Source organism: Theropithecus gelada, chromosome 9 (assembly GCF_003255815.1).
Source record: "Theropithecus gelada isolate Dixy chromosome 9, Tgel_1.0, whole genome shotgun sequence".
NCBI lineage: Eukaryota > Metazoa > Chordata > Mammalia > Primates > Cercopithecidae > Theropithecus > Theropithecus gelada.
The window spans coordinates 36,513,434-36,585,358 of NC_037677.1; the positions used below are offsets into that span (position 1 = coordinate 36,513,434).

General features: G+C 43.7%; 1 protein-coding gene and 2 pseudogenes across 2 annotated transcripts; 2 read left to right on the top strand and 1 right to left on the bottom strand.

Annotated features, from left to right (window-relative positions):
* The first annotated feature begins 1,292 nt into the window (after positions 1-1,292).
* On the top strand, positions 1,293-2,515 carry LOC112631003 (annotated as a pseudogene).
* A 14,800-nt stretch (positions 2,516-17,315) lies between these two features.
* Positions 17,316-54,038, bottom strand: OPTN (optineurin). Of its 2 annotated transcripts, XM_025396780.1 has the most exons (16): positions 53,817-54,038; positions 46,146-46,296; positions 45,757-45,810; positions 45,484-45,660; positions 44,307-44,509; positions 42,157-42,339; positions 39,257-39,330; positions 36,905-37,039; positions 33,664-33,766; positions 31,751-31,866; positions 30,308-30,457; positions 29,841-29,934; positions 27,883-28,041; positions 23,617-23,747; positions 21,900-21,979; positions 17,316-18,875 (listed from the first exon to the last, which is right to left on the bottom strand). In XM_025396780.1, the coding sequence occupies exons 4-16, from the start codon at positions 45,647-45,649 to the stop codon at positions 18,754-18,756; spliced, it is 1,716 nt and encodes a 571-aa protein (XP_025252565.1). In that variant the 5' UTR covers positions 45,650-45,660; positions 45,757-45,810; positions 46,146-46,296; positions 53,817-54,038; the 3' UTR covers positions 17,316-18,753. The 2 variants fall into 2 exon arrangements, with proteins under 2 accessions (XP_025252565.1, XP_025252564.1); XM_025396779.1 differs by lacking the exon at positions 45,757-45,810.
* On the top strand, positions 49,398-49,592 carry LOC112631513 (annotated as a pseudogene).
* Positions 54,039-71,925: the final 17,887 nt, after the last annotated feature.

Below are 71,925 nucleotides of genomic sequence, written 5' to 3' on the forward strand. Positions count from 1 at the left end.
CTTTTATTATGAAGACAATAAAATCTTGAGTTTATATTTTAAAAACATCTATTGAATGTGGAGATATTAGCGAGAAGGGAGCAGAGAGGGAATGGGGAGAGAGGTTTAGGATGACTGTTTCTGATTTATACAATAGGGTAGTTTTTGAGGTTGCGCACTGAAGTAGGAGACACAGGAAGAACGGAACAGGTTTAGGGGAGAAGATAGATTTAGTTTTCTATTTCAGAATGAGAAAGGCATGGTAGCCAACCCCCAGCTTGATCTCCAGATCTGGGGTTCTAAGGAGTGGTCTGTACTCTCCTTAGAATACAAACGAAGGCCAAAAAAGAACAGCTCTGACAGTCATCAACATCTATCTAAAATGAAATCTAAAGCAAAGAGCCCATATTGCAGTCGTCCTTAACCTTTTTTTGGGGCAGTAGAGGGTGTTTATCACAGAGCCCTTTAATATCATAAAAGTGGGCCGGGCACGGTGGCTCATGTCTGTAATCCCAGAATTTTGGGAGGCCGAAGCGGGCAGATCACTTGAGGTCAGGAGTTCGAGACCAGCCTGGCCAACATGATGAAACGCCATCTTTACTAAAAAATACAAAAATGAGCCAGACGTAGTGGCGCATGCCTGTAATCCCAGCTATTCGGGGAGGCTGAGGCAGAAGAATCGCTTGAACCCGGGAGTCGGAGGTTGCAGTGAGCCGAGATTGGCCATTGCACTCCAGCCTAGGCAACAAGAGCAAAACTCTGTCTCAAAAAACCAAAAAACAAAAAAAAAGAGGCCAAGCCGAGTCCCTCCTGCTCCCTCTGGGAATCAAAATAGCGGCGAGGGAAACCTGAAGCCATCCCGGAGCCTGAGCTACTGACAGGAGAGGAGAGGGCGGCGGCGGCGGTAGGAGGAGGATGGGGCGGGGTGCTGGCGCCGGTGCCGACGGCGGTGCTGGTGGCGGAGGCGGCGGAGGCGACGGCAGCGCTCCCTGCGGCAGCAGCAGCAGCGGCGGGAGGAGCCTCCGGGTTGGTTGAACTATGGTTGCGGAACCCATGGAACACGAAGGGCAGACTGTGTAATAAACCCTTTAGGATCCTTGCTGTGTAGTTCTTACAGAATGTACAGTCCGTGTCTCTGGCTGCCCACAGTCTTTCACACTTCCAGTGGTATGCACTGAAGTAAAGTCTAACGGCCCTGTTCTCAGTGAAATGAATGAAAAGAGGCACCTGGATCCAGGGTTGAAGCTTCCTAACGGCCTCTGGGATTATACTCTGGAGAACCCGCAGACGGAATGCCTGAGTGACTGAGGAAAATGGGTGCTAATGCATCTCATTATCTTCATTGATGTTCCCCGAGGGTAGGGGGAAATTCACAGGCCCAGTAGACTTTGATAGGGACGTCATCCTATTCTCAGCAAGGCTGAGAATTTCGGTTGCAAACCGAAATTGTATAGCCTTGAGCATGGCCATAAGAAACCACAAGACAAAAAAAAAAAAGAGGACTTCTGGCCCTGCCACCTTAATTAAGTGTCGGAAATCTAATAGGTCTGCCGATCATGCCAAGCAGATGCGAGAACTCCTCTCTGGGTGGGATGTTAGAGATGTCAATGCTTTAGTGGAGGAATATGAGGGAACGCCAGCATTAAAGGAGCTTTCTCTACAAGCCAGTTTGGCTAGGCCGGAAACCTGGACATTGCAGAAAGGTATGAATGATCTTTATGAGTACAAGTATCATACTGATGTAGATTTCATATTTCAAGAAACTTGTTATTCCGTTCATTGTGCCATTTTGGCAGCAAGGTGTCCATTTTTTAAAACGCTGCTTTCTTCCTCACCTGAGTATGGGGCAGAGATAATAATGGACATCAATACAGCTGGTATTGATATGCCCTTGTTTTCTGCTTTGTTACACTACCTTTATACAGGAGAGTTTGGAATGCAGGACTCAGGGTTTCAAAATGTTGATATCCTTGTTCAGCTTAGTGAAGAATTCCCTTGATGTAGATATGCGTGGACTCTTTGATTACATGTGTTATTATGATGTCGTCCTTAGTTTTTTTCAGACTCTGAACTGGTTGAAGCTTTTGGTGGAAATCAGAACTGTTTAGATGAAGAGCTCAAAGTCCACAAGGCTGTTATTTCTGCACGGTCCCCATTTTTTCGAAATTTATTACAAAGGAGGATACGAACTGGTGAAGAAATCACAGACCGAACTTTGAGGACTCCCACAAGAATTATATTAGATGAGTCCGTTATACCAAAAAAATATGCAAAAGTGATATTACACTGTATGTATACCGACATGGTGGACCTCTCTGTTTTGCACTGTAGCCCCTCTGTGGGGAGTCTCAGTGAAGTTCAGGCTCTTGTTGCAGAGAAGTCAAACATGACCAGGGCAGAAGCAGCCATGGAACTTTACCACATAGCACCGTTCTTGGAATTTAACATGCTTGCACAAGGTATGAAGTTCTGGTTTTTAATTTTGATTTCTAGAATTACGTATTTATCTTCCAAACTGAAAACACAACTAGAATAGTCTATGATTTCAGTGTTTGGGATGTTACAGGGTCAGTTTTTTTGAACCTTCAGTTATGGCATCTGAGACAGATTGAGCATCATTATCAATGCGGTTCTTTATTTACTATTAAAATCATGCATTCAATACTACAAAAAAATACATATATATATAATGAAGTGATGGGGGTTTTTTCCTCCCAGAAAAATGCACACTCATACACTCAAGTTTGTGTACACCCTTTCAAGGGATACGGGTGTTCTCCTGAAGCCCATCTACAGACACCTCTCCAAATTAAGTACTTCTGGTGCAAAACGCCAGAACCCTGGGGAGCACAAACATTTGAGGGTTAAGCAGCTGAAGCAAAGAAGGGAAGCCAAAGACAGGAACCAAGTGGGAGCAGTCAGGGTAGATCAGAAAGCAGAACCGGCCCTAGCCTGAGGCAAGAGGGCACCCTGGCCTGGGCCTGCCCTTTGCAGGGCCCAGCTCTCCTCCTCTTCCAGCTGCACCCCTCCCTCAGGATGACCAGTTCCAGGGCCAAGGGGATGTATCCATCTGGATCCTGGGCAGCTCCATGTGGTCAAAGCTCTAGGTCCTAGGACCCTGGGATGTTTCACCCAGACAGCCCTGAGCCTGCTTCAGAGACCTGTGTGGGCCCCTGTCTCTGGTTGTCATTCCAAGGAGTGGCCATTCTGTGTGGGTGGAGGGTTGAGTGAGGGAAGGGAGCTTGGACAGCAGTCTGGGGTATCCCTACAATTGGGAGAGAGGCCAGCAAAGGCTGCACAGAACTCAGTCCTGGTGTTACAGGAAAGGGGTCCCGATCCAGACCCCAAGAGATGGTTCTTGGATCTCACACAAGAAAAAATTCAGGGTGAGTCCTCAGAGTAAAGTGAAAGCAAGTTTATTAAGAAAACAAAGGAATAGGCAGGGCGCCATGGCTCATGCCTGTAATCCCAGCACTTTGGGAGTCCAAGGCGGGTGGATCACGAGGTTAGAAGTTCAAGACCAGCCTTGCCAAGGTGGTGAAACCCCATCTCTACTAAAAATACAAAAATTAGCCAGGCGCGGTGGCGGGTGCCTATTATCCCAGCTACTCAGGAGGCTGAGGCAGGAGAATCACTTGAACCCAGTAGGCAGAGGTTCCAGTGAGCCAAGATCGCGCCACTGCACTCTAGCCAGGGCAACAGAGCAAGACTCCGTCTCAAAAATGAAAAGAATGGATATTCCATAGACAGAGCAGCCCTGAAGGCTGCTGATTGCCAATTTTTATGATTATTTACTGATGATATGCTAAACAAGGACTGGATAACTCATGTCTCCTCTTTTTAGACCATATAGGGTAACTTCCTGATGTTGCCATGGCATTTGTAAACTGTCCTGGTGCTGGCGGTACTGTAGCAGTGAGGACGACCAGAGATCACTCTCGTTGCCATCCTGGTTTTGGCCGGCTTCTTTACTGCAACCTGTTTTATCAGTAAGGTCTTTATGACCTGTGTCTTGTGCCAACCTCCCATCTCACCCTGTGACTTAGAATGCCTTAACCATCTGGGAATGCAGCCCAGTAGGTTTCAGCCTTACTGTACCCAGCTCCCATTCAAGATGGAGTTGCTCTGTTTCACACGCCTTTGACACTGGTAGGAAGAGAAGAAGGGTTTGCAGGGCTGGGGCCCACTTCTCCTTAAGCTGTTATGTTACAGTGTGAAACTCCAAGGAGATTGTTAGTTTTACCTATAAACTTACAAATTTTACACATAGAGGATGTGGGCCTATGTCTGTATTCTTGCCCCGGGGCTTTTCCAATGTAAAGGGGTGGGCCTGTGGGAAAATGATGGTACAGGACACCGGGGAAGGAGAGTTTTAGGAGGGACATGGCAAACGTCACTGCAGCAGGACAGTGGTGCATCCTGGAGCCTGGTCTCTGGGTCAGCAGCAGCAGTGTCACCCGGGAACCTGTTAGAACTCGCATGCTGGGCCTCATTCCAGAGCCTCGGAAGCACTGACTCTGGGGTGGGACCCTGCATTGCATGCTCTGCCTTTGGAAGGTTTTGTCGCTGTATATATAGCGGTGGTTCATACAACTTCAGAGGACATCAGAATCACCAGGAGGGCCTTGGAAACATGGTGCAGAGCAAGACAGTGAAACAGGCAGGAGCGGGGAGAAGGTGAGTTGGCTTCAGGCCTCCTTTCCCCAAATGTCTCTGGCTTATATTGCTAAGCCCCTCTCCTTGTCACCTCTGCCAACATGGGGAAATTCCTCATCCCTGCATCCAATTATCCCACCTCACAGACTGTGTCTCTCTCCTCTGGAACCCATCTACTCATCTACATCCTTGCTATGGCAAAACCCCGTTTCTACTAAAAATACAAAAATTAGCCAGGCATGGTGGCGGGTGCCTGTAGTCCCAGCTACTCAGGAGGCTGAGGCAAAAGAATCACTTGAACCCGGAAGGCGGAGGTTGCAGTGAACCGAGATCACACCACTGCACTCCGGCCTGGGAGACAGAGAGAGACTCCGTCTCAAAAAATAATAATAATAATAAAAAAAAGAAAAATTAGCTGGGTGTGGTGGCAGATGCCTGTAATCCCAGCTACTCGGGAGGCTGAGGCAGGAGAGTTGCTTGAACTTGGGAGGCGGAGGATGCAGTAAGCCAAGATCATGCCATTGCACTCCAGCCTGGGCAACAGAGAAGACTCTGTCTCAAAAAATAAAAAAATGAAAAAATAAAAATAAATAAATAAATAAATAAAAGCTGCAACTAGGTGTCATCTCCATTTTCCCCCACTGAATTAATGATGGCATAATACATTTACTATTTCCTTAAAAATAATCCAAGTTAGCCCTTTCCTTATGGGTCACACGGAAGTGTTAACCAATCTTTACAACAACCTTGATTTTCCGATGCAAACATAAATTTTAGGTGTGTTCATATTAAATAATCTTATAGTTCAAAGTTTTTTTCATTAAAAAAAATAATAGACTTAATTTTTTTAGAGCAGCTTCAGGATTACAGAGAAATCAGCAGGAAGTTCCCAAATAGCCCCTTCCACACACACAGTTTCCCTTCTTACTAACATCTTGCATTAATGTGGGACATTTGTTACAACTGATAAATCAATATCGATACATTATTATTAATGACAGTCCACAGTTCATTAGGGTTCACTATTTATGCTGTACAGTTCTATGGGTTTTGACAATGGCATCCACCATTACAGTCTCCTACAGTGTAGTTTCACTGCCCTAGAAGTCTCCCTCCCCACAATTCTTGGCAATCACTACCATCTCCATAGGTTTGCTTTTTGCATTGTCAGATGGTTGGAATCATACAGAAATCATACTTTTTCAGAATGGCTTCTTTCACTTAGCAATCTGCATTTTAAAAAGTGCAAGGAATTCCACCCCAAAATATGACTCCTTGGCATAATGAGCATTTTGAATTAAAAGCCCTTACAGATTGATAGGACTTGGAAGAGACTTTTCTCCTAGCCACACGAAGACCTGACAGATCCACCAAGAAGAACAAGGGTTTTTTTCTCCCATGTTATTTCATTGTCTATTGCAGGAATGATAATCAAGAATGTAACCAGACTTGGCCCAACCTTTTTACAAAATATCTCTCAGGCTCATTCATTTTCCAGAGAGAAACATTTACAAGTCAGTCTCTGTCCCCTACTAAGTATCCATTCATCCTCCCTAGTAATTAATTACTACCCCTCAACAGAATTACCCATATTCCCCATCCCCACCTCCCTTCTGGCATGAGGTTATGTAAGTATTTGGGCCCCACTGGGATACTGGGTAATCACTCTGTGATTCTCTCCACATACATGGCTAAATAAATTCGTATGCTTTTCCTATTTATTTATTTATTTATTTATTTTATTCTATTTTTGTGAGACAGAGTATTGCTCTTATTACCCAGGTTGGAGTACAATGGCGTGATTTTGGCTCACCGCAACCTCCACCTCCCAGATTCAAGCAATTCTCCTGCCTCAGCCTCCCAAGTAGCTGGGATTACAGGCATGCCCCACCATGCCCGGCTAATTTTGAATTTTTAGTAGAGACGGGGTTTCTTCATGTTGGTCAGGCTGGTCTCGAACTCCCGACCTCAGGTGATCCGCCCACCTCGGCCTCCCAAAGTGCTGGGATTACAGGCGTGAACCACTGCACCCGGCTTACCTTTTATTAATCTGCCTTTCATTTCATCAGTTTTGTAGTTTTCCTCATACAGATCTTAAATGAACACTCTGGAATACCAAAGTATTCCATTTTTGGGTACTAATGCAAGTAGTACTATGTTTTATATCTCAAGGAGCAATGATTCATTGTTGGTATACTGGTATTGGTAATTCGTATCTTGTCTCTTTTTCTTAGTTAACCTGGCTAGAAGTTCATCAATTTTATTGATTATTTCAAACCACCAGCCTCTGTTTTCTCTGTTGATTTCCTGGTTTGTTTCATTAATTTATGCTCTAATTTTTACTATTTTTTTTCTTCTGCTTATTTTGTACTTTGTTTTTCTTTCCTAGTTTTCTAGGCGGCAGCTTCTATTACTGATTTTAATCTTTTTTCTTTTCTACATATATATTCAATGCTACAAATTTCCCTCAAAACACTGTTTTCTCTGAATCCCACAATTTTAATAGGTTATATTTCATTTAGCTTAAAATATTGCTTGAGACTTCTTCCTTAAACTATGTATTGCTTGTAGGTGTTTATTTTTGTTGTTGTTGTTGTTGTTGTTGTTTTTGAGACGGAGTCTCACTCTGTTGCCCAGGCTGGAGTGCAGTGGTGCAATCTTGGCTCATTGCAACTTCTGCCTCCCAGGTTCAAGCAATTCTCCTGCCTTAGTCTCCCAAGTAGCTGGGACTATAGAAGCACACCGCCACACCCAGCTAATTTTTTTGTATTTTAGTAGAGACGGGGTTTTACTATGTTATCCAGGCTGGTCTCAAACTCCTGAATTCAGGCAATCTGCCTGCTCGGCTTCCCAAAGTGCTAAGGATTACAGGCATGAGCCACCATGCCCGGCCTGTAGGTGTATTGTTTAATCTCCATGTATTTTTGGAGTTTCCAGCTCTCTTTCTGTTATTGATTTCTCATTTAATTACATTTTGATGTGACAGCATACTTTGATTTCCATTGTTTTAAATTTGTTAAGCTGCATTTTATGGACCAGAATGTGGCCTATCTTGGTGAATATTCTGTATGAGCATGAGAAGAATGTAAATTCTGCTATATGCAGAGTATGAAGTATTCTATAGATGTCAATTAGATCTAGTAGACTGATGGTGTTTAATATAGTTTGGATACCTGTCCCCTCTAAATTTCATGTTGAAGTTTGATCCCTAGTTTGGAGGTGGGGCCTAGTGGGGGTGTCTGAGTTATGGGGGTGAATCCCTCATTCATGGCTTGGTGCCATCCTCATGGTAATGAGTTCTGACTCTAATAGTTTCCGGGAAAACCGATTGTTAAAAAGAGCCTGGCACCTACCTCCCTTCTCTCTCTTCCTTCCTCTCGCTATGCAATGCCTGCTTTCCTTTGCCTTCTGCCATGAGTGGAAGCAGCCTGAGGTCCTCATAGAAGCAGATGCTAGCTGGGTGCAGTGGCTCATGTCTGTAATCCCAGCACTTTAGGAGGCTGAGGCAGGTGGATCACCTCAGATCAGGAGTTTGGGACCACGCATGGCGAAACCCCATCTCTACTAAAAACATAAAAATTAGCCAGGCGTGGTGGCATGTGCCTGTAATCCCAGCTACTTGGTAGGCTGAGGCAGGAGAATTGCTTGAACCCAGGAGGTGGAGGTTTCAGTGAGCCGAGATCACACCACTGCACTCCAGCCTTGGAGAGCAAGACTCCTTGTCAAAAAAAAGAAAAAAAAAAAAGAAGCAGATGCTAATGCTATGCTTCTACAGTCTGCAGAAATGTGAGCCAAATAAACCTCTTTTCTTTATAAATTACCCAACCCCACACATTCCTTTATAGAAACACAAACTATGACAGTGTTGTTCAGTTCAACTCTGTCCTTACTAGTTTTCCATCTCCTGTATCTGTGAATTACAGAGGGGTTTTAAAGCCTCTGACTGTCAGTCTTCTCAAACTGCCATAACAAAATACCATAGTCTGGGTGGTTCAAACAACAGGAATTTATTTTTCACATCTCTGGAGACTAGATGTCAGGGGTCAGGGTGTGGGCAGGGTCAGAGTCTGGTGAGGGCTCTTTCCTTGGGTTGCAGATAGTTGTTTCTTGCTGTGTCGTCACATGGCTTTTCCTTGGTGCATGCACACAGAGAGGCAGGAAGGGAGGGCTCTCTGGTGTGTCTTCTTGTAAAGGCACTAATTCCATCATCAAGGCCCCACCCTCATGACCTTATCTAAACAGAATTAACTCTTAAATGTCTCATCTCCAAATATCATCACACCGGGGGTTAGGGCTTCAACATATTAATTCTGGGGGACATATTTCAGTCCACAATAGCAACTATACTAATGAATTCATCTGTTTTTCCTTACAGTTCTATCAGTTTTTGCCTCATATGTCTTGACATTCCATTGTTAGGTGTAAACACATTCAGGATCGTTGTGTCTTCTTGGAGAATTGACCTCTTTATCATTATGTAATGTCCCTCTTTATCCTTGGTATTTTCTTTGCTCTGAGGTTTCTTTGTCTGAAATTGATGTATCTACTCCAGGTTTGTTTTGATTAGTGTTAGTATAATGTATCTTTCTCCATCTTTTTAATCTACATATGTCTTTATATTAAAAGTGAGTTTCTTGTCAATGACTTACAATTGGGTCTTGTCTTTTTTGTTTTTTTTTTTTTTTTTGAGATAGAGTCCCACTCTGTTGCCCAGGCTGGAGTACAGTGGCATGATCTTAGCTCACCACAACCTCTGCCTCCCAAGTTCAAGTGATTCTCCTGCCTCAGCCTCCCCAGTAGCGGAGACTGCAGGTGTGCACCACCATGCCTGGCTAATTTTTGTATTTTTAGTAGAGACAGGGTTTCACTATGTTGGCCAGGCTGGTCTTGAACTCCAGACCTCGTGATCCACCTGTCTCGGCCTCCCAAAGTGTTGGGATTACAGGTGTGAGCCCCCGTGCCCGGCCTAGTCTTTTTTTTTTTTTTTTTTTTTTTTAATCCACTCTAAGTCTCTTTTAAAATTGGTATCTTTAGACTACTGATGTTTAAAGTTACTATTGATATAACTGGAATAATGTCTACCATATTTATTATTTTCTATTTGTTGCCTTTAATCTTTTTTTATTGTTTTCCACTGTATTTCTGCCTTTTATGGTTTCAACTGAGCATTTTATGTAATTTTCTCTCCTCTCTTAGCATATATATTATACTAATATATATCAGTTTCCTTCACCCTGAAGAACTTCTTTTAACATTTCTTGGAAGGGAAGAACTAATGGCACCAAATCCTCTTAATTACTGTTTGAAGAAGTCTATTTCTCCATCACTTTTGAAGGATAATGTCCATATGTAGAGAATTCTAAATTGGTGGTTGTTCTCGCTCAACATTTATTTCACTTTATTCTCTTCTTGCTTGCATGGTTTCTGGACAGAGGTCTGATGGTTCTTATTCTCACTCCTCTCTACAGGTAAGGCTTTTCCCCTTTCTGGCTTCTTTCAAGATTTTCTCTGTCTTTGCTTTTCTATAGTTTGAATATGATATGCCTAGATATAGATTTGGTTTTGTATTTATCATGCTTGGTATTTTCTGAGCTTCCTGGATCTGTGGATTGGTGTCTGTCATTAATTTTCGAAAATTCTCAGCCATTATTACTTCAAATACTTTGTTTTCTTCTCCTTCTGGTATTTCCATTATATGCATAACTTTTATAATTAACCCATGGTTCCTGAATATTCTGCTCTTTTCATTCATTCTTCTCTGTGCATTTCAGTTTTAGAAGTTTCTATTGACATGTCTCCAAGCTCACTGATTCTTTCCTTGGCCACGTCCAGTCTATTGATGAGCACATCAGAAGCACTCTTCATTTCCATCAATGTTTTGATTTCTAGTATTTCTTTTTTATCCTTTCTTAAAATTTCCATCTCTGCCTTACACTGCATTTTAAACACTTTTCCCATTAGAACCCTTAGAGTATAAATCATAGTTATTTTAAATACCCAGTCTCATAGCTGTCATAACTGAGTCTGGTTCTGATGTTTGGTCTGTCTTTTCAAGTGGTGTGGGGTGTTTTCATCTTTATGATGCCTTACAATATTTGTTGAAAGCCTGGCAAGATACACTGGTTAAAAGGAATGTAAGCAAATAGGCCTTTAGTGTGAAGTTTTACATTTATTTGACCAGGAGTTAGGATGTGTTTACTATTTGCTTTTTCCACAAGTATCAGAGGCTAAAATTTCCTCTGAGTTTTTGTCTCCCTTGTTGCTTTGGGTTTCCATACAGATATCTTCTTAAATAAGATCTGAGACACACAGTTTTTTCATTTGTAGCCCTCTGTTATTATACAGGAGCCCTACTGATGTGGTGGTAATGCAGAGGGGAAGAGAAACGTTCTACAATCCTATGATAAGAAGGTCTCGGTCTTTCAGTGAGCCTGTGCCTCTAGGCTGTGACCTTCAACAGTACATCTTAGGTTTCTCCCCACTCCCTCTTAGGTGACAGGAGGAAGCCTATGCAGGGCTGGGTTGGATATTTCCCTTCCACCAGGTCAACAGGGTTTGATAAAACAATTTCTCATAACACTAGGCCTTTTTAAGAGGAACAGAAGGCTCTGCCATATTTCTAAATGGCTACTCCCACCCAGAGGCATGAGGGGATTTTTCTCCAGTCTTCACTTGAGAATCTGGCAAGACTCCTGGAGGTGAAAATCACAAAAGTGTAAGAGTTCTGAGACTTGGCCCTCCAGGAGTTTCCAACTCTCAAGCTTGTCCACACAGAACTTCCAGCCATTCACCAATTAAGCTAGCTTAAGTTTTTCTACCGTGGCACTGGCTCCAGTGGGGGTTTCTGCTTCTGAGCTTCGGATCTGGTAATCCTGCAACTCTCTGTATTATCCTGTCTTTCCAGTTTTGGGGATAGTGGTTTGCCCTGCAAGCTCAATTCACTGACAGACTTAAAAAGAGTTGTTGATATGCAATTTGCTCAGCCTTTTTCTTGCTGTGAGAACAGGAATGATGACTTCTCAGCTCCTCACTCAGACTGAGTCAAAGTTATTTTCTTTAAGACAGGGCTTTGTCTTTTTTTTTCTTTTTTTGAGACGGAGTCTTGTTCTGTCTCCCAGGCTGGAGTGCAGTGGCCAGATCTTGGCTCACTGCAAGCTCCGCCTCCCAGGTTTACGCCATTCTCCTGCCTCAGCCTCCCGAGTAGCTGGGACTACAGGCGCCCACCACCTCGCCCGGCTAGTTTTTTTGTATGTTTTAGTAGAGACGGGGTTTCACCATGTTAGCCAGGATGGTCTCGATCTCCTGACCTTGTGATCCCATCTCGGCCTCCCAAAGTGCTGGGATTACAGGCTTGAGCCACCGCGCCCAGCCAAAGTTATTTTCAAATATAAAAGTTTAAGATAATATTTTAAAATAATTGTGTTAAATTTTTTTTTGCTTTTTTTTTTTTTTTTGAGACAGTCTCACTCTGTCACCCAGGCTGGAATGCAGTGATGCAATCTTGGCTCTCAGCTCACTGAAACCTCCACCTCCTGGGTTCAAGTGATCCTCCCACCTCAGCCTCCCACGTAGCTGGGATTACAAGTGTGCACCAGCATACCTGGCTAATTTTTGTATTTTTAGTAGAGACAGGGTTTCACCATGTTGGCCAGGCTCAACTGAAACACCTGACTTCAAGTGATCCACCTGTCTCCACCTCCCAAAGTGCTGGGATTACAGGCATAAGCCACTGTGCCTGGCTGTAACTCAGTTAAATTTTCATTGGCTCATTCATATTTCCTAGTTCCCAATCTTTCTATTGCTCCCATTTAATAAGACTTCAAGAATACAGCATGGACAGGGGTAGGGAAGGAAGATGGTGGCACCCAACAGCCAGTGAGGACAGAGGGACATGGGGATCTGAGGAGTGGCCAGTCTCTTGTGTTATGGCTATATCCCTTCCCATGCTCTCCTCACACCTCCTGACAGGTTAGGTAGGAGGATGTGTCTGGTATCTTGAAAGAAGAGCCATGCAGGAATCCCCTCACAGGTTCAGGCATGTTTTTAGGAATGCCAATAAGAAGTGGATTACATTTCAGCACTTTAGCTTCCTCAAATGCAGATATGTCACACAGCTGAACAGAAGCCTCAACCAGCAAGTAGAACCAAAGCCAGAACCAGTGGCATCTCCTTGCCTTGCAAAAACATCTTCGGGTCAAGCGAAACCAGAAATGTATCAGATAAAGACTTCTTCCAGCTCCTAACCTGTCTTCTTCCAGCTCCTATCTTCGTCCAGAAAGCCAAATGAAAAGGAATTGACAGAACTAGAGTGTGCCTCAGTAATTACAGTTTTTCTTTTTCTTTTTTTTTTTGAGACAGAGTTTTGCTCTGTCACCCAAGATGGAGTGCAGTGGCACGATCTCGGCTCTTTGCACCTCCATCTCCTAAGTTCAAGCGATTCACCTGCCTCGGCCAGCCTCCCAAATAGCTGGGATTACAGGTGCATGCTACCACGCTCGGCTAATTTTCGCATTTTTAGTCGAGATGGGGTTTCACCACGTTGGCCAGGCTGGTCTCGAACCCCTGACCTCAGGTGATCCACCCACCTCTGCCTCCCAAAGTGCTGGGATTATAGGCATGAGCCACTGAACCTGGCCTACAGTTTCAGTAGATGCAGGAAGAGAGACAAAAGAGGAGAAGTAGTGGAAAGAGATGAAGATGCATGTGGATGATTTGCAAGGAAGCTTGGCTTGACTACCCAAAATCAAACACAGGTACTCTGTTTTTCTGATATAGTTAGATAGTTGAAATCTTACTTTTAGTTAAAAAGCTAATTTGATTGACTGCCCTGAAAGGAAAAATTTGGAACTGCAGTTCCTTCCCGTAATTTTCCTCTTTTTAACTGGGATTTGAAATCGAAGTTTCTGAAATCTATTTATACAGAATTGCAAATAATATTGCATTATAAGTATCAGACTAAAAGTCATCTCCTTTTCTTTTCCAGTTAAAGTTGAACATTTATCCTGCTAAAAAAAAAAAAAAAAGAAAGAGAGAGAGAGAAGGGAAGGAAGGAAGGAAGGAAGGAAGGAAAGAAGGAAGGAAGGAAGGAAGGAAAGCAGCATTTACAAAAGGGAGATGGCAGAACAGGAAGCCCCAGGCCCTCCTTCCCCGCCGGGAAGACACTGGTTCAACAATACACAGATGAATTCCCTTTGTGAGAAATCAAGAAAATAGTTAACAGGCTCCTCCACTCCAGATGAGCATGAAACCAGCTATGTAGGAGAACTCGTGACAGCCCCTTGCCATAGCACCTCCTGTGGCTCAGTGTGGCACAATCAGGAGAAAGCTCCCAGCTCCTGAGCTCTTCCTGGGGAGGCAAAGAGAAGACTAACGCCTATGCCCAATGTGCAGACTTTTCAGGGGGCTGTCTGAGGGATTCGTTTCTATCTTGCCTAAATTCAGGAACTGACTGAAAAAGGCACCAGTCTAGGGACCACTCAGAACAAAAGAGGAGACTGGGACTGGCATGTACTCTGTCACCATCCCCATTGCCCCAGCTCAGTGTGAAACAAGTGGGAGAAAACACCTGACTCTTGGCTTTCCCTGGGGAGGGAGAGTTGGAGCCTGAATCCAATTTCCAGTTTTTCAGGGGGTTTCCCAGGGGACTGTTTCTCTTGTCCTGAGCACTGAAAGGCTTGATAAACCATAGATGCCTGGAGACTACTGAGAATAACAGCGTGGCAGCTTGCTGCTGCTGTAGAGGATCTGCAGTCCAACAGAGGCCAATACATCTTGGCGGCCTCTCCTATATAGTGGAAAAGAGAAGAGCAAAGTGTGTCCAACATTCTGCCCTTTTGGGAGGCTGTCTGAGGGACTCGTTTCTATTTTGTCTTGGAGTGCTGATAGAACACAGCATACTGTAGATGCCTGGGTGGGGGGGCACTGGGAAAGAGAGAGAGCTGGGTGACCTGACCTGCTACTGCTCCAGGACTCATGGTGCAGCATACAGAGGTTGATACAGCTCAGCCAGTCTGTATCAAGAGGCTCAGCCAGCCTCTCCCTTGTGGAGGGAACGAGACTAGTGGAGCGTGTGTCAGATGTTCTGGCTTTTAAGGGGCTTATCAGGGAACTGGTTCTATCTTGCCCAACTTAGAGTTTTGACAGAACCTGGAATGCTCTAGAGAGAGACCTGGAGGCTGCTGAGAATAAGATAAGGAGTGCTGGATGGCTTGTGGCAGCTCCAGGGAATACGCAGTGCTGCAGGCAGACACCAGAAGGAACAAGAGGCTACAGATTCTGAAAAAAGAGACCAGCAAATCTACTTGAACATTTGCATGCACAGGTCTGGAGGGATGGATCTATGGAAGAGGTCTGGGAGATCCCGGAATCTCTAGCCAAGATGATCAGTAAAGATCTTTCCCTGTATGAAGTCAGTCCCTAAAGACTGGAAGACACAGTTGTTTTTCAAATACATGGATCCCAACACAAAATCACAAGACACATGAAGAAACATGTGAAAATATGGCCCAAAGAGGCAAATGAAATCTCTAGAGACTGATCCCAAGAACTAGTGGTCTATGAATAACCTGAAAAAAATTCAAAAGATGTTCAGCGAGCTCAGGAAAATGATGTATGAACAAAATGAGAGTATCCATAAAGAGAGAGTATAAAAAAGAACCAAACAGAAATGTTGGCAGTGAAGAATAAATTGAAAAATTTATTAGAGGGGTTCAACAGCAGATTTGACAAAGCAGAAGAAAGAGTAAACTCAGAGACAGGTTATCTGAAATGATCCAGTCAGTGGATCAAAAAGGAAAAATAATTTAAAAATGATAAAAGTCTAAGGAACTTCTGGGACACCAGTAAGTGGACCAATATAAACACTATGGGAATTTAAGAAGAAATAGAAAAAGGGACAGAAAGCTTCTTTAAAAAATAACGGCTCAAAATTTCCCAAATCTGGGGAAGAACACAGACATCCAGATTTGAGAATTCCGAAGGACTCCAACTAGAATGAACCCAAAGATATCCACACTGAGTCATTTCAAAATCAAAAAGCAACTTGTCACGAACAAGGGATCCTTCATAAAACAGTGGATTTCATAGCAGAAACCTTGCCAGATGGCCAGAAGGGAGTGAGATAATATATGCACAGTGCAGAAGGAGACAAACTGCCAAGTAAGACATACTATGTCCAGTCAAACTGTCCTTCAAAAATGAAAGAGAAATAAAGACTTTCCTAGGCAAATAAAGCTCAGGGAGTTCATCACCACTTGATTTATCTTCAAGGGGAGAAAGGGATTCCTCTCACACCAATAATCCTAGCACTTTGGGAGGCTGAGGCGGGAGGACTGCTTAAGCCTAGAAATTTGAGACCAGCCTGAGAAGCATTGTGAGACCCCATTTCTACAAAAAAATTCTTTTAAAAAATAGCCTGTGGTGCCCGCTACTCAGAAGGCTGACGGTTTACAAGAAATCTATTATTGTGTAGCAAATAGCCCGGCCATTGGGCTAGGGGCACCCACGTTGCCTCTCTGTGATGTGGATCGGGTTAATGAAGAGGCTTGGTTTCAAATACCTTATACCACCCTCGAGCAGAGTCCCCATGGCTCTTCTACCTTATGTTTCCCAGGATAACACGAGAGTGTCGGCAAATGGAACGGTGCTCAGCAGGTGGAGGCACGGGACCAGGGGCCTGGGGGGGGGGTAGTAAGGGGAAAACGACTGGCAAAGGCCTGATTTCCCAGGTGCTTTTGCCTGAAACCTTCATCCAGGAAGTTATGCTTTGAATGAGGGAGCTATGTTAAATGAAATAAGTCAGTTACAGAAGGAAAAATACTATGTAATTCCATTTATGGGAGGTATGTAAAGTAGTGAAACTCATAGAAGCAGAAAGGAGAGTGGTGGTTGCCAGGGACTGGGGAGGGGAGAATGGGGGCTCAGTTCAATGGGTGGAGAGTTTCATTCATGCAGGATGAAAAAGTTCTAGAGATCTGCTGAACAACAATGTACACACAGTTAACAATACCATCCAGGATAGACACAAACTTGTTAAGAGTGTGATCTTCAACTATGTGTTTTTACCACACACAGACACAAAATTCCTAGGAGGTATAGTTAACTGGTCACATGGAACAGAGACTTTGAAGGGATATCAGACTAAATAAATGAGGTAAGATGTGCACAGAGTTTATAAGCTATTTTCCAAGCTGGAAACAACAGCCTTAATTTAAACTGACTACATGAAATTGCCTTCATTTGTAATTCTTCCAACTATTAAACAAACGATTTGGTCACAAGCTTAATAAGTCCATTCATGTTATTATTTCAGAGCTGGATTGGCTGGATATTTCAACTTGAACAAAGTAAAAGAATTATGTCCAACAACTTTAAATGTGAAACCATTTGGTTTCCTTCTCTATTTAGGAGACTATAGAAATATATTTCCTCCAGTGTAAGATGATAAGGGAAAAAATTTACATTAGAAACCATAACAAAGAAAAGTAAAAATGTCAGAGTTACTTTAGAAATATCTTTAACAAATATTCTCCCTGAGGTGTGATAGGGGGCTCGTTTAATCGAAATTGCTGTTGAATTTGTATCATGTGTTCTCTCGGCATGAAGATATAATGAACTATTTTGATTCTTATTGAAGTGTGTGTGTATAGTCAAGTTGGTCTAGGAGAGATTCTTAGGACAAATTTAAACAAAAGAGATCTTTTAATTTTCTCTTAAATGCTTTAGTGTCTCAATGCATAAATACACTGTTTACTTTTACAGCTGGTCCAGTGTTATTCACTCCTGGCAAATTGTAGACTTACAAAACAAGGCAAATCCCTACCTATTCACCTTCTCAGCAAGGATGACTTCTAATTCAAACAGCACATAATGGGCTCTAGTAAAGGGATTTGCTCATATTCATAGAACTAATGAAAGATATATGACTAAGTATTCAGCTTAAAGGAAGCCAAATGAGTTTAATACAGAAAATATACACATGATGATATTAATCATATATAAACAATGTAAAAGATTCATAAGCAAAATTTTATTTTGCAATCACTAATTCTTGTGATTATGAAGATATAACCTAACCTAGGAAGAAAATAGGCAGCTGTTCTTTTTAGAAATTAATTATTTACTGTACAAGCCCATAGGCCTGCAGGTACAATGAAAGAATGAAAGTAACTTCTTTATACTGTGAATAGGTAAAGAGATCCAGTGAGGTCAATGTTACCTATTTCATCGATGCCAATATTTTTTCACTTGTGGTGATATTAAGTAAAGGCTCACATGCCTCTGTGAAAACTTCGGTACAATTATTGTGGCTGCAAATAAAACTACAACATACACACATAACCTCCAATAGATCCATTTTAAATGAAGAAACATAACAATATAGTTCATTTTAAAAAATGCTTCAAAAACATTTTTCTTGATTAAATCTGTGGCCACTTCATTGTTCCTGCATCCCTAAAAGGTTCTTAAAATTAATCAGTGAGGTTTCTTCCGTCTAACTACATGAAGTTTGTCGCATGATGTCACATGCTAGCTAACTGCATGAGCAGTGCAGCTGCTGGCATCAACCAAACATAAAAAATACTAAAGTTATCATCAGAAGAGTGGTAGGTAAGGATTTTACTTTGCGAGTTGATAGAACTCCCCCAAAGGTGTTCTACGTAGAACAGGTACGTTTTCTTTTCTTTTCTTTTTTTTTTTTTTTTTGAGGTGGAGTTGCGCTCTGTCACCCAGGCTGGCGTGCAGTGGTGTCGTCTGGGCTCACTGCAATCTCCACTTCCCAGGTTCAAGCGATTCTCCTGCCTCAACCTCCCAAGTAGCTGGGACTACAGGCGTCCACCACCATGCTCGGCTACTTTTTGTAATTTTGGTAGAGACAGAGTTTCACCATGTTGGCCAGGCTGGTCTCAAACTCCTGACCCCAAGTGATCCACCCACCTCGGTCTCCCAAAGTGCTGGGATTACAGGCATGAGCCAGCGCACCCGGACTGTTTTCTTTCTTTTAAAACAATAATAATGAGGTAAAATATTTGAGTGAAAAACAAATAACACAGAAGGACAACTCTTGGAGGAAAAAATCTGACATTTACCAACAGTTTTGGGGAGGTGACACATCAACACCTAAATGATGCAGTCCATCACGTGAATCTGTAGCGTGTCGATGTCAGGCAGAACCTCTCCACACTTGGGGCAGGAATGAATCGGAATATTCCGCTGTTGCTGCCAGTCCCTGTCCTCAGTTCCTGTGAGTAAGTAGGAAATGAAGTATCATTCCATTAGTTCCATTTTGCAGGCAGTGTTGTTTGTTTCACTTGAAGAACAGACAGTGAGTTTTAACATCAGTTCAACTTTGTATTCAATATGTAGTGGGACATGAGCCCAGGTGTTTGGTCTTTAACTAAAGTCATCATGATGCCTATAAAGAAAAATCTCTCCAAATGATACCTGCTTCCCTATTATTTTAGGATTTTTTTTTTTTTTTCTTCGAGACAGAGTCTTGCTGTCATCCAGGCTGGAGTGCAGTGGCACGATCTTGGCTCACTGCAACCTCCGCCTCCCGGCTTCAAGTGATCCTCCTGCCTTGGCCTCCTGAGTAGCCGGGATTACAGGTGTGCACCACCACGCCCAGCTAATTTTTGTATTTTTAGTAGAGATGGAGTTTTGCCATGTTGGCCAGACTGGTCTTGAACTCCTGACCTCATGATCCGCCCACCTCGGCCTCCCAAAGTGCTGGGATTACTGGCGTGAGCCACCGTGCCTGGCCTGCTTTAGGATTTTTTTTCTTTTCTTTTCTTTTTTTTTTCTTGACAGATGGAGTCTCACTCTGTCTCCCAGGCTAGAGTGCAGTGGCACAATTGTAGCTCACTGCAACCTCTAACTCCTGGGATCCAGTGACCCTCCTGCCTCAGCTTCCTGAATAGCTGGGACTATAGGCACATGCCACCACAGCAGGCTAGTTTTTAAAATTTTTGTAGGGATGGGATCTCACTATGTTGCCCAGGCTGGTTCTGAACTCCTGGCCTCAACTGATCCTCCCATCTCAATCTCCCATGTACCGGGATTACAGGTGTATTGGTGCATTCTTTTAGGATTTAAACTGTATTCCAGTTTCAAGGTATGTGAAAATACATGGTTTCAGTTGTAGGTACACGACAATGCATGTTCCAGTAAATACTAGGATATCTGAGAGAAGAAAAGGGATAAATGAGGATATAAGCAAAAGAGGGAGGGAATGTGGAGAAAGAAATCCACAGAGCCCAGGAGAGGTCTCCTAGAACAGAGTGTACCTTCCCAGAAGCAGAGGCAATCATCTCATTTGTTCAGCAGACACTTTTGAGTCCTCTGGGATGTATAGAGACACTGCCATGTGCTGGGAGACAGACGTGGTGGAGAAGCCGGGCAGGAGATGTGGCAGCAGTGGCGTGGCAAGGTGTTAGGCACGAGTGTTAGCCAGGTTAGGTGCAAGGGCGTCCATGGGAGAAAGGAAGGGCCCCTAGTTTAGATCTCGGTGCAGGAAGTCCTCCTAGATGAGACCGATTAACTTGAGAGGGGCCTTGAGAATGAACAGGAGTTATCTACGTAAAGTTAACAAGGAGGAATGACGGAACAACGCACCCTGTCATTTCCCCAAGTTTTGGAGTAGTACTGAGGTTCAAGCCTCAATCACAGCATGTCTGAAATAAGCCCTGACTCTAGCTAAGTCCTGGATCCATACAAACTGCAGGAAATTATTTCTGGTCCCCAGGCATCTCTCTGTTCTGATCTTTCTGGACCAACGCAAACCATCTTGGTTTTTTGGTCTCAGCATAGACTTTGGTTTGGCCCTCAAAATGTTTGTTTTTGGAGACAACCTTTATTTGCTTCTAAGTACATTACTTGGATGTAGTAACATGTATGAATATTTGAGATTGTGTTCAGCAGCCTTAAGAAGCATTTCTGAAGTTATATGTATTAATCATAAAGCATGATTTCTAAAGCAGGGAGCTTTCTAATCACCTCACTGCCAGAGAAGAGGGGTCAGGATCTGGGGCTGCCTCTGCTGTCTGACTCCCAGCATAAGCAGAGCCTCTTGCACATCCTGAAGGACTCAAAAGTATCTGCTGAATAAATGAAACCATTGCCTCTGCTTCTGAGAAGGTACATTCTGTTCTGGGAGACCTCTCTGGGGTGGGCGGATCACCTAAGGTCAGGAGTTCAAGACCAGCCTGGCCAACATGGCGAAACTCTGTCTCAACTGAAAATACAAAATTAGTCAGGCGTGGTGGCGTGCACCTGTAATCCCAGCTACTTGGGAGGCTGAGGCAGGAGAATCACTAGAACCCGGGAGGTGGAGGTTGCAGTGATCCACGACCATGCCACTGCACTCCAGCCTGGGCAAGAGAGTAGGACCCTGTCTCAAAATAAAAACAGAAATAAAAATAAAGTACTTAAATATCTACCTAGAACACAAAAACACCTGTAAAACAGCAGATCGATACCAACATAGAGGAATAAAGTACTTTGGAAGTTCAAAATGGAAACAGTTCATGGAGATGGAGTTTGAAATAGATTTTAAAGATGGGGTAAGAGGTCACCAGAAAGAGACTGGAGGAAGACAGGAATATGCATAAGAAAAGGGCGTCTATGTGAAGGGCACAAATACAAGTAAATACAGGCTCTTAGGACAAGTTCAAGGGGATGATTCAGTCTGGCTAATATCTGTAAGAGACCAGAGGGAGACACGGTTTAAAAGTGTGGCTGTAGGCCGGGCACAGTGGCTCGCGCCTATAATCCTGGTGCTTTGGGAGGCCGAGGCAGGTAGATCAGTTGAGGTCAGGAGTTCAAGACCAGCCTGGCCAACACGGTGAAACCCCATCTCTATTAAAAATACAAAAATTAGCAGGGTGTGGCAACGCACACCTGTAATTCCAGCCACTCAGGAGGCTGAGGAAGAAGAATCGCTGGAACCCAGGAAGCAGAGGTTGCAGTGAGCCGAGATCTCGCCACTGCACTCCAGCCTGGACAACAGAGCGAGATTCTGTCTCAAAAAAAAAAAAAAAAGAAAAAGTGTGGCTGTGCCAGGCACCCTCTGGCAGGGTGAAGGGTCTGGTCGGGATTTGATGGGTAATGGAGGGAGATAGGAGAGCTGTGGAAATGAGACTGACGGGTGCTGTATTTTTGGTGCCTTGATTTGGAATCCATTGTAGAGAATGAAGTCGAAGTTTTCTTCAAGCATCTTTTTCATAGGATAGCTATTTCCTGGAAAGCCAGGATCACACAGGACTTACCTCTTTGAACAAGGTAAGCCTGCTGGTCGGGATCACTTGTTCTCGCCCCATGACGACTCTGCATCTCCATCAGGGACTGCCTGCCGGGATGAAAAGCAACACGACGTGTGATGTTCTACAACCCCGAAACATGACAACGCTGAGCAGACAGTCAACAGAAGTGGGGAAAAAAGACTCACCTACACTGCCAAGGTTCATAAAAACCAGACTAATTCTAGTGTTAAATACTATTGGCACTAGGAGACTATGTTGTGAAAGTAAATAATTACGGTTAAAAATATCAGGAAATAGGCCGGGCGCGATGGCTCAAGCCTGTAATCCCAGCACTTTGGGAGGCCGAGAGGGGCGGATCACGAGGTCAGGAAATCGAGACCATCCTGGTGAACACGGTGAAACCCCGTCTCTACTAAAAAATACAAAAAACTAGCCGGGCGAGGTGGCGGCGCCTGTAGTCCCAGCTACTCGGGAGGCTGAGGCAGGAGAATGGCGTAAACCCGGGAGGCGGAGTTTGCAGTGAGCCGAGATCGCGCCACTGCATTCCAGCCTGGGCGACAGAGTGAGACGCCGTCTCAAAACAAATAAATAAATAAAAAAATCAGGAAATAACCCAACTGTCATCAATAGGAAACTGATTAGAAAGAAGTGGCATACTTATGAATCAAAATACTCACAGCAATGAAGTATAATAAATTACATCTGGACATATCAACAGAGAGCTCAAAATCACAATATCATGTAAAGTAGGTTGGAGAACAATACCTATAGTGATCATTTGGTAACTTAAACACAGAGAAATCAATATTAGCTGGTTTTGAGATGAGATTTAGGTGTGTGTGTATGTGATATGTAAAAGTATAAAACAGATGGGGAAGCTACCTACCCACGAAATTCCTAACAGCACAAGGTAAAGGAAGAAAGGAATATAATGATGGATGGGGAACAAAGGAGACTTCAACTCTATCTACAATTCCCTTTTTCCTTTAGTAAAAAAATACTTGGAGCAAATACAAGCCGCTGTCAATGCAGGATGGGGTACATAGTAGAGTCTGTTATTTTATTCTCTGTATTTTGCTGTGTTTTATAACTTTCTCAAAATAAATTTCTAAAAGTCAGAAGTAATTTTTGGCAGTATTTTTTAAAGTATATTCAGGAATTTAAAGTGCTATGAATATTTCATCCATGACAATGGCAAGATAAGCTCACTGGGACACGCGACATTATTGTTAGAAGTGCATGATGGCACGCACTTGCAGTTCCAGCTACTCGGAGGCTGAGGCACGAGGATCACCTGAGCCCAGGAAGCTGAGGCTGCAGTGAACCATGATCATGCCACTGCACTCCAGCCTGGGTGACAGGAGTGAGACCCTGCCTCAAAAAACAAAACAAAACAACACATTTTAAAAATCAAAATCCTTGCTTATCAAAAAGCAAGGAGCTTGATCAAGCTCCCACAAGTCTCTGTCAAGCTTTCCTATAAGACAAACTAAGTGTTGGGAACATGGTCACATGAAGTGTAAGTGAAGCAATTATTATTTATTTTTCAGATAGGGGACTCGCTCTGTCACCCAGGCTGGAGTGCAGTGGCGCAAACACAGCTCACTGCAGCCTCAACTTACGCAGAGCTATTCTTATAGTTCAAATCAGGAGCGTCTTTGGACAGCCACCCCTTCTCCAGCCATGCTGATGTGAGCTCTGGGTCCTCCTCTCTTTTCCTTACCTGCCTCCATCTTCGAAAGCATCATTCTCTTTCAGCAAAACTGCCAGCTGCAATGCCAGTTGCTCCTTTTCCTCATGAATTTTCTCTCTTGCTGCTCTTTCAGCATGAAAATCAGAACAGTAAACTTCCATCTGTTAGAGGAAAAAAAGATACAGAAGTTAGTACCCAGATGAATGCAGATTCTCTACAGTGTTTATGCCATGAGGCGGTAGTGCTGTATCCTTATTGAACAATAGCGCTTGTGAATCACAGATGCATCATCCTGTGAGAAAACAGTATATGACCATGACTTTCCAGGTACATTCCAATAGCAGATACAAGCTGTGTTTGTGTGTGTGCTTTAAACAACACAAATCCCACAACTGCACTGATATAGGTAGTTTAAATACTGTAGGTACCATTAATTCAGCAAAATTATCTGGACTTTTAGATAATAAACAATTCAGGATCAACTTAATACAGTAAATGGTTTATTCATTCTGCCAAGTGTATTTATGAAGGCTGGTCTTAAGCTAAATTTAAAAGAATCATCATCACGAATAGACGCTATTTATTAAATTCCAAACATGTGTGGGGTCCTATGTTGGGTGCTTTACATTTACTATCTTACTTTACCTTATGAAAAAATCCTGAGAATATAGACTTGCTATCCTCATTTTACAAACTTAATGGCTCTTCATCTTGGGAAAATTTGTTAAGCGGCCAAATCAGCATTTGAACCTGACAGAAGACCATTTCCCATGGACTTTTCCATATTCAATCCACGTCCCCTGTGTGGTCACCAGCCTCCTAAGATGGCTCCAGTGATCCTTGCCTCTTGGTATTCATCACCTTGTATGTTTCCCTCTCACAGTGAATAAAGCCAACCTGTGTAACCTCTAGGATACTACAGAAGTGATGGTGTACGGCTTCTGAGACTAGGTCACAAAAGACACTGTCACTCCTTGCTCTCTGGTGGATCACTTGCTTTGGGGGAAGCTAGCTGTCACGACATGAGGGCACCCAAGCATCCCTCTGGAGGGGACCACATGGTGAGGAACTGAGGCCTCCTGCTGACAGCCTGGGCAACATAGCAAAACTTCAACTCTACTAAAAATACAAAAAATTAGCTGGGCATGATGGCATGCACTTGTAGTTCCAGCTACTCGGGAGGTTGAGGCACGAGGATCCCCTGAGCCCAGGAAATTCAGGCTGCAGTGAAGCACGATCATGCGACTGCACGCCAGCCTGGGTGACAGGAGTGCGACCCTGCCTCAAAACAAAACAACACATTTTAAAAATCAAGTAATTGTTTTAAAATTATAAATAACAAAACACTTAATAGTGTTTTAATATTTAATGATGTCAGCTGAGTGAACTGTTCCATTGGTATTGGAATTTAATACTAATTTTTAACTTTCTATGTTTAAAATTTGCTTTTCAAATTTGCTGGTTCTGAGATATAAATTATTATCCATTATTTTAAAAGTAAAAGTAATAAAAATCTAAATATTCTATCAAAACTATCGTTACTTAAAAGTGTGTAATAAAGAGATCATTTTAAGGGATTTCCTGTCAATTGTGAGTGGTTCAGCATCTCACAGTGTCAGTGATGGATCATGGGTGTTTCGGAGTATGACTTAAATTCGATTTAGTCTCACTTCTATCACTTACTAGCTTTGAGCCAGTAAGAATAGAGTCTTTGTTTTGTCCATTCCTATATCCCCGGCAGTAAAAACAGTGTTTGACATATTATAAGTGCTCAAAAAAGGAGTTATTGGGCCGGGCGCGGTGGCTCACGCCTGTAATCCCAGCACTTTGGGAGGCCGAGGCGGGCGGATCACGAGGTCAGGAGATCGACACCATCCTGGCTAATATGGTGAAACCCCGTCTCTACTAAAAAAAGTACAAAAAATTAGCCGGGCGTGGTGGCAGGCACCTGTAGTCCCAGCTACTTGGGAGGCTGAGGCAGGAGAATGGCGTGAATCCAGGAGGCGGAGTTTGCAGTGAGCCGAGATCGCACCACTGCACTCCAGCCTGGGCAACTGAGCAAGACTCTGTCTCAAAAAAAAAAAAAAAAAAAAAAGGAGTTATTGAATGAATGAGCAAGAGTATCCATCAAGATGAAACAAATATCTATGTCTAAAATGGGCGAAAATACATGACCACAGCAGAGTGGAAGAACCCCATAACATGAGTTACCCAAGCAAGGAAATGCTCTGAAGAGCTAAGAATGCAGGCTGAGGCTCTATTAAAGCTGTAAGTACCAGTCAACTGCCTGCATTTCACAGGGGTCAGCTACTCTGGGTATTTGGTGATAATGAGTCTATACGTAGGGAATAACAAACTGCTGATATTAGTATATTAAAAAATAACATGTTTACCTTCATCAGATTGGCCAAGGTTTTTAAAATGATACAAGAATATGAGGACATTGGAGTGCTTATCTTTTGGTGAGAGTATAATTTTGGTTAGGCATTTTTGGAAGACAGCTTGGTAATATTTATTTAACTGGAAAATGGACCTAACTTATGATCCAGCCATTCAATTTGATGCTGGCAGGGCACAGTGGTTCACACTTGTAATCCCAGCACTTTGGGAGGCTGAGGCGGGCGGATCATGAGGTCAAGTGTTCGAGACCATCCCGGCCAACGTGGTGAAACCCCATCTCTACTAAAAATACAAAAATTAGCTGGGCGTGGTGGCGCACGCCTGTAGTCCCAGCTACTCGGGAGGCTGAGGCAGGAGAATGGCTTGAACCTGGGAGGTGGAGGTTAGAGTGAGCCGAGATCGCACCACTGCACTCCAGCCTGGTGACAGAGCTAGACTCCGTCTCAAAAAAAAAAAAAAGTTTGATGCTTTATAATAAGACAGCATGGTACCAGAGCAAACATATATGAGTAGATCAATAAAATAGAACACAATCCAGAAACAGACTCATGTACATGTTGACACAAGTTGTGATGAAGAGGGCAGCAGAGCACTTAAGAAAAGATGGCTTAAATGGTACCAAGTCAACTGGATATTCATATAGGAAAAAAATAAATATTTACCATTACCTCACTTTCTATACACAAGAGCCAATTTCAAATGGTTTGTACATCTTCATGTAAAAGGTAAAACAACAAATTTTTTAGAAGACAACAGAGGGAGTATCTTCCTGGCCTTGGAGTAATAAAAGTTTCTTACAACAGGACACAAAAAGACTAACATAAATGAGAAGGCTGATATACTGGACTACCTTAAAACTAAGAACTTTTGTTCCTCAAGTAACACCTTTAGGAGAGTGAAAAGGCAAAAATAACTGACAAGGGCTTATATGTGCAGTATATACAGAAGTCATTACTTTTTTTTAAAAAGCCAGGCCAGGCGCAGTGGCTCATGCCTGTAATCCTAGCACTCTGGGAGGTGGAAGTGGGCGGATCACCTGAGGTCAGGAGTTTGAGACCAGCCTAGCCAATGTGGTGAAACCCCATCTCTATTAAAAATACAAAAATTAGCCGGCAATGTTGGCACGTGCCTGTAGTCCCAGCTACATGGGAGGCTGAGGCAGGAGAATCGCCTGAACCCAGGAGGCAGAGGTTGCAGTGAGCCGAGATCACACCACTGCACTTCAACCTGGGCGACAGAGCAAGACTCTGTCTCAAAAACTGAACCAAAAAAAAAAAAAAAAAAAAAAAATAGGCAGGCTTGATCAGGCACTTCACAAAGAGGATACCTCAAAGGCCAAAAACACTTGAAAAAGGACTCATTCCCATTAGTCATCAGGGAAATGCAAATTAAATGAGATACCACTACATACCCCCTAGAGTGGTTAAAGGAAAACGACTGATAATAGAAGTGTTGGTAAGATGCAGAGCCATGAAAACTCTGTTGATGGGAGTGAAAACTGGCCCAGTCACTTTGGGAAATGGTTTGGCATCACCTGTTGAAAGTGAATAACATGCAGAGTCTATGATCCAGCGACTCCACTCCTAGGCGTGTAGCCAACAGAAATATAAAACATCCACATGTGAACAGAGCAACATGCACAGGAATGTCTTAGCAACATTAATCGTAATGCCACAGACCGGAAAGAATTCCAACTACCTACCTATTAAATGCAGAATGGATAAGATCCACTGAACACTTTCCAAATGTTTCCATTTTAAAGTTTTCATACATTCATGGGTGAAAAAAATAAACAACAGAAAATTATAAACATTCTAAACACCATCGCTTTCCCATGCGAGAATACAGTCAGGGCTGGCCTCGCTCAGCTGGGGTTTCAGAAAGAAGGTGCCTCACCTGAGCCCTGAGGACGGTCATGGTTTCCAGGTCCTCCTCCTGCTTGGCAATAGTTTGCTTCATCTCATCCATTTGCAGCTGTTTGGAAGCCAGAGCCTTCTCTGCCAGTTCCAGTTTTTCACTCAGTTCCTTTAGCACTGCCCTGTCCACTTTTTCTGACTGAAAAAGAAACATTGATTCTAGGAATGGTTTTGAAATAATTCTGCCTATTTCAGTAAAATATTAGAAAAAGGTTGATTTTTTTAATTATCAGCTCTGGCCGGGTGTGGTGGCTTATGCCTGGAATTGAGAGGCTGGAGTGGGAGGATCTTTGAGCCCAGGAGTGTGAGACAAGCCTGGGCAACATAGTAAGATCCGTCTCTACGGGGGGAAAAAAAAAAAATGTATCAGCTCTAACCAGTCTGTTAATCAGCAATGCTAACTTATTCAGAAAGTTGTATTTAAGTTGTGGCTTGCAAATAATGAGTTCCTGAAACAAGAAGGTAACACTAAAATCAGGGATACAATAACAAACTCCACTCTTGATAAGGCTGTGACTTGTTGATACTGTTATTTTTCCACTTGTTACTCTTTCTGCCTGAAGTCAGTGGAAAAGAAGAAACATGTTTTAAATTTAAAATTATTAGGTCAAAGAGAGGAACACTACTCTATTAAATAAATAAGTGACAAACTGCTGGGCACAATGGCTCACACCTGTAATTCCAGCACTTTGGGAGGCTGAGGCACGTGGATTGCCTAAGCTCAGGAGTTCAAAACCATTCTGGGCAACATGGCAAAACTCCCTCTCTAAAATAAAATAAATGAAAAACAAAGAGTATATTTACAAGGCTAAAAATTCAGAGATTCCTAGTATATTTACAAGGCTAAAAATTCAGAGATTCCGCCGGGCGCGGTGGCTCAAGCCTGTAATCCCAGCACTTTGGGAGGCCGAGACGGGCGGATCACGAGGTCAGGAGATCGAGACCATCCTGGCTAACACGGTGAAACCCCGTCTCTACTAAAAAATAAAAAAAAAATTAGCCGGGCGAGGTGGCGGGCGCCTGTAGTCCCAGCTACTCGGGAGGCTGAGGCAGGAGAATGGCGGGAACCCGGGGGGCGGAGCTTGCAGTGAGCTGAGATCCGGCCACTGCACTCCAGCCCGGGCGACAGAGTGAGACTCCATCTCAAAAAAAAAAAAAAAAAAAAAAAAAAAAAATTCAGAGATTCCTTCTAATTCACAAGCTTCAACTATCACACCATGCTGGCATTATTACTAATTTATTTATTTAATTTTTTTCTTTTTTTAGAGACAGGTTCTCACTCTGTCCCAAAGGCTGGAGGGCAGTTGCGTGATCACAACTCACTGCAGCCTTGACCTCCTAGGCTCAAGTGATCCTCCTGCCTCAGCCTCCCAAGGAGCTGGGACCACAGGCACGAACACCACACTTGGTTAACTCTTTATTTTTTGTAGAGATAGGGCCTCCCTGTTGCCCAGGCTGGTCTCAGACCCCTGGGTTCAAATGATCCCCCAGCCTTGGCCTCCCAAAGTGCCGGGATTACAGGCATGAGCTACCACACCTGGCCCACTATTATGAATTTAAACTGCTGGCTGATGATTCCAGGGTCCCAAATTTACTGACAGCAGGCACGCTGGCCTTGCATAGTTCTACAAAATGGATGGCCCTTCCTACCCAGAGGAGCCCATGCTCTTAGCTCTCCTGCAAACCTACCCTTAGAAACACTAAGTGCTTAATCCCTGACCATAGGACGTTAACACTGTCTTCGTATGCAATAAAGCACATTACACAGAAGTGGAACATCAGAAGGTATAAACCCTAGATGCAAGAAATAATGGTACACTGGAAAACAACCTTTGAAACCAGACTTAGTGAAGGATTCATGCAACTATTTTATATACAAAATCTTCAACAGTTTCTGTTCATTACTAGGCTATGGAAGTAATTTTTTTCGGTGAATACCTCTTTTCTTGTTAGCTCCTCAATCGTTTTCAATGCATGATTATGTTCTTGAAGAAGCTTGTTGTGTGTCAACTGTAGCATGGCTAATTTGGACCTATTAAAAAACATATGAAAAAATGGAATCCTGGGGAAAATGTCATAGAAACTTATAGTTTTGCCTCCCAACCTTCTGAACACTCAAGTAGAAAAATCTCGCCTACCTTTATCATCCCACCACCTACTAGCATTTCTTACTCTCAAAAAAAAATATTTTCTGAAAGATCAAGACAGAGTGCAAACAATCAGCATCATTTTATTATGACAACACTTTTAAGCTTTATCCCCTCTGAGAAGTCTCCTAGGACTCCTTCAGATAAGTGAAAAAGAAATTTTAAAAAATTGATTCTCAAATCCGAATTCCAATCCGTATAAAAAGGCGATTCTCCCTCCTCTGCCCCGTCGCCGCCCTTCTGACTCGGCATACTCACTTTTCATCCTCCGTTTTAGCCTGTTCCATTTTGATTTCCGAGAGCATGCTTTCCACTTGTAGCTCTAACTTTTTGTTAGTATAAACAAGCTCTTGCTTTTCATTCAACTCTGATGGAGTTGCAGAATTTTTCCTTTCAAGGGCCTGACACCTAAGAAAGGTCAAGGTTTCATGAGGATAAACAAGGCTCCTTTCTGACTCAGTGGCTTTTAAACAAATCCCAAGGTTATGTACAATACAAGAATTTTAGGGCTGTAGGGTTTATGAATGCAAAATAAAATACATAATCCTCCTTGCTTCTTTACTAGACCTGACCATATTTCTGAACCCTTACGCCTAAACATCAAAAAGTACAGATCTAAGCTCACACGCAGTACTGTCCTCTTTGAATAATTGTTTTAACTAGTCATACAGATACATCTTTAGTATTTAAACACAGACCACAGTAGTAATTAGCTAAAGGTGCTTCTCATGTAGTGATGCATAGATATCTTTTATATTAAAAAAAAAGTTACAGGTTCTGTCCATTGCAAAGACTTTAGTTTCTGACAAAGATTCAATAAGGGAAAAAGGAAGTTCCCCTAAGTCTTCTTAAAGATCAGAAAGAGAATTTCAATATAATACAAATAAATGACAGATACGCACAAAGCATTAATGCCCAGCGCATTAGACATACCATTTAACACAATGTATATAGAAGAAATTAGAACACACAATTTCCAAATGACAAGACAGGCGCAGAGAAGTGAAATAAATACCTTGCCCAACACAAATAAGTTGTAGACCCACATGTCAAATCTAGGTCTGTTTGTCCAAAGTCCTTAGTTGTAGCTGCCACGTTACCATAATACTACAGAGTGTTGGGAATTATAACCTCAAGAAAACACACACACCTCCATATTGGGCTAGAAACATGTTTGCCAATGAATGCAATCAAACAACATCAACTTAGGTTTGCTAAGTTTTGGGTAACTTCTTACATCAAGAGAAACAAGCAAATGCCAAACTCTCAATCTACATGTTAGCCTGAAATAATTAACTGATTGAAATGATGAATTGAAATTGACCTTTTTCCAAATAAATAAATGTCACTCAAGATCTTTATGCTCTTTTCATCTTTCTTTATGCTTATTCACGTCACTGTCCTCGGCTTAAGTCAAAAACAGGAAAATTAGCTCACAGCTTTGTAGAGATCTCACACAGGCTCCTACATTTAACAAATACCCCTAAGAGGTAGAATTCAAGTTCTCCAGTCCCCATCCCCTCATATTACAAGTATTTCATGTTCACACATTAACTGGAACATTAGTATTTTCTGAATTCATATTTTAATTAGGTGTCTGTTTTTCTTTTAGTTATAACACAGTAAAAAAATCTATGTTTTTAGTATACTTTGTAAAAATGTGTATTTCAAAGGAGGATAAAACTGCTCTCGCATTCTTACTTTTCTTGAAGTCTCTTCTTCATTAGCTCGGCTTCACTGAGTTTTGTATGAGCCTCTTGAAGCTCCTTAAACAGAGATGTCACCTGAAGGTTCAATGCTTCCACTTCGCTTCCAACCTATCATACGGGAAATCCCAAACATATGTAGACAATTATCATCAGAGATCAAACAAACCTCTTTGGGAGAAAACAGTCTGAGCCATTAGCAGCCAATTAAGCCTGGTTGGTGAACTGATTCAACTTTGACAATACCCCAAACATCGTGTAGGAAAAGAATGTTTTGGATACTTGGTACTTAGTTTGCTAAGCTTTGGGTAACTTCTGTTTCCTAATAAAGCATGAACTAATCAATTTGGATGCACTGTGATAATGACTTTACCGCTATTAAAATGAACCCTGGCCAGGCGCGGTGGCTCACGCCTGTAATCCCAGCACTTTGGGAGGCCGAGGCGGGTGGATCACAATTTCAGGAGATTGAGACCATCCCGGCTAACACGGTGAAACCCAGTCTCTACTAAAACTATAAAAAATTAGCCGGGCATGGTGGTGGTCACCTGTAGTCCCAGCTACTCGGGAGGCTGAGGCAGGAGAATGGTGTGAACCTGGAAGGCGGAGCTTGCAGTGAGCTGAGATCGCGCCATGGCACTCCAGCCTGGGCGACAGAGCGAGACTCCGTTTCCAAAAAAACCCCCTATTCCAGGTTCAGAGATCACAGACCACAGAGGTGTCAAAGCACAGTCCTATCTATCCAGCTAACAACTTGCCCCCATACTCCCTTCCCAGTGTATGTTTCTAGTTTACTCAACTATTTTTGTTGTGCAGTCTTTTTCCTGGAAGCTCTATAATTTTTGTAAATGAGTTTCTGATGCCTTGAAAGACCACACTTCCCTGCTACTGGCTACTGAATTAGTTTTAGTCAAACAGAGAACTATTATTCACTGGTGGTCTCTTCATCTGTTTTCTAAATGTTCTCTCTCCTTTCAACAGTAAGGTCTCAATCTCCTGGCATATGGTAGGCATTCAACGTACATATTTGTTGAATAAATTAACTACCTAAAGTGAGTATTTTATGTAAATGCCTTTCACGTGCGCCACTATGGCCATCAACCTTCACGGCTTCATTAACTTCCCTAAGCTGAAGACTCTGCAGACTCAAAGGCACCTCTCAATTACCAGACAATACTGAACAAGACAACACTGAACCTTTCTCTTTCAAACTACTTTATTCAAACCAGTAAAGGGATAGAACCCAAATCTTTCAATTCTCCCTCACATTTCTGAGTCATATCCTCAAATTATCTCGTTATAAAGTGGACAAAATTCCTTTTTCATACAGTAGGCTTCTTCATTGAAGGACTGAGGAGAAGAAATCAGTCAAGAAGAGACATAGGAAATGGTTTTGTAGAATACTGATAGAAATACATCTCGCAGTCAGGCGCGGTGGCTCACATCTGTAATCCCAGCACTCTGTGAGGCTGAGGTGGGAGGATCACGAGGTCAAGAGATTGAGACCATCCTGACCAACATGGTGAAACCCTGTCTCTATTAAAAATACAAAAATTAGCCGGGCATGGTGGCAGGTGCCTGTAATCCCAGCTAGTTGAGAGGCTGAGGCAGGAGAACTACTTGGACCCGAGAGGTGGAGGTTGCAGTGAGCTGAGATCGTGCCACTGCATTCCAGCCTGGTGACAGAGTGAGACTCTGTCTCAAAAAAAAAAAAAAAAAAAAAGAAATACATCTTGCTACAATTGACACAGACCAGGACAAGGAAATATAAAAAGGATAGATAATATTCAACATCAACATGATTTCTACATTTCTAAAGCAAATAACACATCATGAGATTTGAATTCAGTGGCTGGACTATTCTTGTGTGTGTGGGTGTGACAGTGGCCGTGGAATCTTAGGACTCACAGTCTCGGGGCCTTTCTCTTCCTCGTTCTCTTTCTCTGTGCTCCCCTCTGTCTGGGTTTCAATCTCAGAGCGATTACTTGCTTTCTTTTCAAAATCTGAAACTCTGGAAAATCACAGAAGGTAGAAAAGTTACTTTCTCCTTGGCTTTAAGAGAAATAGCAATTACAGATGCACTAAAAAGAACATTGTTTACAACTGGGATAAAGGATCAGGGGTTTTCAAAATCTCTACACATTCACTATATTAGCATTAGTTTTATTTTTCATCCTAAAATTGGCTAGAATTGATTCACAGATGAATACACACAGAGGTAAAAGGCAATTGTAACTCATCTTGAACACCATCTGTTTTCATGGAACTGTACTATACAGCAATGTTTTTGAAATTGTTTTTGTGTGTGTTTACACACGTGGATGCATGTGTTTTCCATGAACATGGTATCTCATTTATAAGAATTCAGTAGAGAAGGAAAGACTTTTCCTTTTAGGACATAGCTAAGTTTAAAAGTCACCGAATAAACAACAACAAAAAAAGTAACACCATTCTTAACACCAAATCATAACCACAGGAAGCCATCCCAATCCAAATGAAACAAGAGAGACTGTGGTTAAAGATAATGGGTTGAATGTATGCATATAATTTTTTTCCCAGCCCAAACTCTACTAAAAGGACTTTCAAAAAGCCATGTGCTTACAGGACCAAAGAAAAAGGGAGAGGAAATAATAGTAGGAAAATATGGAATGGAAAGTAGGAATAGGTCTGAGTGGGGCCTTACCAGCCCAAGAAGGCCAACCTTTGAGCCAACAGTAGGGAGAGCCAAGAAGCAACCAGATTCACAATGTGGGAACTCCAGGACACTCAAGCATGAGTGACACCAGGAACCTCTGAAAGTGATGACAAAGGTGGGGCCTTAGCTTTCCCCCTAAGATTAGGAACAAGACAAGGATGCCTGCTCTCTACATTTCTATTTAGCACTTTTTTTTTGTTTGTTTTGACAGGATAATCAGGTAAGAAAAAGAAGTAAAAGGCATTCATACTGGAAAAGAAGAAGCAAGTCTATCTCTGCAGATGACACAATCCTGAAGATGGCAATTCTCCCCAAATGCTTTGGGGATACAATGCAATCCCTAGTAAGACCCCAGCTGGCTTTTTTCACAAATTAACAAGCTGATCCTAAAATTCTTATGGAACAGCAAAGAACCCAGAAGAGCCAACAGTCTTTAAAAAGAAAAACAAAGTTGGAAGGCACACACTTCCTCATATGGTTAGGCTGTGTGTCCCCACCCAGATCTCATCTTGAATTGTAATCCCCATAATCCCCATGTGTCAAGGGAGAGACCAGGAGGAGGTAACTGAATCATAGGGGCAGGGTCCCCCATGCTGTTCTCGTGATAGTGAGTGAGTTCTCACAAGATCTGATGGTTTTATAAATGTGTGGTAGGGCCTCCTGTGTTCCTTCTCCTTCCTGCCGCCTTGAGAAGCAGGTGCCTTGCTTCCCCTTCGCGTTCTGCCAGGATTGTAAGTTTCCCAAGGCCTCCCCAGCCATGCTGAACTGTGAGTCAGTTAAACCTCTTTCTTTTATAAATTACCCAGTTTCAGGCGGTTCTTTATAGCAGTATGAAAACGGGCTAATACACTTCCTGATTTCAAAACTTACTACAAAGCTATAGTACTCAAGACATTGTGGTGCTGGCATAAGGACAGACATATAGATCAATGAAACAGAACTGAGAGTCTAATGAAGTTGGACTCCTATATCACAACATACATGGAAACAAACTCAAAATGGACCACAGGCTTAAATGTCAGAGATAAAACTACAAAATTCTTTTTTTTTTTTGAGGCGGAGTCTCGCTCTGTCTCCCAGGCTGAAGTGCAGTGGCACGATCTCCGCCCACTGCAAGTTCCGCCTCCCAGGTTCACGCCATTCTCCTGCCTCAGCCTCCCGAGTAGCTGGGACTACAGGCGCCCGCCACCTCGCCCGGCTAGTTTTTTGTATTTTTTTATTAGAGACGGGGTTTCACCGTGTTAGACAGGATGGCCTTGATCTCCTGACCTTGTGATCCGCCCGCTCGGCCTCCCAGAGTGCTGGGATTACAGGCGTGAGCCACCGCGCCTGGCCAAAACTACAAAATTCTTAAGAGAAAATATAGGAGTAAATCTTCGTGACCTTGGGTTAGGCAACAGTTTCTCAGATGGGACATCAAAAGCACAGGTGACAAAAGAAAAAGGAGATAAATTGTATTACATCAAAATAAAAACAAATGTGCTGCAAATGAAACATCAAGTGAAAAGATGATCCATGGAATGGGAGAAAATAGTTGCAGATCGTATATTTAATAAGGGACTTGTATCCAGCATGTAAAATGAACTCTTATAATTCCACATAAAAAGACAAATAACCGAATTTTTTAAAATGGGCAAAGGCTCTGAAGAGACTTTTCTCCAAAGCAAACAAACAGTCAACATGAAAAGATGCTCAACATCACTGTCACTAGGGAAATACAAATCAGAACTATGAGATACCAATTCACGTCCACTAGGATGGCTGAAGTCAAGTGAGAAACAAGCGTTGGTACGGACGTGGAGAAAGTGAATGCTCATATACTGCTGGTGGGAATGCGAAATGGCACAGCTGCTTTGGAAAATGATTTGCTGGTTCCTTAGAATATGAAATAGAGGTTCCACATGACCCAGCAATTCCACCCGTAATGATATACCCCAGAGAATTAAAAACACATGTCCAAGCAAAAACCTGTACATAATGTTCACAGCAGCATTATTCATAATAGGTAAAAAGTAGCAACAACCCTAATGTTTATCAACTGATGAATGAATGAACAAAATGTTGTATATATGGACAATGGAAGGTTATTCAGCAAGGAAAAGGAAGTACTGATACATGCTACATTGTAGATGAACCTCAAAAACATTATGTTAAGTGAAAGACGCCAGTCACAACAGACCACAGACTGTATAATTCCATTTATATGAAATGTCCAGAATGGCCAAGTCTATAGAGACAGAAAGCATGTTGCTTGGAGGAGCAAACAGTGAGTGCCATTTGGGGGAGAAAATGTTCTAAAATTATATTGTAGTAACAGTGGTTGCACAATCCTGGGAATATTCTAAAAAACACTGAAATGTATACTTTAAATGGGTGAACTGTATGGTATCTTAATTATACTTCAGTAAAGCCGTTTTAAAAAAAACACATATTTCAAGTTAACCGATTTCATACCTTTCTTTGGCCTCCTTGAGTGCAATTTCAAGTCTCTCCACCTTCTGATTCCCTTCCCTTAGGCACAGCAGGAGCTGGCTCACAGTTAACTCCTCATGTTCCAAGTAATTCTTGGCCCCCTCTGCAGATCTGCTCCTATATTTAGACAATGCCATGGTCAGTATAAAGGTTAAAAGGTTTTCATCAGAAAAATACCAAAGCCTAAGAACAGAGTAACCCAATATAACTGGGACCAGCTTAAAGGAACTGCTTTCCAGAACATTCTCCAACTAATTCTCAACTAGTGAACAAGCACAGCTGGTCCTGGGACCCCCAGTGCCAAGTTCCTCCATGCTTCCTAGGGAAGGTGTGGAGACTCAGTGAGGCTCCGGAGAGGCCAGCCTTACACTGCACACACCCACTTCCTCCAAACAGTCACTGTGTACCTGACACCAGACCACAAAACCCACGGAACAGTTCAGCAGAAGCAGCCGTGGCTGAAGGTGGCAAGCCTTCCAGAGATCTAGTCTCAAAGGGGACTGCAGTCAGACAAAAGATAAAGGCACATTGTACAGACCACTGGCCTTTCTCCAAGTTAACAGAGACCATCACAGCTTAAGTCAAGGGGAGAAAACCTTTTTCACTTGTGGTTTCAAATAATGAGAGCAGAGAAATGGAGGCGCTATGATATGTCAAGTATTTTTCTCAATTTCAAAATCTGACTAAATCAAGAGACATATCAGTGACAAACAAAATCATGATCACTGTTACAAAACATGAGGGATGACTATGATGATGCTAACGGCAGCTACTCTGAGTCACCAACTCGGGTTCACATAGCTAATAAACAGCCAGAATTAAATCCCAGTTTCCAGGACTCTGAAGCTCCAACTCCAAACCTAGAAATCAATCTCAGAGTAATTACGATACTCACAAATGGTACAGAGCTGTTATTTTAAAAATAGCCATGTGGCTTAAAGAGGAAGTGGTCTTTGCATCTGGATATGAATGATGAGGAAGTGGCTTTGAAATTTCAACCAGGACTTTTTTATTTGCCACTACTTCCAGGAATGTCTTTGAATATTAAAAAAGCAATTTGGGGGAAACGTGAAGAATTTTTAACCAAAAAAGGGAATTACTTTCGTTTATGCCAATTACTCTGATGAAAGAATATTATCTAATACTTACTTTCTTCCTCATACAAGGGCTTAGAAACATAATAGAAGACAATTTTTTTCACATTTTGGAAGTCATTCTATATGCACATTCATCAAGTTACACAAAGAAGGTTTTAAAAATCTATCAGATGGCCAGGCGCAGTGGCTCACGCCTATAAATCCAGTACTTTGGGAGGTTGAGACAGGCGGATCACTTGAGGTCAGGAGTTCAAGACCAGCCTGGTCAACACGGTGAAACCCTGTCTCTATTAAAAACACAAAAAGTCAGCTGGGCGTGGTAGCAGGCACCTGGAGTCCCAGCTACTCGGAAGGCTGAGGCAGAAGAATCGCTTGTACCTGGGAGGCGGACGTTGCAGTGAGTTAAGATTGCACCACTGCACTCCAGCCTGGGTGGCAGAGTGAAACTCCATCTCAAAAAAAACAAAACAAAACAAAACAAAACAAAAAAAACTATGAGATAAGAGATCCTCAGAGATCTTTTCAGACAATCGTCTCTTGAATAGATGATCACAGGGGTAAGCAGCTTGCAGAAGGCAAGCTAGCAGTCTCCTTGGTGAGCACTGCTTGTAAGAGTCAAGAGGTTCAGGCACTCAGTTCTAGGTCTGCCTCCCTCCCCAAGGCCCTGCCACTATTTAAGACATCTGTTTCCTCACATCTACATGGGACAGGTACACTTGAGACTCCACAGATAAGAAATCTGGGTCCTTTCAGGCGACATCCACATTGACTGAGAGTGCTATCGGTCATTGTTACAAAAGATGTTCCAGTATTGGTCATGCCAGCTTATAACTGTGGAGTAGCAGGGAAAAGAAAATGAAAATATTTCACTTATGGAAGCTGGGCAGGCTGGTCTGGGTCAAACGGCACTGGGGAACCAATGAGCAAACATGTCTCATTGGTTTGACTGAGAACCAGTTTGCTTTCACTTTTCGTCTGCTGGTGAGACACCACTAGAACAGAACAGTCAGTGTGGGCCAAACGGGAATCAAACAGTTTTTAATCTCTGCCAGCTTCAGCTGCAACATTAAATAGCATTCAAACCAAATATTCTTGAAAGGTCCTGGTATAAATCATAAAGAAGTTACTTCCTCAGGTCACTACATTTGACCTCCAGTGACAAGCACCCAGTGATAAGCTCCCCGTGACAAGCCTGCCCAGCCGGTCTGCCTGGCAGCCCGAGTCTTCCTTCACATACGTGCCAATGGAGACTGTTCTCGTGGGCCCAGGACTATGCTTGATTTCTTTTACTGACCTTTCTGCTTCTCCTTCCTGTAAAAACAGAAACGCAAGGGATTTAACACAATACGTCTGCAAGACAAATTGTCAAAAGAAAAAAAAAGACAAAAGATGAATTTTTGTGACATGCAACCCAAGGACCCTTCCAGACATTCAGATGTGTAGTGTTTAAACCGGGTGGCTCCAGTGGAATGGAAACGTACCCTCCCCTCACCTGGCGCACCCTGTTGGGATTATAAATATCCCGGCTACGGCGTGAAGGTCAGTTTCCTCTCGCCATACACATTCTACCCGACTCCGTAAACATGAAAGCTTATCTGCTCCTCCCTTTCCTTGGCAGTTCCCTCTTTCTCAAGGTTAAGGTCATGGAGAGCTGGTGACAACTCCACATATCCTTCTCAGACAGTCCTTTAAAACGCAAAACGCTAGAACTCACTGAGGTAAAGTTAAAAAAGAGGCAGTTTCTGTGAATGAGATTCACAAAGCGCCATCTTGGCCAAGTTGGTTCCCGTTAGAAATTTGTATGCACCGCAGGTCACTTAGGGAACAAGAAGTCCAAGACCCACAGGATTTGAAAGACATTTATATTCCATTAAGTTCCCAGGGAAAATCTTCAAAAATGCACAAAGATGGTTCCCTATATATATGCATATAAATATATATATTTAGATACATATTTAGATATAGAAATATAGATTATATATTATATAAATATATAATGTTAAATATGTAATTATATAATTATGTATTAATTATATAATTAATATCTATTATATTACATATAATATATTCATTATATAATATAAATATAGATACATCTATTATAAAAAATACACACACATATATTTTTTTCTCTGCTTGGGCCCATGGGGGTTCTAGATATTTTTGGTATTTCTTCCTAAATCTTGGGCAGTGCTTTACAGTTCACAGAAGAAAAGCAAGCAAAACATGTTTACACTAAAAATAACTATCACTCATCTGATAGGGAGAATGAGATGCTAACCATGTACCCTGAAGGAAGAAGCTTCATTTGGAAACTTCTCATATGCTGTTGGGTTTCCTGCAGTTTATCAGTTATTGACAGAAGCGTAAGGTTCTTTGGTTAAACTTCTGTCTCGGTAATCTTCGATCACTTGCAGAAAGGGTACTCTGACAAAATATGCTTTTCCAATTGACATTTTAATTCTCTTGATTTTGGCCACTAAAATGTATGAGGGGGCATGGATGGCAAGGTTATTCAGAGCCGTTTCCTAACTCTAGTGCAGCAAATAAATCAGAAAACAAAGATAGTCACACACCCATATGTCAGATATAACCAGTAGGTGAGCTTTTTTGCAAGTTGCTCCCCACTCCTCCTGACTTATCTACAATGTACATTTTCCTCTTCCAGGGACACAATTTTTTCCTTTTTTTTTTTTTTTTAATTTAAAGACAGAGTCTTGCTCTGTCACCCAGGCTGGAGTACAGTGGCACAATCATGGCACACTGCAGCCTCTCAAACTCCCGGGTTCAAGTGATTCTCCTGCCTCAGCCTCCTGAGTAGCTGGGAGTACAGGTGCCTGCCAACGTGCCTAGCTAACATTTTGTAGTTTTTTTTGTACACACAGGGTTTCGCCAGGTTGCCCAGGCTGGTCTTGAACTCCTGGGCTCAAGCGATCCTGCCTCCTCAGCCTCCCAAAGTGCTGGGATTACAGGCGTGAGCCACTACACCCAGCCAGCCCCTTTTCCTGTATCAGATATGTACTCTGGCTCAGTGCAAGTGAGTACTACACTGTATTGCAGATGATTTGATCCTTGTTTATCTTTCTCCCTACCTAATCTTTGTTAGCACAGTGAAGGAGAGGCCCCCACCTGGTGCATCTACCTGCTCTGCTCTTCAATAGGGCTGTCCCTGCAGCCAGGCACAGTTGTAACAGATGCTTCTCAAGAGCTTAGGGCCTCCTCGCTTAGCCCACTTCATTTTGGGTTGCGGAGACATTTGATTTTGATAGCAATGGCTTCAAACTCAGTTCTCAGAGGCTCCTGAGTAGCTGTTGTGGAAAGGGAAGGAAAAGCCAGGACACTCCCTCAACCTACAACCAGAGCAGTTCTGCTCTTTCTTTTCTCCTCTTCTTCTTTTTAATACACCAGCGTTCCTTGTACCACTTCGTTTGAAAAGAGGGTTCCGTTTGCCAGGCGCGGTGGCTCACGCCTGTCATCCCAGCACTTTGGGAGGCCGAGGCGGGTGGATCACTTGAGGCCGGGAGTTTGAGACCAGTCTGGCCAACATGGCAAAACCCTGTCTTTTTTATTAAAAATACAAAAAATTAGCCAGGTGTGCTGGCATGTGCCTGTAGTCTCAGCTACTTGGGAGGGTGAAACACCAGAATCTTTTGAACCCCGGAGGCAGAGGCTGCAGTGAGCTGAGATCGCATCACTGCACTCCAGCCTGGGGGACAGAGTGAAACTCCATCTCAAAACAAAAAAGAGGGTTCTGTTGTTAAAAACATGTTTGCAGCTCCCTTAAGTGAACTGCGGAATACAGCTTTGAAATCTAGTTTGAAAAATGACAGAAAGTTCATGCTTGTGTGGGTTTTTTCCTTTTCAGGTCAGTCACAAAAATGTTCAATTTGCCAGGACATGATGAAAAGAAAAGACTACATCTTTCATCATAAAAGGTAATTAATATTTTTCCATTTTAGCTATCACAACCCTTATATGCATTATGCTATACTTAAAAAATGAGAGCCAATTTATCTTTGCTACACTGGAATTTCCTCAATCCTTGGCTTGTGTTGACAAGAAAAAGTGGTACTTGTTTCATCTTTCCAGGTGAAGCTTTATAGTTTGTTCAAAACAAAAATAAAACCAAAAACTTACAGCCATCCTAATTTCAACAAAGGAGTCTTCTGAGGAGCCGCTGGAGTTCAGTTTAAGCTGCAGTTCAGACACAATGCCCAACAGGTCTGCCTTCTCTGCTTGTAGCCTCGCCACCTGGGTCCTGAGCTGGTCCTTTTCCTGCTCTGCTTCTGCCCTGGGAAGCCTGGAGTCATCAGTGGGGTCCTGGAGATGACAAGGAGTAAAGTGAATGAACAGATCAAACTAAGGCCCAGCACCATGTAATCCCAGAGTTTTGGGAGGCTGAGGCTGAAGTTTTGGGAGGATCCCTTGAGGCCAGGAGTTTGAGACCAGCCTGGGCAACATAGCAAGACCTCCATCTTTACAAAAAATTTAATAATTAGCCAGGTGTGGTGGCACACACCTGTAGTCCCCATTACTTGGGAGGCTAAGGCAGGGAGATTGCCTGAGCCCAGGAGTTCAAGACTGCCAAGACCCTGTCTCAAAAAAAAAAAAAAAAAAAAGCCAGGCAGGGCACGGTGGCTCGTGCCTGTAATCCCAGCACTTTGGGAGGCCAAGGCGGGCGGATCATGAAGGTCAGGAGATCGAGACCATCCTGACTAACACAGTGAAACCCCATCTCTACTAAAAATACAAAAATATTAGCTGGGCGTGGTGGTGGGCGCCTGTAGTCCCAGCTACTCAGGCGGCTGAGGCAGGAGAATGGCATGAACTCGGGAGGCAGAGCTTGCAGTGAGCTGAGATTACGCCGCTGTATTCCAGCCTGGGTGACAGAGCAAGATTCCACCTCAAAAAAAAAAAAAAGCCAAAAAACAAATACAAATCAAACTAAGGACCTGGCCATGCGACTCAATTGCCCCCACACCTACTGACAAGGAAGTTTCTCAACACCTTTATGCCCTGTGCTTTAATGTAGAAAATTCCAGCTTTTACCTGACAATTTTTTTTTTTTTCCCAGACAGAGTCTCGCTCTGTCGCCCAGGTTTGAATGCAATGGCGCGATCTCAGCTCACTGCATCCTCCGCCTCTCAGGTTCGAGCAATTCTCCTACCTCAGCCTCCTAAGTAGCTGGGACTACAGGCATGCACCACCACGCCCGGCTAATTTTTGTATTTTTAGTAGAGACGGGGTTTCACCATGTTGGCCAGGCTGGTCTCGAACTCCTGACCTCAGGTGATCCACCCACCTTAGCCTCCCACAGTGCTGGTATTACAGGTGTGAGCCACTGCACCTAGCCGACACTTTATTTTGATATAACATTTAAAGTGGAAATTGTTACATTATTTTATTGTATTCAAATATATCAAAATTTAAAGTAACTTTACGACGAGAAAGAAAGCCTTCCTTGCCATGCTGGAATAATCTGATACTATAGAAATAATCGACCACAGTTTGGCAATAGTGGACTCATAAACTGTTGTCTAAAATTCCAGAAAGGAAGGAAAAAGAGCTCTCACCACCCAACCTCCTGCCCTTTTCCTCCCATCAATACCCACACACGCCCCTTCTCCCCACACCTGGCATGGACAGCAGAGGCCTCCTTAACAAACCACGCCCCGTGGGGACTTCAAACGTGTTCTGGGTTGTGTCGTGACTAACGTCTCTGACACCCACTCCCAGGTATGAGCACGTTTTTCCAGGTCCTTTGGGTCAAGAAAAATGTGTCTCTTTCTCTTTTCATCTGTGGCAACGTGATAGCCTCTTACCACAACAGGACATTTTCCAAAACATTTTTAAAAAGGAAAATGTAAAGTGGATAATCTCCATTTTAGACTGACAGACAAGGTCAACAAGTAAAAAATCTGAGTAATGAGTTTTTTAAACACATTTTTAATATCAAAGACAGAAACTAAAAACAATGGATGGTTCTATGTAGAGGCCCATCTGAACCATCTATAATGAATACAGTACGATGATTTATAACCTTCCTGTTCTTTTGCCTACAGTCAATATGGTCAAAGCTTTACAACTTTCTTTCCCCTAAAAGAGATTATCCATGACCCTTAATAAAGCAACCAATCTTTTGAGCAAAAGCACTTCTTCCAAGACCAGGCAAAACACCAATCCAGACTGAACCATGACAGGTTTTGATCTAGGGGTCTAGACACATAAGATTCTACTGCAAATGTTATGGAAAAAAAAAAAAAATCACAATGGATCAGTCTGCTCACCTCAGATGACCTTTCTGATTTCCCTTTCAGTTTTCCAAGCTCTTCCTTCAATCTCTCATTCTCGTGACTCAAGGCCATGAGACGCTCTTTGGCTTCTTTGCTCTGTGTCTCAAAAAACTGGCGTTCTTCCTTCTGTTTCTCTGTCCAGGCCGAAAGCTCCTCAAATCGCCCTTTCATGGCTTGATTATTTAGCTTCATGGCTTCTGCAGGAGGTTCAGAGTGATGGGGTCACACATTAGGAAAGTGGACTTGATTTGATGAACCAAATCTCCCTCTAGTCCACTTGACCACATGGCTCTGAATCGGAAGATGCCATGGTTAGCCTCGGCCCAAGGGTCAGCAGCAAAAAGATGAAGTGGTTTTTGCTTACAGAAAAGACTAGTGGGATGAACATCATTTCTAGTCCTTAAAAGTCCCAAGAGAATAAAGTTGATTTGGGTACTGCCACTACAGCACAAGTATCTAAATATCTATGGTTACCAGGAACTAAGGAAGTTCTTACTACTCCTAGGTTCAAACACTGGTCCTGCCCAAAGCCATGGCCTGAGATACCAGGAGGCTTTCTCTTAATAAGGTCATATTTAGGACTAACTCTGGAACCATAGCAGCCTTTCTTCCTTTTACCCTTTTTTTTTTTGAGTCAGGGTCTCTCTCTGTCATTCAGGCTGAAGTACAGTGGCACGATCACGGCTCACTGCAGCTCCAACTTCCCGGGCTCAAGCAGTCCTCCAACCTCAGCCTCCCCAGTAGCTAGGACCAGAGGCATGCACCACCACGCCCAGCTTTTTTTTTAAAATTTTTTTGTAGGGATGAGGTCTTGCCATCTTGCCCAGGTTGGTCTTGAACTCCTGGACTCAAGCAATCCTTCCGCCACAGCCTCCCAAAGTGCTGGAATTACAGGCATGAGCCACCACACCCAGCCTCTTTTTCCTTTTGAATGGGTTAAATTTCATTATGCTAGTTCCTTGAGATACACACAATTTTTATTTTTACCTGTATCCAAAAGTAAATATCAGAACAGATTTAGCCTTGCCAAAAGCTAAATCCTGTGCTTCCCCACCCGCTACCACCTATGGAAACGGGGAGAAGGGAGCTCACCACCAAGCCTTAGTGCAAAGGGATGGCATTTCTTGAAGGCCCGGGATGAACGCGGCATGCATGGGCCAGCCCTGCTTACCTTTCAGCTGGTGGTTCTCGGTCAGAAGCTCTTTCATCTGCTGCAGCAGCTCCTCCGGGGTGAACGTGTCCAGGTTTGGGTGGGCCAGGTGGGGGAGTCCATTTCCTGTGCTTTCACTGGGGCTGTCCCCCTTTTCAGTGAGGCAGCTGAGAGGTTGATGGGACATTGCAGAAGTTCCTGAGGAAAAGTCACCCATTGAAAATAGAGCTGTCCCCCGCCGCACCAGGGATCCCCAGGAGTCCCACAAACCCATTGGCGATTGCTAATATTTACTCCCAAAGTTGCCCACTTTCTCTCCAGTTACATTTTGAACATTTTTAATTCTTCCTTTTAAACAAAAAAAAGTATATCTAGCTTCAGAAAAGTGTATGTGTGCGTGTGTGTGTGTGTGTGTATGGGTGTATAAAAGGGTACAATGAGGATTTGGGAAATGGGGGAGGGAGACGAGGGTATGACATCATGATGACCAGGATATATGTAGACATGGGCAAAGTATCCTGAAAAAAATTTCCCATGCAAATCTTCAAATTCAAATCTCCTTATTTTGAGTGAATTGCATGGTAAGCGAACTATATCTCAAAAAACTGTTTTTAAAACTACATTTTGTTTCTTATATTTTTGGTTAAGAAGAAAGGGAGAATTAACATTCTTCGAATGCTTACTATGTGCAGACTTGGCACACCAGGCCTGTCACTGACTAATCTTCATTAACGCTGAACCAGGCAGCTGTTTATAGGTGAGGAAGCTGGGTTTACAGAGGCGTACAGCTCATCCAAGACCAGGAAGTGGCACCACCAGGTGTCAAAGCCACACCTTGTAAAACAACATAGTTATTATACTACTGAGTAGTTAGGCCTTCATATTCTATTTTTCAATGCATACTGAAAAGACTAAGATATCTTTACTTATTGCATGGTCTGAAATTTTTTTACACATATCACTTTGTTTTGTAGAGGGGTCCATGTGGACAGAGAAATGCAAGACAAATGAGTGAATCTCCGCTGTGCTTCTGTGTTACCTACCACCCGGGCAAACATCTTCAGCACAAATTTCCACCTTCACACTTGGTGAAAATGATGTATTTTCTTCAAGAGCTGATGGGGATAGATCACAAGGCAATACATAGCAAAGGCAACTCCTCCCCGCTAACACTGTATACACGTGGCCTACACACCCATTCCACAAAGATCAAGAGTGGCCAAAATCCAGAGAGATGCCTGAAAAAGCATATTATTACTTCCAGGATGTTTACTGTTAGAAGATTGTTTCTGTTTTTTTTGAGAGAGTCTCTCTCTGTTGCCCAGGCTGGAGTGCAGTGGAGTGATCTCAGCTCACTGCAACCTCTACCTCCCAGGTTCAAGTGATTCTCCTGTCTCAGCCTCCCAAGTAGCTGGGACTACAGGGGCGAGCCACCATGCCTGGCCAATTTTTGTATTTTTAGTAGAGACGGGATTTCACCATGTTAGCCAGGGCAGTCTCCAACTCCTGACTTCAGGTGATCTGCTGGCCTTGGCCTCCAAAAGTGCTGGGATTACAGGCATAAGCCACTGTGGCCGTTAGAAAATAATTTTAAACCCATCTATCCAACAAATAGGTATCAAACGACAATGTACACTATACAACTGTGATGAGGCAGAAAGCCATGGATGCACAAAAGGGGTGAAGAGAGAACCTGGAAGCGAGCATCCCATTTCTAACTGGGGAAAGGCATTGGTCTCTGTGAGATCCATCAGCCACTCATGACGATGGAGCCTGTGTGACCCCTGAGTTGTGGAGAATCCATTACACATGATATCAGTCCCTGGAAGATAGAGATAAGAAAACCGCCTGTTTCTGACATGTAACTGCGTCATAATATCTACGTTTGCATTTAATAGCCATCAATTAAAATAAAACCAAATGTACCAATGTGGTGTTACATCCTTGGCCACAGGAGGCAATACCTTGGGCTTTCTGTAGACCTTCTGGAAGCAATACCTGGTAACCTCCTTTTGGTGTGAGGAACTTGTAGGTAATCAGAGACAGAGCTACCTACCACACCCTGTGACAGGGCAGCCTGTGCCACTTCTTCCTACAAGAGCTAGCACCAAGAGGGTCATTCTCATGTAGTCATGTAATGAGGGTGATGGCAATTTCATGAAGCAAAAAACACGGATAAACCATAGGATTCATTTCTGAACCTTTTATATCTATGCTGCACACACCCACATTCATTTAGAAAACAGGTATAATGCAGAAGTGCTCCTTAGCTTAGCATTAGGTGACTAGAACAGACTGCTTTTCTTCTCCCCAAAATAATCTGAATAGACTATCAGTTTCTAATTTTCTGTAAAATTCATTTTTTTTTTGTACCAAGAATCATCTCATTAAAATGGGGTTTTACTGAGTAACAGTGTTCCTACCTATTTTGCAGAGGAATACTAAAATTCTAGGCAATAGACCTAAAAGAGAAAATCCTTGTCATATGTATCATTTACTTGCCAACATTTAATTTTTCTTAGGTATTCAGTGATTATACTATATTTTGCAAAGGCCATGAAAATATTTAACAGATTTTTTTTTTTAAAAAAAGAATCTAAGTAGATTTTTAGAAATGTGTTTGGTTTCATCTTATTATATGCACAAATTTCTCCTTTATGTTTTTTCTGAAAAGGAAAGGAAAGGAAGGGGAGGGGAGGAGAAGAGAGGGGGAGAAAAGAGACATTTCTTTGAAAATTGTTAAGATGTTTGTCCTCCATGAACTTTTTTTTGTTTTTCAGACAGAGTCTTACTTCATCGCCCAGACTGGAGTGCAGTGGCGTAATCTCAGCTCGCTGCAACCTCTGCCTTTCAGATTCAAGTGATTCTCCTGCCTCAGCCTCCCAAGTAGTTGGGATTACAGGCATGTGCCACCACACCCGGCTAATTTTGTATTTTTAGTAGAGACAGGGTTTTGCCACGTTGGCCAGAGCAGACTGGTCTTGAACTCATGACCTCAGGTGATCCACCCATCTCGGCCTCCCAAAGTGCTGGAATTACAGGCTTGAGCCACTGTGCCGGCCCCTACATGACCTTTTATACCTCCACCAAGCCTACAGACACCACCATAATAAAGTTAAAACTGGTTCTAGTTGTTACATCAGTGTTTCTGACTTCTCACATTGCCCGGATTTTATAAGGATATGGGGAAAAAAGCAGGGTCGTGCTAAGGGAGGCCACAGAAAAAAGCATTTGTACCATTAGCCAGATGTGAGGCCTTAGGAAGTCATATGACCTCTAGTAATATTTATTGATTCATCCAGCAAATGGTAATCTTTATGTTGTTGCTTTCGGCTCAACAACACTACAAAAAATATTCTTTCGTTTCTAGAAAGACCACAGTCTAAACCCCACCCTTCAATGCATGTACACCAAGTATCACCAGCAGGCCAGTCACTCTCACGAATAGCTATACCTGTCCTAACGACAGCAAATTCTGTGATATCCAGTATTGTTAGAAAAAATATTTTGTAATTCAAATGTCATCAAACATAAGAAGTTAGCATATATGGTAAATATAAGCATGTAAACACTTAATACCAAAATTTTACTAAAAGTAATTTAATTGATGCCGGGTGCAGTGGCTTATCCCCAGCACTTTGGGAAGCCACGGTGGGCAGATCACTTGAGGCCAGGAGTTTGAGATTAGCCCGGCCAATATGGTGAAACCCCATCTCTACTAAAAATACAAAAATTAGCGGCAAAGCTCGCACATCGGCATGGTTAATGCCAGCAGCCACTGCACCTCCTTCTGGCTGACTCGCCTCCTGGCCCTGCGGTCGGGCCCCTGGTCACCCTGCACTCTCCCTCCTTCGTTTCTTGAAGATCTCGAATATCACCTTTTGTTGAACATCTCGAATAGCATCATGTTCTAGACAGATGGCTAGAGGGGACTAATGGACAAGAAGTTATCACTGACATTAAATGGTAGCAGACATGTCCAAGGAATATTGTGGGGATTTGATCCCTTTATGAATCTTGCGATAGATGAATGTATGGAGATAGTGACCAGTGGGCAACAGAACAATATTGGAATGGTGGTAATATGAGGAAATAGTATCATCATGTCAGAAGCCCTGGAATGGGTATAAAAAATGGCTGTTCAGCAGAGAAACCCATGTCCTCTCTCCACAGGGCCTGTTTTACTATGATGTAAAAGTTAGGTCATGTATATTTTCATATTAGACTTTTTGTTAAATAAACTTTTGTAATAGTCAAAAAAAAAAAATAGCTGAGTGTAGTGGTACACGCCTGTAGTCCCAGCTACTTGAGAGCTGAGACATGAGAATTGCTTGAACCTGGGAGGCAGAGGTTGTAGTGAGCTGAGATCATCCTACAGCACTCCAGCCTGGGTGACAGAGACTCTGTCTAAAAAAAAAAAAAAAAAAGTAATTTGATTTTGGATGACTCAACGGGCACTTCATAATTCTTAGGTTATCTTAGGGCATCACTATGAGCTATCACTGTGCAGTGCACATATGAAATATCTATTGGTGGAATGCCAGTTACAGAAAGCTTCATTCTGTTTTTAACATCACCTTGAGTATGTTCAACTAATGAAAGACAATATCCTTGCACATGCCTTTGAAGGTTACAGAAACTGGAACTAAGCCATTTATTCTAAGATTCTATCTAATAACAGAGTTTCCCATAATCAACTGACCTAGATGTGAAGTATGTTCTTTCTAAGCAAAAGTGATATTTAATGATGGAAGGATGAATTAATTGAGCACAGGATTTGTCAAGATTCCACCAATGAGGAAGACTGAGGACTGCCTAGTAAATGGATGGTCAAAAGCAAGTCCCCTAGATTTTATTCGCATATCTGCTATCTCAATTCCTGACTCTGTGTGTGTGTGTATGTGTGTGCATGTGTGTGTATATACATTTAAATTCCAGAGATCAAGTAATTATAGTCATGACTTGACCTTGTAAACACCAGCATAAACCTGATTCCTGAGTTGGCCTTAGAGATGATCCAGACCAACATATTCAATACAAGAATGTCATGTCTGGTTTCGATGGCACATGATCCTATAGAGCAGGCTTGAGTGTTTCAATGACACAGCACAAGTGCAGTGACCTTAGCAGGCACTGTCTATTCCACTGTGGGATGGCTCTAGTGGTCAGAAAGTCATTATGTGTCAAATGGTACCTGCTTTACACTGACTTCCCCACAGTGGACATTGGACGAGGTATAAGGTTAGGCCCTTGCCCTGGTATGGCCAAGTCTTCAAATTTGTTAACGAAGTATTCATAGGTTCAATCCCTACATGGGATAAACAAGTTTTAAACAGTGAAAACTTGATTTTTGGCCAGAGACAAGAGCTGGCTACTGGCAAATTCTATGAAGACTCTGGGTTCACAAGGAGGGGGCGAGATTCTAACATTGCATCAACTAAATCCTTCACCACCCTGGAAAAAGAACTTAGAGTATGCATCCTACTAAATGGGTAAAAGCAGCTTCATCATTACACACTAGAAGGGATATTGTGACTTTGTATTTTAGTAATATACAGAAAATGGCAGCAGCTTTAACCTAGCTGCCCGAGGGAGTGAGGCTTGATTCTTCCCAGTCCCCTTTTCCCCAAGTCTAATGGGTCACCAAATGCCATCACCTCTACCTCCTAAATAATTCTTTTTTTTTTTTTTTTAATTAAGACTCAGTCTCACTCTGTCGCCTAGGCTAGACTACCGTGGCACAATCTCAGCTCACTGCAACCTCCACCTCCCTAGTTCAAGCGATTCTCCCACCTCAGCCTCCCAAGTAGCTGGGATTACAGGCGCATGCCACCATGCCCGGCTAATTTTTGTATCTTTAGTAGAGATGGGGTTTCACCACTTTGGCCAGGCTGGTCTTGAACTCCCGATCGCAAGTGATTCACCCACCTCGACCTCCCAAAGTGCTGGGATTACAGGCATGAGCCACCACGCCTGGCCCTCCTAAGTGTTTCTAAAATCCACTGCCTCCTCTCCATCCCACAGGCTTAGTTCAGGCCCTTATCTTGTCTGTACCACAGCCACGTTGACCTCCACAAAGGACAGGGGTTCTGCCTATTTTGTCCACTGCTGTATCCCCAGGACTGAGAACATTACTTGCCACATAGAAGGGAGAGCTCAGTAAATATCTGTTGAATACATTTTAACAGCCTCCTAAATGACTGACTTTCAGCCCTGTCAATTTCAGTCCTCTTGCCCTCATGGTTTCTTTTGCAATATGAGGTCATTCCCCTGAGTCTGTCCTTCCCGTACAAGACAGACTTTCAGCTTCTTAGCAAGACAAATGTGGCCTTTCAGGCCCCAGGCCCAACTGACCCACCAGAGTCACCTCCTGCCACCAAAACACTCATACCCAAGGCACGTTAAAGAGCTCGCGGTCCCCTGCATTCTTCTGTTTCTGCGTCCTTGCCTCTCTTCTGCCCTCTGCCCGAAATGTCTGGCTCCCCTTGTGTCCTGGCAAACTTCCACTGGACAGATCAATGTTCAGCTTAAATATGATGTCCTGTGTCATATGAACTGTTCCCTACCCGAGCACCCAAGAACACTCTGCATTTCCACCTCCTCCGCCCACTCTGAAATTACTGCTATCGTTTGCCCGTGTACTTTCTCTCCATGTTATTCTTACTAGAGACTGGCACATAGCAGGTTTGCAGTAAATGTTGTAATCAATTGAAAATATAGCATAATGAGGTATTTTTAAGCGTAATACCTGTAAAATGCTTTCTGCTGTGTAGGTGACAAACTCAGCATGCTAGTGTTGTTAGGAGTTTCTCCACAGTTCCACGGCATTCACTTCCAGATTCTCGAAATCCACTTTTTTAACTTATTTGAAAAATTAGAAGTGCTTTTTTTCTGTCACTGCAAAGTCATCTGGGTATCACTTCATAACACAGATGCTAATAATCCTCATACACATGTCAAAGTGGTAACAACCAAAGCTTTTAAAATAATTTTTTCTTTCTAAATGAAATATGTTTTTTTAAAGAATTTAATATTTTTCCTTTTCCTTTGGGTTTTCTATTTCATAAATTCCAAAGAACATATATCAAATATGCCAAATCTCTAAAAAACAGAAGGTGTATTTCATGGCCAGAATACTTACACACCTCTACCTAAGGGCGGGAGTTCAGCAGGACATAATACAGTGTCCAGTTGCCTTCCAGAATAAAGTTTGGTTTTCCGGAGACGGGAGGCGGGGGAGGTTAGGTTAGTTATATTCCTAGCATAATATGCAACCTAAAGGTTAATTTATAAAAAAGAAGCTGCTACTTTTACAGTGTTGTACATAATATATAAAGAACACCCAAAATTGGCCCAGTGGAAAAACAGATCAGTTATGCCAGGACTTAAATCAATGATCGTCCTCTCTCTAAAGGTCACATTTAAACTTGCCTTGTCCACTCCAGGGCAATCCCTGGCCTTGGCGTCTGCCCTGGGACCTCTCCAGCCCCTGCCCCAAAACTGCACCTGTCCTGGGAGGCAGCCTGGCCCCGCTAACTCTTCTCTCCCTGGGTCAAAAGAGCAAGGTGGGTTCTTCTGTTCACACTGCCTGCACCTTGCTAACCAGCTCCAAAGGCTTCTGAGGTTCTCACATTGCCTTACTTTTCTATGCTTTCATTTTCCATTTCATCCTTACAAACAGTTCCATGGTGTACATTTCCATACAACAGTTTTCCTGGTGGTGGAGGCCAGGCCGGAACCTGGGTTTCATTTTCTTTGAGCGTTGTTTACTGCCTGTAGCTTATACATTTCGATGGCAAAAACAATTCCTTTGGGGTTCTCGGCCTCATCAAATATTCTCTCTATATAGAGTACAGACTCTCCTAGACACAGTAGTCTATGTGGATTCCCACCCCCTTAGAAAGGGGTCACTCTGTGGTACGGACCCTGGGCACCTCATTCAGCTCAAGTAGTGGTCCCACGTCTCCCACAGGTGTGTCTGTAACCACCTCCTCCTTATGGCCAGGAACTGGCTGCGGAATTCTTCCCAGCCTGCGGGAGGACGTCACCTCCAAGCCTCCGGGTGACCTGCAGAGGGGTTACCTGTGGCCCCCAGGCCGGCCCTGGACGCTTCTTGGACCCACCCTCTGTTCACTACCCACCCTTTCCCACCAGGTCAGGACCCGCCGGGGCCTGGGGATCCTCCCAGGGCAGCAGTCTCGCGGGAGGGCCGCCCCATCCCTCGCCACCCTCACCCCGACAGGCTCCGGGCCGCGGGGCAGGGCGGCGGGAACCGTTTTCAGGCCGGAGAAGAGCCCGTCGGGAAGGAGCCGCCGCCCCCTCGCCCACCCCTGCAGCCTCCTGCCCTGGCTCACCTGCCGCCCGGCTTGGCTTCGCTCAGGGTCACTGCTTCCTTGGCATCGTGCCGCCTGGAGAGAGCTGCCGACCAGGATGGGACGTTGACCAGGGAACCTGCCGGGGGGCGGCGGCGCCAGCTGCGGTGGCTGGGGCACCAGGGCTTGGGGAGCCTCGGGCTGATGCGCGGCCTCGCGACCCCGCCCAGCGCCGCTCAGCTGACCGCCAGCCGCTCCCTGCCCGCGCCGGGGAATTTCCCGGGCCCCGCCCACCCCAGGCCCCGCCCGACCAAGGCCCCGCCCGACCAAGGCCCCGCCCCTTTCCTGCGTCCTTCCCCAGCTACCCACCCTCGCGGTCCGTGCGGGGTCGAGGCTGGGACCCGGGTGAACAGGGACTACGCCAAGGCGTCACTGTGACGGCGTTAATCAAAATAAATCATTAATCAAATCCAGTGTGCGGAGTTGGTCTTCCCTGTGTCTTCCCCGCAGATCCCTTAGTGGAGGCTAGAGCCGCAGGGGCGTCGCTGCCGCCCACAGAAAGAGGAGAATCCCAGGCATCCTCGGAGGGAGGCCTCCATCTGTGTTTTTTTAAAAAACGCTTACATCTAGACATAGTTAACTGAGCATACATAGCTTTCCACCCGTTTTCGCTTTAAAATACACTCAAAAAGCAGAAAGCCTGCAGGATGCTTCTTGGGCTCTTGTTACCGAAAACAGGCTCCGCTAACCTCCGGGCGCTCCAGGTGTCCGGCGCCGGGATTCACGGGTGCGCGGGGATTGCATCTGGGAAGCAGCCTCGCTGGTGTGGAGGAGGGAAGCTGCCCCCGGATTAGACAGTAGGATGACAAGGTAGGAGGGAGAGCCGCCCTGTGTGCATCCCGAGCACCCGGGCAGCGCCTCAGGGACGCGGTCACCCACACGCGCAGCGTCCGATCGCGAGGTCGAGGCCTGGGCCAGGCGGTGCTGCCGGCCCCGGGACCCTCGTGCAGGAGGAATAAACAGAAATGAGGACGGGGACCCAGGTGGCCTGGGAGAAGCCTGGGGGCAAGTTCGTGCCTAAGCCCAAGAAGGGCGTGAAATCCGGGAAGAACTAGATTTACAAATGGAGGCGCTGGCACCGCCCAAATCAGTGAGAATAAGAGCACGTGGTTGCGCATCCACGCTGCTCACTGGCAGGAAGGAAACGCAAAGGAGAGAGAGAGAGAAAAACAAAAGCAAAAAAACTCTAATCTGAAATAGAAAAAGGCAGATACGCCCTCTACTGGTATCTCCGAAGGATTCCGCTTCACTGTCTGGACCTCCCGCTGCCTGACCAAGCCTGACCCTCAACCCTGCTCCTGAGGCTAACCGCAAGAGCAAGTCAGGGACTGCCCCAGACCCAATTCCGGGCCCTCGAGTTGGTGTGGTGTAGGAGGGGCAGATGAGGCTAGAGGCTGCTTTATAAGGAGTGAGCCTGGGGGTGAGAGTGGGGAGAAAGAGAATTAAAAAAAAATTTTTTTTTTAAATCAGTGGAGGAGGGCCAGGCGCGGTGGCTCACGCCTGTAATCCCAGCACTTTGGGAGACCGAGGCAGGCAGATCACGAGGTCAGGAGTTTGAGACCAGCCTGGCCAATATGGTGAAAGCCTGCCTCTACTAAAAATACAAAAATTAGCCAGGCATGATGGTGCTCTCCTGTAGTCCCAGCTACTCGGGAGGCTGAGGCAGAAGAATCGCTTGCCGGGGAGGCAGAGCTTGCAGTAAGCCGAGATAGTGCCACTGCACTCCAGCCTGGGTGACAGAGTGAGACTCTGTCACAAAAAAAAAAAAAATTCAGTGCAGGAAATAACTGATCATTCGTGAAAAGGGCTTGGAAAAATATATACAGAGAGAAATGGAATGACGTTCTCTAATTTTTGTTTAACTACTGGGATAATCCAGGCAGAAAAGATGGCGTCACAGCTGTACCCTGGGATCGGCGGAAGAGAGTCCCTCCGGGGCCTGTAAGGGGTTCCTGGGGGTAAGTCGTACTTCACTGGGCTCCTTTTACTATTTAAAACCCTATAGGTGGGGCACAGTGGCTCACACCCGTAATCCCAGCACTTTGGGGGGTCAAGGCAGGAGGATTGCTTGGGCCCAGGAGGGAGAGGCTGCAATGAGCTGTGATTGTACCACTGCACTCCAGCTTGGGCGAGAGGGAGACTTTGTCTCGAACAAAAACAAAACGAGAACAAAACAACCCTATGAAAGTGAATTAAAATGAGCATCAGTGAAACTATGAGCCAAGGGAAGGAGGTCACCCGCAAGCTGCCCATGACTTTGGTGTGGGAGGCTCAAGGTGAGTTTCTGGTAGAGAAAGCAGTCAAAGTTGTTTTCTCCTGAACCCTTGCTCCCAGTGGTGGGGTGTGGGGGTGGGGGGTGCCCTGAGGCACTGCACACACCCATGCACACACACTTCCCCCCCAGCCACTTCTTAGCTATAGGACCTTGACCAAGTTACTTCATCTTACCCTTCCTCATTCCCTTTATCTGTAAAATGGGGAGTATAGTACGCTCCCAAATCCAGAAAGTTCTAAGGACCAAACCTTTTTTCCTGACCTGACCCAACTGATGGAAAACTATTTACAGTCTTTATTTAGATCCCTTGATGTGATTTTTAAATTTGTTTTGTGAAGGAAAATCGATTAGTCGATAGGAGAACTGCGTCAGACCCTGTCAGGGTGTCATGTGATATAAATCCCATGCATTGAATAGCCTTTTCAAAATCCCCAAAATTCTGGACTCTAAAGCAGGGCTTGCCCCAAAGGTTTTATTTTATTTTTTGAGGTAGAGTCTTGCTCTGTTGCCCAGGCTGGAGTGAAGTGGCATAATTTCAGCTCACTGCAACCTCCACCTCCTGGTTTCAAGCGATTCTCCTGCCTCAGCCTCCAGAGTGGCTGGGATTACAGGCATGTGCCACCACACCCAGCTAATTTTTGCATTTTTAGTATTGATGAGGTTTCGCCATATTGACCAGCCTGGTCTTGAACTCCTGACCTCAGGTGATCCACCTGCCTTGGCCTCCCAAAATGCTGGGATTACAGGTGTGAGCCACAGTGTGCAGCCACCCAAAATTTTTAAATAAGGCATTTGGACCCACAGCCCTCACCTAAGGATGCTGAGAGGATTAAAGAGGAAATATGTATTCAACACCTAGAAAAATGCCTGGCACATGGTGTTTGTTGCTGTTGCTTGTGTTAGAGCTGGTGCTGTTTCTTAGCCTGGATCGTCCCGTTTGGTGACTCCATCCTCCTGCACACTTCCATGGGTAGATGGAATCTAAATGCAGTGAAAACACTGAAATAATAGCATGCTCTTAGCTGATTTGCTGATGTGGTTTTGTGGTGGGTAAATGTAGAGCAGTGTGGGAAGGTGTTTAGTGAGATCCTAATCCGTGTTTGATGTTCCTTGTGTTCCTTTCCACCCCAATCTCCTCTGTTTGGAGTTAGCAACGAGTCCCTTCGGGCTTCCTACCTTCAGGAGTGTTGGCTGGACTCCTGGCAACAGCTCTTAGAAGTACAGCCTTTCTTCTTGTCTTTTGAGAAAGCCTGATCTCAATATATCCATGATCTACCCCAGATGTCCTGGAGGAAGAGGAGCCAGAGCTGGGTGGGGTGGAGGCTTTCACAGCAGTTGGAGGGAGGAATGACTCCCCCGCCACCAGATTGGGAGGAGGAGTGGGATGGTGGTCTTATGAGCCTCAAGGACTCAAGCCTTAGTCCCTGCAGCACCCAAACAGACAGCAAGCTCTTGGGTTGCACCTACTGGACCTCAGGAACCTTCCGCAGATTCTGCTGCCCAGGCTTGTCATTGGCAACAGCAGAACCTGTTCCCTAGAAGAACCATTTGATAATGAGGGTATCAGTGGCAAGGTTGCTGGGATGAAAAATAAATGGCCCTTACTTCAATGGGTACCAAAAGCCCTCCTGGAGTTTTGCATGGCCTTAGAGAAGGAGACCTCCCCCTTCCAGACCCCAGCGGTGCCTGAAAATAGGTTTCCCTACACCCCTGTAGAACTGGGTTTAAAGAAAGTAAAGAGGCCTGGGGCGGTGGCTCACACCTGTAATCCCAGCACTTTGGGAGGATCATCTGAGGTCAGGAGTTCAAGACCAGCCTGGGTAACATGGTGAAACCCCATCTGTACTAAAAATATAAAAATTAGCCAGGCAGTAGTGGTGCGCGCCTATAATCTCAGCTACTCAGGAGGCTGAGGCAGGAGAATCGCTTGAGCCTGGGAGGCAGAGGTTGCGATGAGCCAAGATGGTGCCACTGCACTCCAGCCTGGGCCACGGAGTGAGACTCTGTCCAAAAAGAAAGAAAGAAAAAGAGAGGGAGGGAAGGAAGGAAGGAAGGAAGGAAGGAAGGAGGGAAGGAGGGAGGCAGGGAGGGAGAAAGGGAGGGAGGGAGGGAGGGAAGGAGAGAGAGAAAGAAAGAAAGAAGAAAGAAAGGAGAAAGGAAAAAGAAAGGAGAAAGAAAAAAGAAAAGATATGTAATATTTTTATATGCATCTGAGCTGGTAGACTAATATTCATACTTGCTACCCCAGATGCCAAAGACTACATATGCTATGACTCCATATGCATTAAATGTCCAGAAAAGGAAAATAGAAAAAGACAGAAATCAGACCAGTAGTTGCCTGAAATTGGGGATGGCTTTGACTGCAAAGGAACTCGAGGGGATTTTTGGGGGATGATGGAAATATAAGAAATCTGAATTGTAATGATGGTTTTACAACTTTTTAAGTATAATTGACAGCCATGAATCATACACTTACAAATGGGGTGAATTTTATGGCATGTGGATTATATCTCAATAGAGCTGTACAAACAACACCAAAAAGAACACGACCTAATAATTATGTCCAATAAAGCAGGGGTCCCCAACCCCTGGGTGGTGAACCAGTACTGGTCTGTGGCCTGTTAGGAACTGGACTGAACAGCAGGAGGTACGCGATGGGTGGATGAGCATTAAGGCCTGAGCTCCGCCTCTTGTCAGATCAGCAGCTGCATTAGATTTTCATAGGAGTAGGAACCCTATTGTGAACTACACATGTGAGGGATCTAGGTTGTGTGCTCCTTATGAGAATCTAATGCCTGATGATCTGAGGTGGAAGCATTTTATCCCAAAACCACCCCCGCACCCACCACCATCCATGGAAAAACTGTCTTCCATGAAACCAGTTCCTGGTGTCAAAAAAGTTGGGGACTGCTGCAATAAAGGGTGTGCCCCGCTCCTGTGAGGCCACTGGTGTGGCTGCTGCATGAATCATCTGCCCTGTGGTCGACCTGGGTCTCGGCTTTGTCTTCAGCTTTAGTTTGATTCAGTTCATCAACAGTTCCAAATACTCCGAGGATGAGTTCCTTGGAGAGTTCAACAGAGAGTTATAATATGACCCAGCAATTTCACTTCTGGGTGTACACTCCAAAGAACTGAAAATGGAGATGCAAACAGGTGCATCTCTATGCCTCTAATAGATTGCTTTCCTTTCCCTGAAATCCAGCATGAAAGCAACTCCCTGTATGTTGTATGGCTGAAGGTGTGTGGCTGAAGCCTCCATCAGAATGAGGCTCTGGGATTAGGGTCCAACCTGCGGCCTCAGCCAAGTACCCAGAGTCCCAGGGACAATGGCTCTGCTTTGAGACAAGCCAGTTCACGGTGTGTGTGCTGTGCTCCGCTCCTCCTTCCTCTCCTTCATTCCGTGTTTTTTGTTTGTTTGCTTTTTGAGATAGCATCTTGCTCTGTCACCCAGACTGGAGTGCAGTGGCATAGTTGTGGCTCACTGCAGCCTCGAACTCCTGGGCTCAAGCAATTCTCCCACCTGAGCCTGCCAAGTAGCTGGGACTATAGGCATGCACCACCACGCTGGACTAATTTTTATATTTTTTGTAGAGATAGGGTTTCACCATGTTGCCCAGGCTGGTCTTGAACTCCTGACCTCAAGTGATCCTTCCACCTTGGCCTCCTAAAGTGCTGGAATTACAGACATAAGTCTCTGTGCCCGGCCTGCCCCATGTTTAAAAATCTTGAAATAGGCTGGGCACAGTGGCTCACACCTGTAATCCAGCACTTTGGGTGGCTGAGGTGGGCAGATCACGAGGTTAGGAGATTGAGACCCTCCTGGTAAACATGGTGAAACCCAATCTCTACTAAAAATACAAAAATTAGCTGGGCATGGTGGCACACGCCTATAGTTCTAGCTACTAGAGGCTGAGGTAGGAGAATTGCTTGAACCCGGGAGGTGGAGGTTGCAGTGAGACGAGATCGCGCCATTGCACTCCAGCCTGGGTGAGTATAATAATAATAATAGTAATAATAATCTTGAAAAGTAAACTCATTGGTAAAGAGCCAGGTATTTACCCCTTAGGTTATGGTTGGCCCTCTGTAAATAATAGATAACAATGCTGCTTATTAATTACTTCCTATGCCTTTCCCATTAGAACCTGTCTAATCCCTGCTGCCTTTTGTACCAAATCAAAGTAGAGCACAGATGAAATGTTAAGTCTTTGCTTCCTCGTTTTGCTATAAAACTGTTATAAGTTCCTGCAGCAAGATTTTCTGTTTAAGTATTAATTAGCCAGAGCTGGTGATTTGGGAAAATAATCACTGTAATGCACCACAAGTCCTTGTCATGATCTGAAAAATACTATCATTATCTTCTTTGCATGCCTGAGGAGTGAAAAATGGCCTGGCTGTCTAAGTTTAGACATAGTTTTGACTTCTTCTTTGGAATAAATAATTGATCAGTAGTAGGAAAGTACAAGTGATTTGTCTTTTTTCCATCTCACTTATTTATTATTTTTTTTTTCCAAACAAAGGTGTCTCACTTCTCTGAAAAAGTGCATGGTGGCGTAAGGGAGGACACAGAGACCTGGGTTTCAGTCTACCTGGGCCCTACCTGAGAACTCAGTTAGGGGCAGCATCCCCTAGGCCGTGGCCTCTTCATCAGTGAGGGAAGTCAGGGGCTAAGACAGGTGACCTCTTAGCTTCTTTCCAGCTTGAAAAAAATTAGAATTTGTTTTTCATTTCTTATATTTGGTATCCGATTTTAGTAGATGCCAAATTAATTTGAATTTAAGCCTCTTCCTTCTGTAGAGGCTGACTTAGTGCTTGGCTGGTGATATGGTTTGGCTGTGTGCCCACCCAAATCTCATCTTGAATTGTAGCTTCCATAATTCCCGTGTGTTGTGGGAGGGACCCGGTGGGAGATAATTGAATCATGGGGGTGTTTTCCTCCATACTGTTCTCATGGTAGTGAATAAGTCTCATGAGATGTGATGGTTTTATAAGGGGAAACCCCTTTCACTTGGTTCTCATTCTCTCTCTTGCCTGCCGCCATGTAAGATGTGCCTTTTGCCTTCCACTATGATTGTGAGGCCTCCCCAGCCACGTGGAACTGAGTCCATTAAACCTCTTTTTCTTTATAAATCACCCAGTATCAGGTATATCTTTATCAGCAGGATGAAAACAGACTAATACAGCTAGTTAGATTGTCATAAATGATTGTGCAGTTTGAAGAGTCACTAACTCCCTTGTTTTTGGGAAAAAAAAAAAAGTAGATGACAATACACCTGCCTTAGCTAGATTGTCTGTGCCTTTTATACCCACAAAAAGTCAACATTTCTCTCACCAGGTTGCCTTGACCCTTTTCAGCTTTGTGGGCAGAGTTCCTGCTCCCCTGACATAGACCAGGAGACGATCATTAAATTTGTAGGCACATTGCATTGTCTTCTGGAGCAGTAATACAGATTTCTGGGTGGCTGGTCTCAACAGATCTGCACAGCTGGATGCCAGCAACATTTTCCTTCTTTCTTTCCTAAGGCCCATGTTCACTTCTCTAGCTGCTGTATCTTTAAATTTTGCAACTGGTCACCCCTTTGTTATTCCTGACCTCAACCATTCCTTTTTCTGAATCTATTGGGAGCCAGGGGAGAAGATGACTTAGGTCACACAGGGGTTACTCCAGTGTGGGTTAGCTTTACAGAAAGCAATTCTCACCAAGTTATTTTGATCTGACCCCAGGGAGGCAGAAAGAAATCCCAGCCATAACAGACTTCTTGCAGAGACAATTGGATATTCATGGACTATTATGGCAAAGGTGGCCAAGTTTTGAAGGGCTGGCTGTGAAAACTACTAGAGGAAGATCTATTAGTGAACTTGGAAGCACTTAGGCAGTATTTCCCACTGCAACAATTTCAGAGACTTCAAAAGCTGATCTTACATAAATTTAGAACTTTCCCATTCTCTGCACCTTATTTTAATTCTGGGAAGTGGCTCCATTCTGTTTATTATAGAAACAAGAGAAGAGCCTCTGTGAATCTTTTTATAAAATGTTTTCCTGTCTACCTTGGTTCCCATACTCACGAACTGTTTAATTCACCTTCAGCACAAAAGTATATTTTAGTTGATTCTGGCTTGGTTGGCTCAAGCGAACTTTCTTTGTGTGTTCACGATGTGCCCCCCCTCCACTACCTTCGCTGCTGCTATCTGCACCCTGCACTCTTTCTTCTTTGCTCTTATCTGCCACCCTCCAATTTTCCACCCTCCTCCCTCCTCCCACCATCAGCCCTTTTCACTGCAAGGCTGTATGACACAACATTGACACTTCAGTGTTCTTTCAATTTAGGGTGGCGTCTTTCCAGAGCCTCTGGCATTTAGGATTATTTCTAATTCTGCAATAAAAGCCTTGTCTGCAATGGAATTTCAGGGATCTGCCAGCAAGGAGGAATTTTTTTTTTTTTTTTTTTTTAGTGTTGGGCTTTTCTCAGTAAGCTTGAAATCAGACACTTAGGGAATTTCCATCTTGGCTACAAAAAAGGTTATGTATTTGACTGTGTTATTTAAAAGAGGTTACACTTGGAAGCTTTTATGCAGATGGAGTGGAGAGAACTTTAGGATGATGAGATGTAGCTAAGGAGATGAAGGGAGTTGTTGAAGACAAACATTTCTGCCTTGGGCGACTGAATGGATGGTGGCAATATTAGCTGAGATGGTGTTTTGGTCCATCCTGGCTGCTGTAACAAAATACCATAAACAGAGTGGCTTATAAATGGAAATTGATTTCTCACAGTTCTGGAGGCTGGGAAGTCCAAGATCAAGGCACTGGCAGTGTCTGGTGAGGGCCTGCCTCCTGGTTCATAGACATCATCTTCTTGCTTTGTCCTCACGTGGTGGAAGGGGTGATGTAGCTCTCTGGGGTTTCTTTCATGAAGGCACTGATCTCATTTATGAGGGCTCTCCTCTTGTGACCTAATCACCCCCCAAAAGACTTCACCTCCTGTGATGGCTAATATTGAGTGTCAACTTGATCAGATTGAAGGATGCAAAGTATTGTTTCTGGGTATGTCTGTGAGTGGGTTTTAAGATTTGTGTCAGTGGACTGGGAGAGACAGGCCCACCCTCAGTCTGGGTGGGCACCGTCCAGTTGGCTGCCAGTGAGGCTAGAAAAAGCAGGCAGAAGAAGGTGGAAGAGCAGACTTACTGAGTCTTATGGCCTTCATCTTTTCTCCTGTGCTGGATGCTTTCTGCCCTTGAACGTCAGACTCCAAGTTCTATGGCCCTTGGACTCTAGGACTTACTCCAGTGGTTTGCTAGGGGCTCTCAGGCTTTTGGCCACAGACTGAAAGCTGCACTGTTGACTTCCCTACTTTAGAGGCTTTGGGACTTGGACTGAGCCACTGCTGGCTTTCTTGCTCCTCAGCTTGCAGACAGCCTGTTGTGGGACTTCAGCCTGTGATCATGTGAGTCAATTCTCGTTAATAAACTCCCTTCAATATATGCATCTGTCCTTTTAGTTCTGTCCCTCTAGAGAACCCTGACTAACAACACCTCCTAATATCCTCACCTGTGGGTGAGGATTTCAATCTATGGATTTTGGGAGGACACAAACATTTAGACCCTAGCAGATGAGAAACTTAGGACAGGCAACTGCACTGGAGGAAGGAGATTAGTTCTGAGTAACTTGCATTGCTTGTGGGATAGGTGAATGAAGAGGTCCACACCTATTTGGAAAAATGGGCTTGAACCTCAGGATAGAGATTAAGCTTGGAAAAATGGACTTAGGAGTCATTCTCAGAGACCTCCTCTAAAAGGGCTGAATTCTAGCACAATTTGCAATTGCAAAAACGTGGAACCAACCCAAATGCCCATCAATCAATGAGTGGATAAAGATACAGTATGGCCGGGTGTGGTGGCTCACGCCTGTAATCCCAGCACTTTGGGAGGCCAAAGGCAGGCAAATAACGAGGTCAGGAGATGAAGACCATCTGACCAATATGGTGAAACCCCGTCTCTACTACAATACAAAAAAAAAAAAAAAAAAAATTAGCTGGGCGTGGTGGCACGCATCTGTAGTCCCAGCTACTTGGGAGGCTGAGGTAAGGGACTTGCTTGAACCCAGGAGGTAAAGATTGCAGTGAGGTGAGACCGCACCAGTGTGCTGCAGCCTGGCAAAAGAGTGAGACTCTGTGAAAGACAGCAAGAAAGAAAAGAAAGAAAGAAAGAAGGAAGGAAGGAGAAAGAAAGAAAGATGAAAGAAAGAAAGAGTAATACATATATATATATGTGTGTGTATATATATATATATGAATACTACTCAGCCATAAAAAGGAATGAATTAATAGTATCGGCAGCAACCTGGATGACATTAGTGACTATTATTCTAAGTGAAGTAACTCAGGCATGGAAAACCAAACATCGTATGTTCTCACTCACAGCAGTGAGGATGCAATGGTGTAAGAATGACACAATGGACTTTGGGCACTCATGGGGAAAGGGAGGGGGGTGAGGGATAAAAGGCTACAAATTGGGTTCAGTGTCCACTACTTGGGTGATGGGTGCACCAAAATCTCACATACCACCACTAACGAACTTATCCCTGTGACCAAACACCACCTGTTCCCCAATAACCTTTGGAAATAAAATAAAAATAAAAAGCAATGACTGAATTCTAGAGAATTCCTCCAATTTAAGGGGAGCTCAAAGAAAATAAAAATTTGTAGAGGACAGAAGAGGGAGCATCCAGATAAGAGAAAGCAAAACTAGGAGAGAGCAATGTCCCTGAAGTCAAGGGAGGAAAAGTATCAGGAAGGGAAGGAGAGGGCATTGAAGGTGTCCGGGGCCAGAGTACCCAGAGGAATGCGGACAGAAAAGCAAGTCTGAGAATTGAAGACTTTAATCAATCGATGGGACAATAGTCCCAGCCACTTCAAAGAATAAAACAATAGCACTAAGTTGTTTACTTTCATTCTTCATATGATTCATATAAAGAATTCATAATAAGTGTTAAACTTATAAATAAGTGTTCACTTACAAATATTCATGTGTTCACTTACAAATATTCATAAATAAGTGTTCATTTATAAATATTCACAAATAAGTATTAAATAAAGTCATGACTTTAAGACAACTCTTTCTAAAGAGTTGGCCACTATCTATCTGTAAGCTCCGAGTTATATTTTATATGGTCAGCTATGTAGTTTTTGGTAGTCCTGACACTTTTCCTCCCTTGACTTTGGGGACATTGCTCTCTCCTAATTTCGCTTTCTCTTATCTGGATGCTCCCTCTTCTCTCCTCTCCAAATTTTTATTTTCTTTGAGCTCCCCTTAAATTGGAGGAATTCTCTAGAATTCAGTCATTGTTTTTATTTTTATTTTTATTTTATTTCCAAAGATTATTGGGGAACGGTTGGTGTTTGGTTACAGGGATAAACTACATAGCTGACCATATAAAATACTACATAGGTATTTTGTACATAGTTCTGAATCAGAACCTGGAGAATTTGAGGAGGGAATTTGTTGTAGACCTATTCTACATATATCTCAATATTCAGTTAATATTTCTTTCTTCTTTTCTTTTCTTTTTTTTTTGAGACGGTCTCACTCTGTCACCCAGGCTGGAGTGCAGTGGCATGATATTAGCTCACTACAACCTTTGCCTCTCAGGTTCAAGTGATTCTCCTGCCTCAGCCTCCTGAGTAGCTACAGGTGCCTGCTACCATGCCTGACTAATTTTGGTATTTTTAGTAGAGACGGGGTTTCACTATGGTAGCCAGGCTGGTCTTGAACTCCAGACTTCAGGTGATCCTCCTGCCTCGGCCTCCCAAAGTGCTGGGACTGGCCGGGCACGGTGGCTCAAGCCTGTAATCCCAGCACTTTGGGAGGCCGAGGCGGGTGGATCACGAGGTCAGGAGATCGAGACTATCCTGGCTAACATGGTGAAACCCCGTCTCTACTAAAAATACAAAAAACTAGCCGGGTGTGGTGGCAGGCGCCTGTAGTCCCAGCTACTTGGGAGGCTGAGGCGGGAGAATGGCGTGAACCCGGGAGGCGGAGCTTGCAGTGAGCTGAGATCACGCCACTGCACTCCAGCCTGGGAGACACAGCGAGACTCCATCTCAAAAAAAAAAAAAAAAAAAAAAAAAAAAAAAAACAAAAAAAAAACAAAGTGCTGGGATTACAGGCATGAGCCACTGCGCCCAGCCAATATTCAGTTAATTTTTTAAAAATGCTTTCCTCCTTTCCATCTTGTCTCCTGAATGCTGCTTAACACCTCATTTGCTTCTTTTGCCCATGCTTTTGGAGACTGGGCAGGCAGGTGAGCGACAACCTGTCTCATTCTATTCCCTCGGTAGCCTCGATTTTTTGCAGTGTGTCATCTACAGCTTAGTTTTCATCTCTAGCTCTCATATTACTTTTTAAGATCAAAAACCTATTTCTCAATATGATTCATGCTCCTTGGAGACTTGTGCTAATTACAGTTTGATAATATTGACTCTGCTGGATTTGGGGCGATGTCATTTTATGACATCCCTTTCTTGTGTTTATCAACACTGGTTTGCTCAATTCACGTTTCCTTTTCATTTATTCTAAGAGTTACATCTCTCCAATAGAATTAGAATCTTTCTATCTTTGCAGCAGCATGTAAATTTTTTCTATCCTTCTCAACATTATTTCTAAATTGTTGAGTCTTTTTAATGATAACTAAAACCAACACTACTTTTACAATGACTCGATGGTGAGTCAAACTTCTTGTATCAAGTTTGCTAACATAAATTTACTGTAGATTAGTCTTTTACTAGGATTTGACCGGGGCGGCCGTGTACAGTTGTGCAGACTGTTCACTGCATCCCCAAGGGGATGAATGCAGGCTGAAGCAAGCCAAGTCATGCACTTTGGTGTGAAGCTGCGTCTTCCCAGGGAAGTAACTCCTTTCTCAAATGCACACAAAGACTTTTTACCAACTAGTGGCATTCTGGATCTGATCATTTTATACAGATCCTCAGCTTGCAATGCTATCCGTGTAGTCCTTGCCAAAAGGTTCCTAATGTGAGCACATCCAGTCTGGAGGACCACAATTGCTAGTATAATAGCAATTATTATACTATATATTATAGTATATATTATACAATTATTATACAATATAATATATAATATTATAGCTACTATAATAACCTTGTAGATCTCTTACCTTCAGGCTGTAGATATGCATTCTAGCCCATTGCAGAGTACACAGGAAAGCGGCGGCTATGGCTTCTCTATACTCCTAGCTCTCTGCTCCAGTTTCTCCACTGATCTTAGACCATACTTCTTGCCCCAACATAGCTTATCCTTTTATAGTAGGGAGGAAAACTTCTACCCCTTAGGACCTCCTATTTTTCCCCAGACTTCCATAGCCCTTCTGTGCTTCGATCTCACCTACCCATTTCAGGGTCCTGACTTCTCTTGTGCTGGTTTTCGGCCTTCTGTCTGGTCTTCTGTTACCAGGTGCCCTGCTAAGAGGAGTGGACCTGGAGAAGGGAGGGGGGCAAAGAGGGTGGGCCAGATATCATCAGCACTGTTCCTAGCACCTTTGTTTTCTTTTCTTTTTTTTTCCCCCCGAGATGGAGTTTCGCTCTTGTTGCCCAGGCTAGAGTGCAGTAGTGCGATCTCGGCTCACCGCAACCTCTACCTCCTGGGTTCAAGCGATTCTCCTGCCTCAGCCCCTCGAGTAGGTGGGATAACAGGCATGCACAACCACGCCTGGCTAATTTTGTAGTTTTAGGAGAGGCTGGGTTTCTCCATATTGGTCAGGCTGGTCTCAAACTCCTGACCTCAGGTGATCCACCCGCCTTGGCTTCCCAAAGTGCTGGGATTACAGGCATGAGCCACTGTGCCCGGCCTTGTTCCTAGCACCTTTTATGCTCTTCTCTGTATCTTAGGCCTTAGAAGCCTGGGGACTATATTTCTGAGATGCATTTGCCAACAGGCTTTAGGATACAGCTTAGAAGATGCGTCTGTGCCAGGTTTGAAAAGCTGAGGCTTCAACGTGTGTGTGGGCTTCCCACAGATGAATCTGCAGCCCCTTTCATGTTTCCTTAACTGTTATTAGCCCAGGGCTGTAGGCATCTGGAACCACTGGCAGTGGTTTTCTGCATTTTACTCACCTCTGGGTGGCAGGTGCAACTTCCTGACCCCCTGGACCAACCACAGCTTTGGTGGCAAATTTGAAAACTAGGATTGAATTCCCTGAAACTCATTGTAGAAACCTTTTACAGAGGCTGGACGTGGGGGCTCACGCCTGTAATCCTAGCACTTTGGGAGGCGAGGCAGGCAGATCACGAGGTCGGGAGATCGAGACCATCCTGGCTAACACAGTGAAACCCTGTCTCTACTAAAAATACAAAAAATTAGCCGGGTATGGTGGCGGGTGCCTGTAGTCCCAGCTACTGGGGAGGCTGAGGCAAGAGAATCGTTTGAACCCGGGAGTCGGAGGTTGCAGTGAGCCGAGATTGTGCCACAGCCTGGGTGACAGAGCGAGACTCCGTCTCAAAAAAGAAACAAAGAAGGAAAGAAAGAGCGAAAGAAAGAAAGAAACCTTTCACAGAAAGGATTCAGAGTTTTATTAATAACTCCCAAAATATTCCAAACAATTGCCTTAAATCTTAAATATTGATGAGAATATTTACTCAATGACTTGGAATTGTCATGCTAACTTTGGAAATATCTTAAAAGAATGATTATTCATCTACTTTGCATTTGAAACTTACAAATTTTGGGTTTCACTTCCTTTCATTTATTATTCATATAAGAAGTATTTACCAAGTAAAAGCTACTTGATTATAAATCCCCTAAGGGAAGTGCTCCATGAATTATTCTGTTTCTCATATGAGCCATCTTTCCTGCTTCCCTTGGCCTAAAAACATGTGAAAGTTTCTACCAATCTAAAAATAATAATGAAATAACAAGGCCTCTCTTGGTTCATCTTTTCCCTTTATGACCACTTTTTCTAATTAATTGTCTTTTCATCCAAACTTCTTCAATATATACTTGGTCTCTTGAATTTCTTTCATTTATTTTTTTAAGAGGGGGTCTCTCTCTGTCACCTAGGCTGGAGTGCAGTTGCGCAATCTTGGCTCACTGCAACCCCCAGCTTCCGGATTCAAGTGATTCTCCTGTCTCAGCCTCCCGAGTAGCTGGGATTACAGGCATCTGCCACCACAACAGCTGTTTGTGTTTTTAGTAGAGATGGGGTTTCGCCATGTTGGCCAGGCTGGTCTCAAACTCCTGACCTCAGGTGATCTGCCCACCTTGGCCTCCCAAAGTGCTGGGATTACAGGCGTGAGCCACTGTGCCCAGCCTCATGGTCCCTTGAATTTCTGATGTTTTATGGAATATTTGAGAGTTTTCTGCCTGGAAAGGAGGGAGGACTATGGATCAAAAAGTTTGAGTTAAACAAAATTTTGGAGATTCCTTTCCAGGGCCTTCAATACGCTGATATGCATTACAAAGCCCCAGAACGGGGGTGGGGATGCGGAGCACAGATTTCAGTGTTTTCTGAATGCTTTGGACTGAAAATCTATCTGCTGTGTCCAAAATCGCTAAGGACCTCCCGTTGTTAAATTCAATGGGCATGTAGCAGGTTGTGGAATTGTTAGCAGAAGAAACTGACACGTGAAAGTCATGGGGACACTGAGTCATCTTGAAGCCGACTTCTTTGGGAAGAACCACGGGAGTGGCTCCTTTTAGTGACAGAGCCGTACAGTTTTTGGGGTGCGCACACAACAGCACGCTCACTTAATATTCCCTTGCCTGGGGCTGGGACCTGGACTTGCTAGGCAGACCCCAGTGCCTTGATCTCAGGTTGCTGGGGTGGTGGTGGCAGTTTGCCTAGAAGCCAGAACGCTTTCTGGAAGGAAGAATGTTGACCTTGCAACTCTTCTTTTTGTTATTTTGTCAGGATCTTCAGGGGGCCTCAGAAAATAGTTCTCTTCTTCCCTGCCTGGGTTCTGAACAAGTGTGAAACCAGAGAAAGGCAGATGAGAGATTTAAAACTTCTTTGCATGTGACTGACAAAGGCTTGGTTGGAGGGTGTGACTTTTCTGTTGGGGAACCTCACCTGCTAATGGGGTGCTCTAGCATTTTCCAGATGTGTCCACAGAAGCCTGGCCCCTGCACCCATACTGTGTTCTCCTTCCTCTCCCTAGACAACCTCACTCCTTCTCATGGCTTTGCTCACCTCCTCCCCACGTCTTCAGACCTCTGTAATCCACTGATGGCTGGCAACTTTTTGGGCACCTCAAAATCAAGATCTCACAATGTTACTGGAGAGAAGTCCTGATCCAGACCCCAAGAGCGGGTTATTGGATCTCGTGCAAGAAAGAATTCAGGGTGAGTCCGCAGTGCAAAGCAAAAGCAAGTTGATTAGAAAGTAAAGTGGTGAAAGATGGCTACTCCGTAGATAGGGTAGGGCATTCCTGAAAGTAGGAGAAGAAACATGTCCACCCTAGGTATAATACTCATTTATGCAGGATAAAGAAGATCATGGGGAGATGTGCTCTGCTACAAGGGTTTGTGATAAAGGATTGATTTTCTTAATTACTATATCTTGCAAGAATTGATATTACTATCTTTAAAGCAAAATTAGGAATGTTTCTGTTATCTTGGGATATCAGGTTGTTATATGTAAAAGGCTTATTCAGAAACAGAATGCTTGTTCCTTGGTACCATAAGGGAAAAAAATCAGCATTTAGACAAAAGGTTTTCTCAGCAAGGTAATTTTACTTTCTGCAGAAAGGGTGCTCCTCAGAGATGGAAAAATGGCAAGAGCACACCTGAATAAAGGAGGGAAGCAATTTTTATTCCTTAGGCAGCGTGTCTCTGCTACTGTGTCCTGTCTCCATTGGCTGGAGCCAGACCTCACAATCTAAACTGAACCCAACTGGCTAATAATTTAAAACTTTTCTATATAGGTAAAAGCAATGGAGAACAAAGGAAAATAGGAAGTTGCTTACAAAAAGACTCAGAAAAGTAGTAACATTCCCAAATAAGGAAGCAGCATAGGCTGTGAGCTGGGACATGCCTGTGAGTACCTCCAGCACAGATATCTTGCTTAAAGTACAAGGACATGGAATGTACTATGTGCCTGTGGGCATGTTTAACAGCTACATAGCATAGGGCTTAACAAAGAGTTATTAGCACAAAACAAGGAGGCTTGAAGGAAGTTAGTCTTTAAAAGAAACTATTATTTCTAACACGATTTATTCTCTAACAAGAAGGGAAAGTTGCAAGGTGAAACTTTTTACTTTCTACAGTTCCCTCCTCTAAATTTTATAGTTTTTTCCTCTTCAAACTTTCTTAAGATGTCTTGGTCTAGGTGTTTTGCTTGAGTTTTTTAAAAGAAAAAGTTTTGCTGGTTGATGAAATGCCAGGGTAAAAGGGATAGCCAATTGAACTAGAGCACAAGTACTGCTCTAATTATTTGGCAGAATGTCCAGTAAAGGTCCTCTACAATACTACCATACATCCACTTGGGATGAATAAGGGTGAACTGATGGGTCAGCTCTTGGAAGTGTCTGATCTCACTGCATCCTGTTAAGTCTCCAAGGAATGCCAAATTTTCCCCTTGTCGTTGGAGACACGAGGTAAAATTGGTCTTGAAAGATGGAGGCTGGATGGCCCTCGGGGGCTGACCTGCAGGGTACTGCATTTTAGGAAACAGCAGAGAGAGGCTGGCACAGTTCACTATCCCAGGCTGTAGGATTTTGAAAAAGAGCTACCATGCAGTCCATGTCTTGTCGACTAGAGGATTATCCGAGTGGAAAGGGGACAACCTGGACCTCTGGCCTACCGTGTACACAA

Coding starts and splice junctions, on each gene's coding strand:
- OPTN (XM_025396779.1), bottom strand. CDS start 45,649: ATGTCCCATCAACCTCTCAGCTGCCTCACTGAAAAGGGGGACAGCCCC. Junction 30,458..31,750: donor AAGAAGAGACTTCAAGAAAA/GTAAGAATGCGA, acceptor GACCTTTCTTAG/GTGTCAGGCCCTTGAAAGGA. Junction 18,876..21,899: donor GGCTTACCTTGTTCAAAGAG/GTAAGTCCTGTG, acceptor ACTTACTCACAG/GAACTGAGGACAGGGACTGG.